Source organism: Hyla sarda, chromosome 2, assembly GCF_029499605.1.
Source record: "Hyla sarda isolate aHylSar1 chromosome 2, aHylSar1.hap1, whole genome shotgun sequence".
In the NCBI taxonomy this organism is placed as follows: domain Eukaryota; kingdom Metazoa; phylum Chordata; class Amphibia; order Anura; family Hylidae; genus Hyla; species Hyla sarda.
Window position 1 is genome coordinate 279,952,020 of NC_079190.1, and position 72,089 is coordinate 280,024,108.

At 44.4% G+C, this 72,089-nt stretch overlaps 1 long non-coding RNA gene across 1 annotated transcript; it reads right to left on the reverse strand.

Annotated features, from left to right (window-relative positions):
- Positions 1-27,097: 27,097 nt before the first annotated feature.
- LOC130356141 (uncharacterized) lies at positions 27,098-57,819 on the reverse strand. Its single transcript, XR_008888793.1, has 4 exons — positions 56,870-57,819; positions 53,467-53,585; positions 49,935-50,030; positions 27,098-27,383 (listed from the first exon to the last, which is right to left on the reverse strand). It is a non-coding gene; the product is annotated as an uncharacterized LOC130356141 (long non-coding RNA).
- Between the last annotated feature and the right edge of the window lie 14,270 nt (positions 57,820-72,089).

Consider the following 72,089-nt stretch of genomic DNA (forward strand, 5'->3'; position numbering starts at 1 on the left):
GACACCCGCTTTGATCCTCCTGTATAATGTATGGATGCAGCGGCCGCTCTTCTATGGTCCCCTGCACTGCCGTATTTATACACATATTCCTAGAGCTGTGATAGGCTGGATAGACAATCACAGCTCTCTGCAGGAAATATGAATAGCTGTATATATACGTCAGTGCAGGGGACTATAGAAGAGCGGCCGGATGCATCTATACATTATACAGGAGGATTGCAACGGGCGATCTGTAAATTAGTACAGGTACTACTCCCATCATGGAACAGTGTGTTCCATGCTGGGAGTAGTAGTACTACCTAAAAAAAAATGTTAAAAAAAAAAAGTGAAAAACACACACACACACACTACATTTTTATTATTGTCGGCTACATTTTTAGTGTTTTACCCGCCCACATAAATCGATCCCTTTTTAAAAATTAATAAACATTTCGTAATAAAAAAGATAAATCTCATTAGGTACTATTTTTTCCATCACTACTGTATCTTTTTTATTATTTTTTTTTATGTTACCCAACGAAATTTTAATAAAAAAGGTATCTCCATCATCTTTTCCAAAAAAGTCCAAAAAAGAATAAAAACCGCCTGCAAAAACGCTAAATTTAACACCAACATGGCGTTTTTCTTGGCGTTGTTGCTCTCCCATAGACTTGTTTTTTTTATTATTTTAACGTTTTTATTGAGTTGTCGTAATACAAAATACAAGAAACATACTGTAAGTGGTACAGGGTAACATAGAGGATTAAAGTCAAAAGGAACAGACAATTCTATCCTGTAAATCAAACATTGTCATGTAGTAAGGAACCATGGGAAATCAAAGGAAAGTCTTTAAGACAATTAGTCCGCATACCATCAAGGTTGATGCATTCGACTGGTTCACTGAATACGTACAAGTAAACGGGAAGTTTCCATTCGTGACCTGATTCCATATAAAATAGAAACAAACAACAGTAACATTAGGTCAATGCAGCAATAGGCTAAAGTAGGGGGGCCGCGAGGATGCTGGTCACTACATCCAGGCACCATCATCCCGTGTATGTTAATGCGAGGCAAGTAGGCTCCGGGGGGAAAACAAAAGGTAAAAAAGAGAAGAAAGAAAAGAAAGGGAAAGTAGAGGATAGGGAAAAAAAGGTCATACAGATTGGTGGAGGTCAATCTGGCTATCAGTAGGGGGAGACATAGTGAGGGCTGTGCAACCATAGATCCCATTGATGTAGGAACCTTGCATCTTTGGACTGTGCTATAGCAAAGGTCCTCTCATATTCACAAGACAGGTTGACACAAGAAAGAATTTCAGAGAGAGTGGGCATCCCTGTAGACTTCCACCTTCTGGTGAGACACAATTTTGTAGACATAAGCAAGTGGGCAACAGTCATTCTAGCATGTGGGGGATAAACATTCAAGTTCAAAAACAGTAATGCAGTAGATGGGGCTAGAGGAATGGTAAATCCCAGTAGTCTGTTAATCACCAACTCAATACTCCACATCGGTGCCAATACAGGACATTCCCACAGTGTATGCAGTAGTGTGCCCACCTCCCCGCAACCTCTCCAACATTTGTCAGAACAGGAGGGGTCGACTTTGTGTATTCGATAGGGCGTGTAGTACCATCTGTGAAGTGTTTTAAAAATAGCTTCCTGGTGAGAGATACATTTAAAGATACGGTGGATGTTTTTAAGGGCTTAATGCCATTCATCTAGTGTAATAGACACATTTAAATCTTTTTCCCATTTTAGCATGTAGGGGAAGGTAGTAATACAGGATCTATCTGCCAGGAGATCATAAAAAAAGGAAATACCACGTGGTCCGTTGTCTGAATTAAAAAAACTAACCAGTCTTGGTGAGATCTGTAGTGTATCCAGGAAACCCGAGTCAAAGAGACTTCTAATTTGGAGAGCCTTGTAAAAATCTTTATGGGGTATATTATATCTCGCTCTCAAAGATGGGAAATGTAGTGATTTATGGTCATCTAGGAGGTCTGATACCGTAAAGACACCTTCTCTCCGCCATGTAGATAAATCTAGGTCTGTAATATGTAGAGAGAGAAATTCTATTGGGATATTACTAGTAGGACATTTAATAGGGTTAGGAAAGTTAGGCAAGCTATGTCTCCAGATTCTATCTGATATCGCAATAGCGTCTAGTTTTGCTCTGGGCAGCGATTCCTTGGAGAGAGCCAGTAACATTCTTTATTGAAAAGAGCACTCTGGGCTATAGAATTGTTCAAGCTCCACCCACTATTTCTCAGAGTCTCCAGACCACCAATAACGTAGTTGGTCCAGAATAGCGGCCTTATAGTAGCTCTCGCTGTCAGGTCTACCTAGACCTCCTGCTCGCTTACAGTGGTTCATAACTCTCTTAGCCACCCTTGGACGTTTCGTGGACCATATCATATGAAGTCATCTAGTAATTTGTCAATAGAGGTGAAAAAGGGCCTTGGGACCGCTACCGGGACCGTTCTGAATACATACAGGAGTTTCGGAAGTAGTAGCATTTTGAAGGCCGCTATGCAGCCAAACCATGAGATGTATTGTTTGGCATATGACGTAATAGAGGCTGAAATGGTCGGCAGTAAAGGGAGATAATTGGTGTGGAAGAGTGCTGATGATGGGTTTGTCAATTGAATCCCTAAGTAAGTAATGCTCTTAGATTGCCAATCCAAAGGAAATGCAGTCTGTAATGTATGCAAGCGTGAGGGGGAAACTCCTATCGGTAAAGCTTGAGATTTAGAAATATTTAATTCATAGTAGGAAATTGCACTAAAGGAGTCTAGAATGTGAAATAGAGAGGTCAAAGAGTTTACGGGGTCTGTCAATGTTAAAATTATATCATCAGCAAATAATGCCAATTTGTGTTCCTTCCTCCCAATAGTGACACCTCGAATTTCGTGTTGTTGTCGTATTGCTTGGGCCAGAGGCTCTATAGTGAGTAGAAATATCAAGGGGGACAGAGGGCAACCCTATTGCATGCCGTTCGACAGAGTGAACTGGCTTGACCTCGCACCATTAGTAAATACACTGGCCACAGGATGAGAGTACAGAGCTTGGATTGCCATGAAAATGGGGCCACTGAAGCCAAATTTATCCAAGACCAGAGACATGTATTGCCTGTTCATCCTGTCGAAAGCTTTCTCCGCATCTAATGTGAGGAAAACTGCAGGGACCTTCAACAATTCACAATGCTGTAGAATAGATATCATCCACTGTGTATTGTCAGGAGCCTGCCTCCCCGTCATAAATCCCACCTGATCTTGACCCACCAATGAGGGAATATATGGTTTCAATCGAGAGGCCAAAATGTTGGCGTATAATTTGGCATCCCCATTGAGAAAAGATATTGGACAAAAAATAGATGTTAAATCTGTTGACTTGCCTGGTTTGGGAATCGTGACAATAAGGGCATCTAACATGACCGGGGGGAGAGACCCTGTTTCCATTGCTTTATTAAAAACCGGCAGTAAATGAGGAGCCAGAACCTTAACGAATCTCTTATAATATTCATTAGGAAGACCGTCTGGACCAGGGGACTTCCCAGAGGGAAGAGACTTCACAGCATCGGTGTGTTCTTGCAGTGTGATGGGGTTATTTAACGCAGCAAGAGCAGTGGGGAAGAGTTTAGGGAGGCGTAGATTAGCCAAAAAGGCAGTCATGTTGTCATGAGAGGGTTGTATGCAGTTGGGGTCTGTTCGCAAATTATAGAGCTTCTCGTAGTAGGTCCGAAAAGCATTGGCTATCTGCCTCGGGGATCTTTGAGGTATGTCTGATATAGGATGGTTGATCATAGGAATACGTTGTTTAAAGAAAGCGGGTTTCAGCTTCCTAGCCAGTAACCTCCCCGCCTTGTTGTCGTGCATATAGTAAGATAGCTTAGATCGTTTGAGAGTTTTCCCATAGTCAAAGAAAAGCAGTTGTCTGAGACGTGTTCGTTCAGTACGTAACTGGGAGTCAACAGTGTCAGAGTAGTTGTTCATTTGGATGGCCTCCAAGGCAGCGATCTTATTGAGAGACTCCTGGTACGCCAAAGTCCTGCGTTTTTTCAGAGAGGCTCCAAGTTGGATAAACTAACCACGGATAACTGCCTTGTGAGCCAGCCAAATCGTCATTTCGCTTACGTCAGGAGTTGAATTGAGAGTGAAATATTCCGTCAGAGCACCTTCTAGGGTCAATGAATGATCTGTGTGTGCAATCAGGTGAGTGTTTGCTTTCCAGACAAAGTCGGAATGGGTAGAAAAAGCATTTGTTATAGTAATAAAAATTGGTGCGTGGTCAGACCACGTAGCATGGCCGATGCTGGATTTGAGTACCCTGTCAATAAGGTGTCGGTCAACCAAAAAAAGATCTATTCTAGAATTGGTGTGAAACCTAGCAGAACAATGGGTGTAATCCTTCTCAGAGGCATGTTGCAGCCTCCAAATATCAAAGAGATCAGTCTCGGAGAGGATCTCACTGAGATAAAAGGACCATCTCCGAGTTTGTGAAGACTGGTCAAGGGTAGGGGAGACCACGGAATTAAAATCACCACAGATCACAAGTCTTCCCTTGCGGATTTTATCTACTTTGCGCAGTACCCTCTTTAAAAAAACGGCCTGGTGGGTGTTGGGGGCATAGAGGTTTTCAATAGTATAATCTACATTGTTGATGGTACCCACTACAATAATATATCGACTCTGGGGGTCAACAATTTGTGTCGTGATTGTCAATGCTATCTTGTCACTAAAAGCAATCAACACCCCCCGTTTCTTATGTGAAAAAGAAGAGGCAATAATAGTGGGGTATTTGCAGTGTTGTAAGATCGGAGGATTTTTAGAAGATAAGTGTGTTTCTTGCACACATGCTATATCTACTTGACTTGTCACAATCTCGCGCCAGAGGAAGTTCCGCTTCTGAGGACTGTTAAGTCCATTAACATTAAATGACATAATTTCAATCCCCATATTGAGGTGTAAAAAAGAAAAAGTGAAATCAGAAACTAGTAAGAGACAAGAAGGGGATTAGTGGGTGGAGCCTACTTACCACTATGCAAGTCCTGACAGAGAGCAGGGAGATCAATAAACCAGAGATGAATCTGCAGAAAACAAAAAAAAAGAAATAAGAATAACAAAGGATAAAGCGTGACAGCGAGGTGTCCGATGAGGAGGGACACTATAGGGGGTTACGTGAGACAAAGCAGAAGAATATGGATAGCAGAGTACGGCATTCATACATTGTTAGCAAGCCGGATGTTCTCCTGCAGTGTAAGTCCATCAAGGTGTGCTTGGGGAGTCCCCCGAGGAGCACTGGTCACGGGATCCGGGCGATCCCAAAGCTGGAGAGCCCCACAAATGTAAAGCTTCAAGTCCACTTTCAACCGTAGAAAACGCGTGCATCTTATTTTGCCGCAGGATCAGAACTTTAGTCGGGAATCCCCAACGGTACGGGATGTCAAAGTGTCTGAGTTCAGTTGTCAGAGGATGTAGATTGCGCCTCGCCTGAAGCGTTGCAGCCAAAAGATCCACAAAAATCTGCACACCATCATACGGTTCAGGAAGAGAACGCCACTTTGGAGAGAGGATCTGAGGAGTAGTAGCATATTTTTGAGCGCATTTTCAGAGACCGGTTTATCTGAGGTCTGATAGGCTGCAAACAGATCCCCATCTTCAGGCAAAGGGTGCAGTGGAGAATCATCATCAAGCACCCAGCGGCCTGGTGAGGGGAGCCAGCGGCACCAGCCGAAGCAACGGAGGTATCGTTCTGGGGCAGAGGTAAGGTGTCATCTCCCTCTTCTCCTCCCATGGTAGCGGGTCCGAGACCCGGAGGTCTCAGATCCCACAGCCACAGAGGCGCACTACAACGAACTCCTCCGAAGGTAGGAGGTGATATCCATGCCACCCGAGCCCCCGATCACTGTATGCTGCCTCTACAGTGGGGGGAGCCGACGCCATTTTGGGCTCCTCATGCTCCGAGCGGGTCTCTCACAAAAAAGCGCTTTAAAGATGCGGAGTCACCCGGCTTGGTGTTCCGTTTCCTGCCCATGTTGCTCATAGTAGGTGCAGGACCCTCTAGGTAGCTGTAGACGGTTGCTGACAGGGTAGAGACGCCGTATCCTGTAGGTCTGCTACGGAGCAAGCAGACTACACGGCCATCTGGTCTGGAGCCATCTAATACTGCCATCTAAAGTGCTCTTAAGTGTGATATCAAGAATTATACCAGAACTCATTCACTTCATCTTCTCACCAGCCTATTCTTTCATTTACAGGTATGTCATCATTCATCTCTTGAACAACTACCCCCATCATTGCATTGTCATGTATACTTAGTACGTTATTTGGTATGCCATCTAATACTGCCATCTAAAGTGCTCTTAAGTGTGATATCAAGAATTATACCAGAATTGAACCAGAAGGGAACAAAAGGTAACTAACTCAACATTATAAGTACAAAAATAAGTCACTCTCTCTCAGGAAAAAAAACAAATACCAAACATGCACACCCTTATTTACATCATTGCGATACATTTTCTCTTCTATCCCCCACCAATTTCTCCGGTGGACTCTATATACATCTGTCCATGTCTCCTTCCCTCCCCTATGTATTGCTCGCATGCACTGCTCTCCATCATAAACCACCCAAAGTCACCTCATTCCATGGTACAGCACAAAAGTCGCTCCATTACTTCACCCAGCCATCTGCTCTCCCTTTTCTTTCTTCTCCTTTTAGCTGCTGGGGACATTGCTCCTAACCCTGGCCCACCTTTCACTAATACTTGCTCTACACTACCTGCCTCTTGCGGAACCACTACAAACTTTAACTGCCCTCTCCTAAACTCTCGATCTGTGTGCAATAAGCTCACCCAGATTCATGACTTATTTCTCACTAATTCTCTTAATCTGCTGGCTCTCACAGAAACATGGATACAACCTTCTGACACTGCTTCTCTCGCTGCTTTATCTTATGGTGACCTTCACTTTTCCCATACCCCCAGATCTGACACCAGGCATGGTGGAGGAGTTGGGGTGCTTCTAGCACCACAATGCACTTTTCAAGTCATCCCCTCACTACCCACACTCACGTTTCCCTCTTTTGAGGTCCACACCCTCAGGCTCTTCCGCCCATTGTTTCTCAGAGTGGCGGTCATCTATCGTCCTCTTGGTTGTCCCAAAATGTTCCTGGATCATTTTGCCACCTGGCTCCCTCACTTTCTTTCCTCAGAAACACCTACACTCATCATGGGTGATTTTAATATCCCCATTGATACCCCAATCTCCTCTTCTGCCTCTCGGCTTCTGTCTCTAACCTCCTCCTATGCCCTTTCACAGCTTACTGACTCTCCCACACACAAGGATGGGAGTACACTGGACTTGATCTGTCTCTAAATTCACTAATTCTCCTTTTGAGCTCTCTGACCACAACCTTCTCTCTTTCTCTATCAGTAACTCCTATCCTCTTCCAGACACGCCAACATTGTACACTTACAGAAACCTGCGTGCCATAAACACCAATCAATTTATAGACATTCTACAATCTTCACTATCACCAATCTCTTCTCTCTCCTGCCCTAATCTAGCAGCCAAACATTACCATGACACCCTCAAGTCTACCCTGGATCAAATGGCACCCCCTAAAACAGGAACCTCCCGACACAGACGGCAGCAACCCTGGCACACGCAAACAACCCGCTTTCTCAGGCGATGCTCTAGGTCTGCTGAACATCTGTGGAGGAAAACTAAGACTTCTTCAGACTATCTGCACTATAAATTCATGCTTAAATCCTATTACTCCGCTCTTCATCTCGCCAAACAAACATATTTTACCTCCCTCATCTCCTCTCTGTCTAACAACCCAAAACGCCTTTTTGACACGTTCAACTCTCTCCTTCGGCCTAAAGTACAGACCCCAATCACTGATCTCTGTGCTGAAGACCTGGCCAAATACTTCAAAACTAAAATCGATGACATTCGTGATGAAATCCTCTCCCAGTCCCCTAAAAGTTCTGATCCAATTCCCAGCCACTTCTCCTCTTCATCACTCTCAGTTTTTGAGCCTGTAACGGAGGATGAGGTTTCCAGGCTCCTCTCCTCCACCCGCCCCACTACCTGCTCTAGTGACCCCATGCCTTCACACCTCATCCAGTCTCTCTCTCCTGTTATCAGCTGTCACCTAACTAAAATCTTTAACCTCTCCCTCTCTTCTGGGGTCTTTCCTTCCTCCTTCAAACACTCTATCATAACCCCACTATTGAAAAAACCATCTCTGGACCCGTCCCATGCTGCCAACTATCGACCCGTCTCAAATCTCCCCTTTATCTCCAAACTCCTGGAACGCTTGGTCTATCCGCTATCTCTCCGAGAACTCTCTCCTTGACCCCTTACAGTCTGGTTTCTGCTCCCTTCACTCCACAGAAACGGCCCTAACCAAAGTCACTGACGATCTTCTGACGGCCAAATCAAATGGCAATTTCTCTTTACTGATTCTCTTGGACCTCTCTGCGGCTTTTGACACTGTGGATCACCAACTCCTCCTCAGTAGTCTCCGCTCCATCGGTCTCAAGGACTCTGCTCTCGCCTGGTTTTCCTCCTATCTCTCTGGCCGCTCCTTTAGCGTCTCGTTTTCTGACTCTACTTCTTCTCCTCTTCCCCTTGCTGTCGGGGTTCCCCAGGGATCGGTCCTGGGTCCTCTACTCTTTTCACTCTACACATCCCCCATTGGAAAAACAATCAGTAGATTTGTTTTCCAGTACCACCTCTATGCTGATGACACCCAACTCTATACCTCTTCCTCCAACATCACCCCTGCACTCCTACAGAATACCAGTGACTGTCTCTCTGCTGTCTCAGACATCATGTCCTCTTTGTATCTGAAACTAAATCTTTCGAAAACAGAACTTCTTGTTTTTTCTCCATCAACTGATACTGTACCTAACCCTGACATTTCCATCTCGGTATGTGGTACTACCATAACTCCCGGGCAGCAGGCTTGCTGTCTTGGAGTTATACTTGACTCTGATCTGTCTTTCACTCCCCATATTCAGTCCCTTTCACGTTCTTGTCACCTGCATCTCAAAAACATTTCCAGAATCCACCCGTTTCTCACTACTGAATCTGCTAAAACTCTCAATATTGCTTTGATTCACTCCCGCCTCGACTACTGTAACTCTTTACTAATAGGCCTTCCTTTCTCCAAACCTTCTCCTCTCCAGTCCATCCTTAATGCTGCAGCCAGACTCATCTTCCTCTCCAGCCGCTACACCGATGCCTCCTCCCTGTGCCAGTCACTACACTGGTTACCAATTCAGTCCAGAATACAGTACAAAATCCTCAGTCTCACACACAAAGCCCTCCACAATACTGCACCTCCCTACATCTCCTCTCTCATCTCTGTCTACCATCCTACACATTCTCTACGATCTGCTAATGACCTCACACTAACATCTTCCATAATCCGAACTTCTCACTCCCGTCTCCAAGACTTCACTCGTGCTGCACCGATTCTCTGGAATGCTATCCCTCAATCCCTCAGACTCAACAGCAACATCCATAGTTTCAAACGTGGCCTGAAAACACATCTCTTCAGACAGGCCTATAATATTCTCTAATTGGCCTCAACATATCCTCAACATATCCCCACACCTCTTGTTTGAATAGTTATTGTGTAATATTATGTCTGATACTTGTCTTTGTTTGTACCCCATAATTGTAAGCGCTGCGGAATCTGTAGGCGCTATATAAATAAATTATTATTATCTTCAAGCACGGCCAAGCCATGCCCTCCCATTGACTTCTATGGTATGAAAATGCCACGATTTCAAGGCAAAAAACGCCAAACTAGGTTTTGTTGGGCAATTTGAAAATCCAGCCTCTGAGCCCGAAATTGCTGAAAAATGCCAAAAGGATTTAAAAAAAAATGCCAAACTGAAAAATGCCAAGTGAATCTGGCATTTTGCAGTTTACTATTGACTAGCAGCTAACATCTGGATGCAGAAAATTGGCATTTGGCATTGCGGAAAAATTGGCATTTTTTACGGCGTTTTGGCAAAAAAAAAACTCAGTGGAGTTCCAGCCTCAGGTTGGGTTCACACTATGGAATATTCCAAGCAGAGAATTTCTGCTCTGAATTTAGAGTACAGCAACTTCCCTTTGTTTTCAAGGAGATTCTATTGTACTGTGCATACTGCTGAAATGCCGCTCCACGAATTTGTTCATTCTTTGAACGGAAGCAAAACAGATATGCATTGCTATCTATGGAGATGGCTTTCATTGAGGGGCGGAGCGTGACATCACACGCCGCCCGCCCTGTAGTCGCCGGTAATCAGGCCCGGAGTGAACACGCTACGGGGACTGATTACAAACGGGGTGCCGCGTGCAAGATCCCTGGGGTCCCCAGCGGCGGGACTCCCGCGATCAGGCATCTTATCCCCTATCCTTTGGATAGGGGATAAGATGTCTAAGCACCGGAGTACCCCTTTACTCCTGCAAGGGAAGTCCCATCCCCCAATTCCGAGAGCACATTCCTAGAGGGCTAAGCAAGAAGCCCAGATGGCTGCCATAGTGGAGGAGATGAGGCCACAGAGGAGGAAAGAGTATGGCCCTAAACAAATGCCATATGAAGTGTGCCAAGCCCCAAAAAAGGACACAAAAAGCCTTGAAGCCCTGTATATCAGGATGCTAGAGCACCCCAGATAGGGAGAGGCACCCCTAGAGAGGCGCAGAGCCACGGTTATTATATTTGATAAAGTGCGGAAGATTTGCACCCTCATGGACTGCCGCCACGGGGGAACCATTCTAGTAAATAGAAGAGCAGTCAAAAGAGACTATCTCCCACCACATCTGCATTCTCTGGAGAGCAGGGAGATAGTGGAATATACTCCGGTCAACAGTGTGAGAGGAGAATGGGCGGCAGCAGTGACCTGTCCAAAGAACCCAACGCAACTCCCCTTTGCCTACTTCCCATCGGAAGACTGGAATGAATACCTGCCCGAGGCACCCGTCATGGCACCGAAATATCAGACAAAGTCATCTACAGATGTGCCCAGGCCTACTCCTGCTGAGGAGGTTTGGCTGGCCCGACAGGCATCAACACATTGTCCCCCAGTGGCCCAAGCTGCTGCCGTACAAATGGTAGTCACCATGAGTCCTACCATAACGGATTCCAAGTTGTCAAGTGAATTGGAACAATCACGTCAGTCCCTTAGAGGGGGCACAGTCCCGTGGTCCCCGGTACATGTCCTAGCCTAGGAAGCAGCCCAACAGATGAGGCTGGGATAGAAAGTTTCCAGGCTAACACTTATAGGTGATCATTTTATTTTCTACTACTTAGTCGTGAGACTGACCCTGTTATTTGGAGATACCACTGTTGTTTTCTAGATTTTCTGCAACATTCAAGAAAAGTGCCTGGTGGACTAACCAAGAACTCTTGGTAATCCTTTTGCATAAGTTTATGTGCCGGGCTTACAGCCGTGATCCTTTACTACAGACTCTTCAGTGCCAGAACTGTGGAACAGTACTCAAAACTACTAAAAGAGTAATATATTGTTTAATGTCTTGCACAAGTAAATGCAATTATCATTGTTGTTGTAAGAATTTATTATGTGGGTCACCTTGTAATAAAGTGTATATATAGAATGTTTATACAAACTGTCTATAATGTCTAATGTTCTGTTATCAATGGCATTTGTACTGGAGGTGTCCTGATCTGTCAGGAGAAGCGTACCCAGTCACCTCATCGCCATGCCTGCTAGGTATAGAGAATAAAGTACCTATGTATATAGAAGTTACCAGTCTATAGCATATTAATGTCCAGTCATTATAGAATAACTAATTCTAATATAATTTCATGTACAGATAGTCAGTAATGTACATATCATATTTGTGTAGCTAAAATAGTCACATGTTTAGTCAGAACTGTAGCAACATAGTCAATATATACAATATATAAATGTCTAATATCTATTGTTTCCTGTCCACCGTACACTGGGTTCTCTTGGGGCCAGAGAGATCTCCTGAAAGTCGTAAGTAGCATGTAAAGTGGCAGAGCTACTGTGTGCATGAGTAATATTTTCACGTGTTGTCAAAAAGAAATGTATAACTGCTAGTTCAATGTTATGGGGAGAAGTAGCTTAAGCCGATGGGCCCCCTTAGCACAGACATCAGGGTAGACAGCCTCAGGCAGCCAGATCCAAACCAATTATTGACCACAAAACAGTTACAAGGTCAAAACAATCACAACTATAACCTCTTTCAATTTATCCTGGTAACCACCACAAAGACTGAGCATGTATGGACGTTATGTAAAAATGCCACATGGACTCTTCCCCAGTTCATCATCCCTGTGAAGGACATTGATGCAATGCCCCAGAAACTGTCTCTGTTGTCACTTCATGGCCTCCAGTGGTCACTTCATCTCATCTGCCCTCCAAAACTGGGCGCCGAGGATGGCTGTTGTTAAGAGGGGGAGTTTGTGGTGGCCCAGTACAGGAGTTTGACTCCTGTACCCTTGCTGTCCTGTGTGGCAGACTCTATCTCAGTGTCCCCTGAGTCCCCCCTTATTGTATATAGCTCGAACAGTTAATTATACCCTATGTTATTGATTGCATTGTCTTATAATGTTAAATGCCTTTAAATGTTGTTACCAAGTCTTGTAAGTAGAGAAGGTGTCAGTGACCAGATGACTTGTGGGTGACCTATAGGACCCCATCAAAAGTCCTCCCATATAAACCCAGGGAGGAGCTAGTTAGTATATTCTCATGCTGAGGAACAGTCAAGATCTGAGAGTATCTGGTGTCCTGAGGAGACCCAAGGCCTAGTCACGCTTCCATCTTCCATCACCAAGTGCCCCACAGGTGAACGTCAAAGCCTGGTAAGCTACACAAGGGGTGAAGTCTAGTCAGTCCTACTCAAGTCAGTCAAGTCTGTCTAAATTCAGTGTGCGTCTGCAGCATTCTATCCAAGTCCACTACAAGTTCCAGGGAGCCCGCAAGTCTGTAAAGTCACTGGTCACCTCCTTGGGCCCAACTGAGCTGTAAAGCCTATTCCATCTGTCTGCCTCAGTAAAGCTGCCATTGTTCCATAACTTGGTGTCAGAGTCATTATTTGCCCTGTGCCTAGCCCAGGATCCAGCAGCCATACCTCGGGTGGTGCAGAGGTTAACCACACCCTGGAGTCACAAATACAAGGGGTTCATGCCATCTGCCCCTACAGTAATAATATCTGCCCTCATCACACCCTCACCACATATGTAAAGCTTGTCTTAACATATAAGGAATTATAAGTGAATTAATTACCCTCTTACTGTTCTACACTGATAGTTCTTAACAGGGAACTATTTGAGGAGAGTTCGTGTAATGCTTAAGAGGTAATAGGAGACAAAATGTGCCAGAATAGGCTTTCAAAGATTTAACCTATATCTTTTGGAAGCTATTCAGAATCTGTAGCAGTAATAAAAAAATATAAGCTTTTTATAAGCCCTGCTTCACAAAGTTTTGAGAAAAAAAAGCAATCCCATTACATTTCTTTGTCTGAAAAAAAATCTGTCTAACAAGTGTTACCATAGCAACTGCAAAATATAATTGAGCTAATATAGTCTATCATATACACAGTAAGCAGGTTGATAAGATGTATCATATATTAGAAGCCTCTTTTATGCTTTCTTAAAATGACAGCATATTTTTATAGATGGTATTAATTATGTAAAGTAATGATCATAGAAAAAACTTCATACTAAATAACATGAACACACATGCACACAAATGTTATAAATATAGATGTTGTAAATAGCTAAAAAATTAAGCCTAATACATTAATACATATCTCGTACAGTACACACACCTAAAAACACCAATGGTGCCCTCACTTATCAAATGTGGGTGATAAGTCCCAACACCTTGGGACCTGACGAAGAGATGAATCCCCTCTCGAAACGCGTTGTCCTGAGCACCCAGCTATCTGTGTAACTGCGATTACCCATGTATAATATATACTATGGTGAATAAAAAGTTATCACTGTATACCTCATACATGAACTGATTTCTGCATCTCCGGTGGAGCACTGAACCGCAAGTCGGCTTTGGGACCAACCCCTGCCAGGGATCCGCGCAACCTGCATCCAGCTATAAGTCCCAACACGACACACAATGTTCTCACTGGCATCAGCTATGCTCTAGTAGTCCAGCAGATAACGGGAGAAATTACTAATTTTACTCTTAAATGGGCACTGTCAGATACAAAAACCTTTGATATGTTGTAAAGCATGTAAAACCAATAGTTTTTGCAATTGCTTTCATAAAAGAAAAAAAAAAGATGTATTTCATACTGAAAAAGCCAGTCAAAAAACTGCCTTCTGGGATACATACCAGCCTAGCTGTGTCCACTCGTCATCACCTATGTCATGGACCCACTTCATGATTGACAGGTCTGCAGATCTAAAGCTGCTGTGATCGGCTCCCTCACTATGTGACAGGTGTGAGGAGAAAGGGGGAGGGGCAGGAGTACACTGCTGCCTGTGAGCAGATGATGAAAGAAGATGGGGACTGAATGGAGGATTTTTTGTCTAAAAAGTAACTGTCCCTGAATGTATATATGTGTGTGTGGATATATATGTATGTGTGTAAATCTGTGTTGTCTATGTAATGTGAATGTGTATGAATAAATGAATTCAATGTGTGTGTGTGTGTGTGTGTACCTAATACAGGGGGACTACAATCATATGCCTCCAACTGTTGCAAAACTACAACTCCCAGCATGCCTGCACAGCCAAATGATGTGTGGGCATGCTGGGAGTTGTAGTTTTGCAACAGTAGGAGGAACACAGACTGCAGCAACACTGCTGTAAATCTATATGCCTCCAGCTGTTGCTAAACTACAACTCAAAGGATGTGTGGGCATGCTGAGAGTTGTAGTTTTGCAAAAGCTATAAGCACAGAGTGTATGTGTGTGTGTATAGCATAAAACCAGAAAGGAAAGGGTTACAGATGTTCACTCCCGAGACCAGTGACTGAGGAGAGTGAGGGAGGGGGAGGAGGGGGGAAGGGGGAGTGGTTATCACCTGAGGAGAAGAAAGGGACCCGCCCCCCTGCTTCTAGTCGGCAACATTAAGGTAATTCAGAAATAATGCTAATTCTGAGAGAAATATAGGCCATAGACACATAAAAATTATATGTGCATGATCAGGATGAGATACTGAGCAACACAACTTTTTTTGGGGGGTTGATCTGACAGGTATGCTTCAAATTACACTCTTTCACTATGCACTAAAGAACTAGAGGGTTTATTGGGGGAAGGATATTATTCATTGAATAAACTTCCTTAAAACTTGACTATGTTTCCTTAAAAAGACCTACAAGGTAAATTAAGATCAGATACACTTTTAAATAAAAAAAATAAAATAAGAAAACACAGAAAACACAATATGTCCTGCAAAACAGAAACAATAAATGAGGGGTACACTTACAAAGAAGAAAAAAACACCTTTAAAATTCATCATTCCAAAAGGACACAAGTACCCAAACACCACAAAAGAGTTAAGATTCTTATTAAAAGTTTTGACTTTACTATGACTAGCATTAACATTTTTTGACCAGTATTAGGAAATATTATATAACATAACTTAAACCCTATATAGAAGTTACACTGACAAGAATTGTTTCAGGAATCCTATTACATACTGATGCTCATACTTCTATTAATACCTATATTAATATGTTGGAAGGTATAGATAAAACTGCATGGTATTCGTATTGGACTTAAAGTCTGGTTGCACGAAGAACCCTTAAAACATATTTTATCGTGGAGGTGTCAGAGATATAGGAGCATTTGTCTTGCTGTGTAATCTCCAGAACCACTATATAGCCAGGCAGTAATGGAGCAAAAAAAATTGACTACTACATTATAAAGTGATTTTCTTGTGTACAGTTGAGAGGCGTGACCCTATTAGTAAAGTGCAGCGAATGAAATCACTTTGCTTAATAAATATCCCCCTTGGCACACCAAGATGTACATGTCCTAAATCCTTTCGGACTAAGAAGCTAGCGCAGCTCCTTCATAGACAGCAGGTCCTGGCTTATATTATTTTGAATTTGCTACGATATATAATATTTTTTGGTTACATCAATTAGTAAAAAGATGTGTGCCATTACAAAGTACAATTGGTCATGCAAAAAAGAAGCCCTCATATGGGTCTGTAGGTGGAGAAATAAAAGAGTTCTGCCTCTTAAAAAGCGAGGAGAAAAATAAGAATGCAGAAATCTAAATTTCCTGTGTCTTTAACCCCTTAAGGACAAGGTAAATTTTCCTTCTCCCCTTCTAAAAATTATAAAGCTTAAAATTTTGCACCTACAGACCCATATAAGGGCTTGTTTTTTGCATCACCAATTGTACTTTGTAATTAATTCCATTATTTCATTACAAAATCTATGGTGAAACAAACAAAAAAAATAAAATAAAAAAATAAAAAACATTATGGGGTGAAAAAAAAAAAAACACTTGTATATTTTGGGGACTTCCGTTTCTATGCAGTGCACTTCTCGGTAAAAAGGACACCTTATCTTTATTCTGTAGGTCCATACAGTTACAAGGATACCCAATTTATGTAGGTTTTATTTTATTACTTGAAAAAAATTATAAATTCCTGCACCAAAATCTATACACTTAAAATTGTCCTCTTCTGACCCCTATAACTTTTTAATTTTTCTGCATATGGGCTATATGAGGGCAAATTTATATGGGCTATATGAGGGCAGATCTGTAGTAGTAGTCTGCCACTGACCGTGCGGTTTAACTAACCTTATATTTTAATAGTTTGGACATTTACATTATTTTATTTAAAAAATGGGAAAAAGGGGGTGATTCAAATTTTTAAGAGGGAAGGGGCTAATTTACTTTTATTATCTTTTTTTTTTTTTTTTTTTTCTAGTCCCTATAGGGGGCTATAACATGCAATCTTGTAATTGCATACACTGTTCAATGTTGAGCTTTGGCTCAGCATTGATCAGTGTTATCGGTGCTCTGCTGCTCTATCCTGCAAAGCCTGGCTAGAACATCAGAGCACCAATCAGACAGCCAGGAGGCAGGTAAGGGCCCTCCTGCCATCCACTTAGCTCACCGGGACCAGCGATTTCGCAGTGGATGTCCCAATCAGTTCTGCTGAGCTAACCGGCACCACTATCCCCGCATTTAGACACTGTGGTCAACTTTGATTGCTGCGTCTAAAGGGATAGTGCCAGAATTAACCATGGGTCCTGGCTGCTGATAGCAACCAGGACTCACCGGGTTTGAAGCGTGCTCAGCTCGAGAGCATGCTTCAACCCCCGGTAATGGGACCAGGGCGTACAGGTACTCCCTTGGTCCTTAAGCACCAGTGAATAAAGGCGCACCTGTACACCCTCAGTCCTTGAGGAGTTAAGGTCAAAATTGTCTGTGTCCTTGAAGGGGTACTCTGCCCCTAGACATCTTTTCCCCTATCCAAAAGGAGTATAATATGTCTGATTGAGGGGGTTCGGCCTCTGGGACCTGTGCAGCACCTGGTGTTCTGAACATTATGTTCAGAACACATGGGGTGGGCAACCGTGACATTAGGGCTGGGGGGTATGACCAAAAATGCACATCACTGTATTTTTGCAAGTTATGGCGGTTCCACGATATTTCCGCCCCCCCCCCCCCCCTTGAGGAACAAATCATATATGACCCCCAGGCGCTGCTATATTTCTCTAACACCCCTCCCCTCTCCTCCAGGCCGCAGCACGTTAAAATGAATGATTTGTGCTTTAAATGAATGACTTGCAGGCCGTGGCACTGGAAACGATTAAAGGAAAACTGTCAGATATTTTCTCCCGCACTATCCACATGTACTGCTGGATAGTGTGGGAGACGCTGATTCCAATGAGCCCTACCTTGCCTGGATCCGCCGGGCCGTTCGCCCGCAATTCGCCCCGTACTTTTATTCTATGTGTATATCTTGCTGTAACTGGCACGGGCAGGGCTTCTGCAGGTTAACTGGCACGGACGTCAGTGTCGCTTATGAATATTCATCCCCCCTCCCTCCAGTTCTCCCTCTCTTCGCCGCTCCTAACTGGAGGGAGGGGGGATGAATATTCATAAGCGGCACTGATGTCAGTGGCAGTTAACCTGCAGAAGCCCCGCCCATGCCAGTTACAGAAATATATACGCATAGAATAAAACCACAATTGCGGGCGAAGGGCCGGGTGGATCCAGGCAAGTTAGGGCTCATTGGAATCAGCGTCTCCAGCACTATCCACCTGTACCTGTGGATAGTGCGGGAGAAAATATGACAGTTTTCCTTTAAGTTGCGAGCCGGAAGCTGTCACCTTCCCCTGCAAGCGCTAAAAGCCAGGCTTTTAGCGCTTGCAGGGGTAGGTGACAGCTTGCCCCGGCTCACATCTCATTCATTTAAAGCGCCGGCGGCCCGCAAGTCATTCATTTAAAGCAAGGCCCCCAAATCATTCATTTAAAGCACTGCCCGCAAGTCATTCATTTAAAGCATGGCCCGCAAGTCATTCATTTAAAGCATGGCCTGCAAGTAATTCATTTAAAGCGCCGCGACCCGCATTTCATTCATTTAAAGCACCACGACCGGCAAGTCATTCATATAAAGCGCCGGCGGCCGCAAACTCGTTCATTTACAGCGCCGCCGCAACTCATCTGTGGCTGATAATTCATTCATTCGAGGGGGGAGGGGCCCAACCGGTATTGCGGTATGGGAAAAATTCATATCGTGCAGGGAAAAAATGTCGGAATTTGGTATGAACCGGTATACCGCCATGCCCTACATGACATCACACCACGCCCCCTCCATTCATGTCTATGGTAGGGGGTGTGGTGGCCAAAAGGGCATAGCATGATGTCGTGACCATGGCCACCCACATCAAGCATTCTGAATATAATGTTCAAAACATTGGGTGCTGCACCGAGATAGCAGGGAAGTCCCAGAGGCCGGACCCCGCAATCAGACATCTAATCCCCTATTCTTGGGATAGGGAATAAGATGTCTAGGTGCAGAGTACCTCTTTAAAAGGGATAAAAATGTAATATGGAGTAATCATTTAATTTTGTCAAAGGTCAAGGATGGGAGGGCAATGAACTTTAACTACAGCTCTACCTGTCATATAAAATTACAGCTATTATACCAAAAAGCATTGCGCATAAATGCCTTTTAAAAGTTGATAAAATAGAAATAAATAGAAACAAGCCCTAGTAGTGTGTTTGTAGTTGCCATGCTTGTTAACAGTTTTGCAGGTAGCAAGAGGAAATAGTTCATGCTTTATGCAGCAGATGATAAATATAAAAAAAAAAAACACAAGTGTTCACTTTCCTTTAAACTTTGTATTTTATTAACAAAATGAATATGGTTTATACACTGCTCAAAAAAATAAAGGGAACACAAACAACACAATGTAACTCCAAGTCAATCACACTTCTGTGAAATCACACTGTCCACTCAGGAAGCAACACTGATTGACAATCAATTTCACATGCTGTTGTGCAAATGGAACAGACAACAGGTGGAAATTATAGGCAATTAGCAAGACACCCACAATAAAGGAGTGGTTCTGCAGGTGGTGACCACAGACCACTTCTCAGTTCCTATGCTTCCTGGCTGATGTTTTGGTCACTTTTTAATGCTGGCGGTGCTTTCACTCTAGTGGTAGCATGAGACGTAGTCTACAACCCCCACAAGTGGCTCAGGTAGTGCAGCTAATCCAGGATGGCACATCAATGTGAGCTGTGGCAAGAAGATTTGCAGTGTCTGTCAGCGTAGTGTCCAGAGCATGGAGGCACTACCAGGAGACCGGTCAGTACATCAGGAGATGTGGAGGAGGAGAGCGTAGGAGAGCAACAACCTGGCAGCAGGACGCTACCTCCGTCTTTGTGCATGGAGGAGCACTGCCAGAGCACTGAAAAATTACCTCCAGAAGGCCACAAATATGCATGTGTCCACTCAAACGGTCAGAAACAGACTCCATGAGGGTGGTATGAGGGCCTGAAGTCCACAGGTGGGGGTTGTGCTTACAGCCCAACACCGTGCAGGATGTTTGGCATTTGCCAGAGAACACCAAGATTGGCAAATTCGCCACTGGCACCCTGTGCCCGTCACAGATGAAAGCAGTTTCACACTGAGCACGTGACAGACATGACAGACTGGCCATGGAGACCGTTCTGCTGCCTGCAACCTCCTCCAGCATGACCCGTTTCGCAGTGGGTCAGTAATGGTGTGGGGTGGCATTTCTTTGGGGGGGCTGCACAGCCCTCCACGTGCTTGCTAGAGGTAGCCTGACTGCCATTAGGTACAGAGATGAGATCCTCAGACCCCTTGTGAGACCATATGCTGGTGCGGTTGGCCCTGGGTTCCTCCTAATGCAAGACAATGCTAGACCTCATGTGGCTAGAGTGTGTCAGCAGTTCCTGCAAGAGGAAGGCATTGATCCTATGGACTGGCCCGCCCGTTCCCCAGACCTGAATCCGATTGAGCACATCTGGGACATCATGTCTCGCTCCATCCACCAATGTCACGTAGCACCACAGACTGTCCAGGAGTTGGCGGATGCTTTAGTCCAGGTCTGGGCGGACATTCCTCAGGAGACTATCCGCCACCTCATCAGGAGCATGCCCAGGTGTTGTAGGGGGGTCATACGGGCACGTGGAGGCCACACACACACACACTACTGAGCCTCATTTTGACTTGTTTTAAGGACATAACATCAAAGTTGGGTCAGCCTGTGGTGTGGTTTTCCACTTTGATTTTGGGTGTGACTCCATATCCAGACCTCTATGGGTTGATAAATTTGATTTCCATTGATAATTTTGTGTGATTTTGTTGTCAGCACATTCAACTATGTAAAGACGAAAGTATTTCAGACGATTAGTTCATTCATTCAGATCTTGGATGTATAAAGTGGGGGTACACTTTTCTCAAGTCTGGGCTTGATTGTCACCAATAAATGGGTGTATATAAAATATATGTAAAAAATGATGTCGATCAAGTTAATTAATTTAAAACTATTTATTTTTACAATGATAGTGCTTGTGGTGTCCTTTGTAGGGCCCTTACATCGGACTCACCACGATATGCAAGGTAGTGAATGTATCAAATATTCAAACCTTTTTCCGGCAACCAGGCTCCAGGACATTGCTGGTAAGAGGCACAGTGTGCCAAATCCCCTCAAAACTTTCCCTTTGCCGGCGGGGTAGAGTGGTCCGCATTTGAGGGGCCTCCAGCGCTGCAGAGAGCTGCCTCATGCACCCACAGGATTACAATTAAGAGACTATGTATATGCCACTCACCAATCTCTATCCCTGTGCCGCCAGGGTAGAGTGGGATACACACAAGGAAACCCCAGCGCCGCAGAGCGCATTGATTTTAACCCCTTACCAACATGCTGCCACATGCATTATCCTGACCAGATACGAGCTAAACAGAGACATTGCTACTCAGACTATTTGGAATCAACCATACAAGGCACGATCTCCGTGCATACATCTATAAGCGATACAGACTATTTGCCACACTGGGATACCAGCACTTTTTTACCCTGTATATTATATGTCTATTTAATTTTATTTTATTTCATTGTATGAATATTTGATACATTCACTACCTTTCTTATCGTGGTGATACCGATGTTAGGGCCCTACAAAGGACACCCCAAGCACTATCATTGTAATAATGAAGTGTTTTAAATTAATTCACTGGATCGACATAATTTTTTACATATATTTTATATACACCCATTTATTGGTGACGATCAAGCCCAGACTTGAGGAAAGTGTACCCCCACTTTATACATTGTTCACAGGTTGTATGGGATACACAACCTTTTTCACATTAGTACTCAACTGGTAGTAATACTATTGAACCTATTGTTGGGTTGCAGCTACCTATACACATTTTCAGATCTACGATGTGCTATCTTAGTGTTCCCTTTATTTTTTTGAGCAGTGTAGTTTGTGCAAATACCTTATATTGACATTTATAGACCTTATAGAGCACGTTCAATCAAGGACTTGCTCTTATAGAAATGCTGCAATTGTTGACAGCCAATGTGAAATCACAAAATGAAGATAAATACAAATGAAAGTGCAGCCTATTTTTGGCACTATGTGGAAATGCATACAAATAGTGAGGTTTTAAAAAGGATAGAGTGGTTTTAAAAAGGAGATTCTGCTTTAAGGTAAGACAGTAATTGGAAAGAAATTGAACTGGCATAGTGTTACAAAGTTTAAACCTACATCTCTTTGAAGGTATTGAAAATCTATTCTAGTGATAACATGTTAGAATTTCAAAAACCATACATCAAAATGTTCTAGGGCTCTGCCAGCAATCTCACTGACATTACATTGGAATAATGGAAAAAGTTAATATTTTAGCTGTTATGTAAAAGTCATGTAAAACTTATTGGATCAAATGTAGACTTCACTCATTGTTAGCTTATTTAAACATTCATTGCAATGATAGCATGTTCATTAATAAATATACAACCTGGAAGAACCAACATTTTTTTTCTTTATTATTAAAAAAAAAAGAATAACTACGATATACAAAGTCATAATTATGAAATACTAAACTAAAATCATTTGACAAAACTGCACACTGAAAAGTCAGATAGCTTTAGAAGTTAAAGGGGTACTCTGATACAGAACATCTTTTCCCCTATCCACATAGTGGATGATCCCGAGGGGTCCGACCACTGGGACCTCCTACAATCTTCATGCACGTACTGACCTCCTCTGTCGACCACTGCACGAAGCTGTTGCCGACATGCCCCTCAATGTATCTCTAAGGTTAAGCAAGGGATACACGAATGCAGTAGTCAAAAAGACAGAGGTAAGAGCAGGTGAGTTATTTCAGTTTAGTATTCAAATACAAGGGCAGAGAGCAGACAAAGGGACATGGTCAGAAAACTAGATTCAATACCAAGACATAATGAATAAAAAAACAGCTTTGCACTGATCAGGAACCTATTGGATCTAATTACTCAGTCACTAGACAATGGGAAGAAAGTTGTTAATAGCCTAGGAAGACTGGGCATTGGCTAGAAGAAAGGTATGAAGAGGACAGCGGAGGCAAGCAGGATGCTTGACCGGTAGGCCCAGCAGAGGAGTGCAGATGAAGATAAGGCAAGGGCAGGTCACCAGTAAAAATGGAGCAGTGGGACATAAGACTGCTAGGTTGTCAGCATTCACTTGCTTTTTAATGTATAGAATAGCATAGTGTGTTTCGCTAAAGGGAAGCATAAAGGGAACCTGTTATCAGATTTGACTGCATATAACGCGTTACAATGTGCTATTTATGGTATAATCTTCCCTCTCTCCATCCCCAGGAGACGTTCCTGCCCACCAGGATGGGAAGGGTATATAATTTATAAGTATCTCCTGCCGGCGCCAAGCCCAAAGAAGATCCATAGAACAAAGCTTTAAACTTTATTAAGTTAAAATATGTGGTGGAGCAAAGAGCCATTGGCTCCCTTACCACTACTTACTCTTGTAAGCCATAGACTAGTTTGGAGCTGAGATGTACAAAGGCTTGAAGCAGCTGAAGACATCAGAGTCCAGGTGCAGAAAGCAGAATTACATCTCTGCATTGTGAAGCCAGCACTGGACCACAGACAGCAGATGCATAACCCTTAGAGGATAGGGGATAAGATGTCTGATCGTGGGGGCCCGCTGCTGGGATCCCCCGCGATCTCCCTGCAGCACCCGCATTCTATGCGGAGCTGCATCTCTAGTTTTGCAAATCTCTGGGTTTCCGGGACTGGAGACATGATGTAAAGCCACGCCCCCTACGTTCATGTCTACGGGAGGGGGCGTGATGGCTGTCACGTCCCCAGTCCCGGAAACCTGGAGGTTTCCAAAACTAGAGACGCAGCTCTGCATGGAATGCAGGTGCTGCAGGGAGATCGCGGGGGGTCCCAGCAGCGGGCCGCCCGTGATCAGACATCTTATCCCCTATCCTTTGGATAGGGAATAAGATGTTTTTGACTGGAATACCCCTTTAAGGACCGTCCATTTTTCCTTTTTGCACTTTTGCTTTTTTCCTTCTCCCCTTCTAAAAATCATAATGCTTTCTAATAACACTTTTCTACCTACAGACCCATATGAGGCCTTCTTTTTTTGCACCACCAGTTTTACTTTGTAATGACCTCAATCATTTCACCACAAAATTTATGGCGAAACCAAAAAATATATATATTTTTTGTGGGACAAAATTTTAAAACAAAAACACAATTTTTTAAGTTTTAGGGGCTTTCAATTCCATGCAGAGCACTTTTCGGTGACACCTTATATTTATTCTGTATGTCCATATGATTAAAATGATACCCAACTTATATACATTTTATTTAGTTTCACTTCTTTTAACCTCCCTGGCGGTATGATTCTGTCTGGAAATTTGTACCAAAAGAGGTACCATTTTTTGCATTGAATTTCACATCTCCCCCATCACATTCCCCCTCCCTTGTCACATTCCCCCCCCCCTTATCACATTCTCCTCCCCCTTGTCACATCCCCCCCTCCCTTGTCACATCCCCCCCCTTGTCACATTCTCCCCCCCCCCTTGTCACATTCTTCCCCCCTTGTCACATTTATCCCCCCTTCTCACCTTGTCCTGCAGCAGCATACACTGGGTTTGCCGGGCAGATTTCAAACCTAGTGTATTTGCTGCAGAACAAGCCCTTTCCCCTTCAGCCAATCACTGGCTTCACACCACTGTGGCCTGTGATTGGCTGAAAAGTGAAAGGTCCTGCAAGAGGGGAATGACACGGAGGGGAATGACATCTGCAGGGACCGGGATTAGGTGAGCAAAAGTTTTTTTTTTATTTTACTCCTTTTTCCTTTTACACTTAGCTCAGTGTTTTTCTAACAGGGTGCCTCCAGCTGTTGTGAAACTACTACTCCCAGCATGCTCGGACAGCCTTTGGCTGTTCGGGCATGCTGAGAGTAGTAGTTTTGCAACAGCTGAAGGCCCCCTGGTAGGGAAACAATGACTTTTAGTATTTTTCTTTACCGGCTCTGGCCGACCCCCGCCACGAGAGCCGACCCGAGCAGATAATCGCATGTTTTCCCGGGGGCTGCATCGCTATATCGCATTGCTTTTGCGATATATCGTGCAGCCCGGCCAGCAACTCTGCAATTCTACCCCGAGCGTGACTCGGGGTTACCGATCCTGGCAGGAAAAATTAACCCCGAGTCACGCTCGGGATTACCGCTCAGGAGGTAAGAAAATTATAACTTTTTGTACGAAAATTTTAATGTTTAAAAAATTTCCTCTTCCGATCCATATAAAGTTTACATTTTTCCGTATACGGTGATGTGTTGGAGCAAATTTTTTGTGTCATGATCTGTTGTTTCTATCAGTACCATTTGTTTTGATGGGACTTTTTGATCACTTTTTATCCATTTTTTTGGGATATACAAAGTCACCAAAGTCACCATCAAACTTATTAGGGGTTAAATCACTTAATTTTTTTACTTTTTTCACACAATTACATACAATCTTCAGATTGCATACACTGTTCAATGCTATGCCATAGCATAGCATTGATCAGTCTTATAGGTGCTCCATTGCTCCAGTCTGCCATGGCTGACTGTAACTTTGGAATATCGATCGGACAGCGAGTAGGCAGGTAAGAGCCCTCTTGCTGTCCTCTCAGCTGATCAGCATCACTGAGCAGCCAGAAAGTATTTAACATTTTAGACGCCGCAATCAACTTTGATTGCAGCGCCTAAGGGGTTAATGCCAGGCATCAATGTGGTCGGTGATGTCTGGCAATAGCCACGGGTCCCGGTGTCAGATAGCTGCCAGGACCACCCCTCTATGACCTGCGCTCAGCTCCTGAGCGTGGGTCATAGAAGGGGAGCGGGTCAAGGGCTTGTACATCCTTTGTCGTCAAGAGGTTAAAGGGGTACTCCGGTGGAAAAATGTTTTTATTTAAAATCAACTGGTGACACAAAGTTAAATTAATTTGTAAATGACTTCTATTTAAAAATCTTAATCCAGTATTTATCAGTTGCTGAATTCTCCACAGGAAATTTTATTTCCTCTGGAATTATTTTCAGTCTGACCACAGGGCTCTCTGCTGACACCTCTTTCCATGTCAGGAACTGTCAGGAGTACAAGCAAATCCCCATGGCAAACCTCTCTTGCTTTGGACAGTTCCTGATACAGAACTGCAGAGAGCACTGTGGTCAGACAGAAAAAATTCCCAAAAGAAATACAACTTCCTGTGGAGCATACAGCAGCTAAGTAATTTACAAATCTATTTAACTTTGTGTCACCAGTTGATTTTAAAAAGTTTGTTTTCCACTGGAGTACCCCTTTAAACACATGCTAATGCAATCCACAGAAACACATAAAGGTCGCAGTATATGTGGGGTTAGGATAGGATGGGAGGCCACAAGTCAAGTTGTAAAACCTATGGTTTGTTAGACTTTCCCTGATCAGACTAGGAGTGTTATTATAATGCAATGAAAGCAGTAGACCAAGGAAAGAGCTGACTATGGCTAATTTCAGTCAAAACTAGCAATGGATTCAAAACACAAAAAAGCTGCAATCTTTCCATTATATAGTTTTCTTTTGTGTCAGTTCCACTCTTGGTTTTGGCTAAACATACTAACCAAAATACTGTTAATGAACTCAGCTTAGTACTGAAGAGTTGTAAGCTTTCTTGTGAAGTGGGAAGATCAGCAGAATAAATGAATAAATAAAATAATTAAAAAACCATAATAGAGAATACTATCCCCACATTATTCAGTAAAGAAATATAGGACATATAGTTCAGTGAAGAAGTGTCAAGCACAGGATAAAATGGAATAGAGAGTAACAAAGTGACATAATAGGAAAGTGTGCAATTGAGATAGTGACTCATGCAAAAAGATAAAATAACACATCATAATAATATTGCACAGGCCTAATGTATGGATGTCAGAATAAGACTACCCAATACATAATGATGGTAAGTATATACTTACTACAAAAACACAAAAATGTGAAGAGGAAAGAAAAGTAGATGCAAATAATGATGAGACAGGAAATTATCCACACAAACAAAGGTGCACTGCACACAGTGAGAAAAAACTAACCACAGCAATACATTTCCAAAGACATATAAAGTCCAATCCATAAAACATAGTTTAATATATAATAGGTGTCATATGAGTATAGTATATGAAAAATAGAAATAAATATAGAGATACGAGATAATAATCGAAAAATAATGGAAAAAATTTGAATAACAAAAATAGAAGTGATAATGATTGTGGGAATAAATGAGTAGTGTAAAGAATAAAAAATGTATTAAAAAATACATAAGTTACACGGAGAAATCAGGTAAATTAGAAGCTGGTCCACTTTATGATAATGTCCATGAGCCAAGCAATGATGGAGATCCAACAGGTTTTACCAACACTGAAACAACAAATAAGAAAAAAACAGATGAGAACCAAGGTCACACCAACAACACCAAAACAAACCTAGACAAAAACAGGTTAAAAAGTTCAAACTCGCAATGACATACAAAGAACTTACACCAGTTAAAAGGTAATTATATACCACAATGAGGTGCTATTAACTGCTCTAGCTATACCTCCAAATACAAAAAAATCGGAACAGAGTAAAAATTATATATTAACTGAAAAGACAAACAATCCAAAAACATATATAGAAGATATGGAGACTAACAAAGAAAAAAGGGCATAGCTTATGCCCTCATTGAGGCCATATGGGGCTATCGTATTCAGAGTAAATATCCATCTGGCTTCTTTCTGGGCCAGTATACGTTTCCAGTTGCCATCCCTCTGGGTGACAATCACTCCGTTGATGCCCCTTACCCGGAGTAGTGAAGAATCTGAATTGTGTCTTACTTTAAAATGTTTAGGGATGGTCTTGAGTTTAGACAGATCTTCCTCAGAGTTTGCCGCCTGAATCCCTAGTACATGTTCTCTGATTCATTGTTGGTGTTCTTGTGAAGTCCACATAAATTAGGCCAAAGGGGCATGTTGCAAAATAAACTACTCCAGATGTCATACAGGTGATTGCACGCGTGATGTTAAATTCTTTTGAGCCTGTGGAGCCCAAAAATATTGTGGTAGTTTCCATATTGCAACAGGAAACACAGTTCCCACAGGGACGAGTGCCCCATTTAGCCCCTTTATAGCAAAAGATGTGACCAGGTTTTGAACCCACATGGTGACTTCGTACAAGAAGATCCCTCAGATTTTTTGATCTCCTATATGTAATTGAGGGGTTAGATGGAAGGTGCTGTTTCAGAATTGGATCAATCATAAAAACATTCCAGTATTTTCTTAAACTCTCTCTCATTTGCCACCAACCAGAATTATATTCAGGAATAAATCTCACCTGTTTATCCTTTTTCTTCTCGTACTTTTTTTGATGTAGAAGGTCGTGTCTTTGCACTGCAGCAGCCCTCTGGTAGCCTCGTCTAATGTAGCCCTTGGAATATCCTCTTTCCTGGAATCTTGTGCTAAGATCCAAAGAATGTTGTTTAAAATTCTCTTCTCTTTAACATATCCTCCTCATCCTGATTAATTGGCCAATCGGTATGCTGTTAATTAAGTTGCATGGATGGAGAAGTGAGTTTGTGGAGGTCTGTTTTCTGAATAAGTCTGTTTGGATGAATCCTAAGTCATCCACATGGAATGGTGTATCAAGGAAGTCCATATTCTTTCTCCCTACTTTGTAGGTAAGCTTGATGTTCATTTGATTGTCATTCAGATGGTACATAAATATCTCCAGGTCTTCCCAGGATTCCTGCCAAATAAACAGAATTTCATCGATGTATCTGCCCCAGTAATGTACTCGTTCAATGAATGGTGGTGGGTTGATTAGGAATATCCTCCTTTCACACAGCCCCAGGAACAAATAAGCATATGAGGGCGCACAGGCCACCCCCATAGCTGTTCCCTGGAGTTGTAGGTAAAACACTTCTCAGAACGTAAGGAAATTGTGGGTCAGGATGAAGTTTAGTAGGTTGATGATGAACTCGTTATACTCACCATCATATTCTGACATTGAGGGGAAGTATTTAGTCGCTTACTATCCATTGGTATGTTTAATTGAAGTATAAAGTGCTTCCGCGTTGCAGGTTACTAGGTACATATCCAGTTCCAAACAGACTTATTCAGAAAAACAGACTGCCACAAACTCACTTCTCCATGCAACCTCGTCTCATTCACGCAACTTAATTAACAGCATACAAATTTGTCAATTCCTCAGGATGAGGAGGATATGTTCAACAGAAGACTCTTTTTAACAACATTCTTTGGAACTTAGCATAAGATTCCAGGAAAGAGGATATTCCAAGGGCTCCATTAGATTAGACTACCAGAGGGCTGCAGCAGTGCAAAGACACAACCTTCTACATCAAGAAGGTTGTGTCTTTGCAAGAAAAAGGATAAACAGGTGAGTCATTTCTGAATATAATTCTGGTTGGGGCAAATGAGATAGAGTTTAAGAAAATACTGGAATGCTCTTACTATTGATCCGATTCTGAAACAGTACTTTCCATTTAACCCTTCGATTACATATAGGAGATCAAAAAACTTGTACGAAGTCACCATGTGGGTTCAAAACCTGGTCACATCTTTTGCTCTAAAGGGGCTAAATGGGGCAGTTGTCCATGTGGGAACTGTGTTTCCTGTTGCAATATGGAAACTACCACAATATTTTTGGGCTCCACAGGCTCAAAAGAATTTAACATCACGCATGCAATCACCTGCATGACATCTGGAATAGTTTACTTTGCAACCTGCCCCTTTGGCCTAATTTATGTTGGTCTGACTTCACAAAAACTACGTCGATGAATCAGAGAACATGCACTAGGGAGTCAAGCCGCAAGCTCTGAGGAAGATCTGTCTAAACTCAAGACTATCCCTAAACATTTTACACAATTCAGCTTCCTCCGTACTCTGGGTAAGGGGCATCGATAGAGTGATTGTCACCCAGAGGAGTGGCAACTAGAAAAGTATTCTGGCCCAGAAAGAAGCCAGATGGATATTTACTCTGAATACAATAGCCCCATATGGCCTCAATGAGGGCATAAGCTATGCCCCTTTTTCTTCAGCAGAGTACAGAATCTGTTAACTCTACGGCTCCCTCTAGTACGCCGGAGGAGTGTTTTGAGGAGGAGTTTAGGTGGCTGGAGGAGCCGTCTGTCAGTGGGATGTTGCGGCGCTCTAGTTCTGCTTCTGTTACTGAGCTCCGTTTTTCTATTCCTGCTCCGACACCTGTCCCTTCCAAGAGTATGGAGTGCCCTGCTACTCCTGCTCCCCCTCCACAGCAGCCCCCGAGTGTTCCTGTGCCCCCGGTGATTTAGCCTTCCAGAAGGAACACAGCGTCTAGGAGTCAAGTCCAGCCGCCTGTCCAGCACGCTTCCTGCCCTCCACCTGCTCAATGCAAGCACCGCAGATTCCTGTTCCTGTTGAGGGTCCAGCTGCAGGTGAGAACACTCGTGTTGCCAGTCATCCTGGTCTGTCTGTCTTCTTTAACCCCTTAAGGACGAGGCCCATTTTGGCCTTAAGGACCAGACCAATTTTATTTTTGCATTTTCGTTTTTTCCTCCTCGCCTTCTAAAAATCATAACTCTCTTATATTTCCATCTACAGACCCATATGAGGGCTTGTTTTTTGTGTCACCAATTGTACTTTGTAATGACATCACTTATTTTACCATAAAATGTACGGCGCAACCAAACAAATATTATTTATGTGGGAAAATTGAAAAGAAAACCGCAAATTTTGGAAGGTTTTGTTTTCACGCTGTACGCTTTCCGGTAAAAATGACATGTTTTCTTTATTCTGTGGGTCGATACGATTAAAATGACACCCATGATTATATGCTTTTCTATAATTGTACCGCTAAAGAAAATTTCAAACCATTTTAACAAAATTAGTATGTTTGAAATTGCCCTACTTTGACCACCTATAACTTTCTAATTTTTCCGTATATGGGGTGATATGAGGGTGCCATGATCTGTAGTTTTTATCAGTACCACTTTTGCTTAGGTTTTACTTTTTCTTAATTTTTTTATTATTTTTTTGTGGAATAAAATGTGACAAAAAAAGCATCAATTTTGGACTTTTTTTTTTTTTTTTACGTTTGCGCCGTTCACCGTACGGGATAATTAACAATATATTTTAATATTTCAGACTTTTACGTACACGGCGATACCAAATATGTTAATTTTTTTTACGCTTTTTTGGGGTAAAATGGGAAAAACTAACTTTTTACTTTTTTATTGGGGGAGGGGATTTTTCTCTTTTTTTTTACTTTTTTTTGTTTTTTGTTTTTACACTTTTTATGTCCCCATAGGGAACTATTCATAGCAATCAGTTGATTGCTAATACTGTTCAGTGCTCTGTACAGGACATAGCACTGCTCAGTATTATCGGTCATCTTCTGCTCTGGTCTGCTCAATCTCAGACCTGAGCAGAAGACCCGGGGAGACGGCCGGAGCCAGGTGAGGGGACCTCCGGCCACCATGCTGGATGATCGGATCTCCGCAGCAGTGCTGCGGGCGATCCGATCATCCATTCAAAGTACCGCACTGCTGCAGATGCCGTGATCTGTATTGATCACTGCATCTGAGGGTTAATGGCGGACTTCCTCGCGATCACGGATGTCCACCATTACCGGTGGGTCCCTGGCTGATAGCAGCCGGGACCTGCTGGGCATGACGCAAGCACCGCTCCGGTGCTCGCGATCATGGCGGCGGCTAAATGTACATCATGGTGCGCTAAGTACCACGTCACCATGACGTACATTAACGTCCATTGTCGTTAAGGGGTTAAAGTCTCCTGCAATGTTTGCTGAGCTTATGGAACAGTTGTTAGTTAGTATGTCCCAGTCACAGGCCGGGCATTCCCTGGGCAGTGTGTGGACGGATCCTCTCGCTGGACCTGGGCCTAGTACTCCTATGCAGTCTCTTGGTGCATGTTCTCCTGTTGAGTGGCCTGGACCTAGTATATTGCTACAGGTGGGTGCTGGGTTTTTGGGTTCTGCTGCTATGGATGTTTTAGCTAATGATGTTGCTCCTTTAAGTGTCGGGCGCTCTGATCTTAGTGATCCTCAATTGGGTGGGATCCCTGGTTTGTCTGAGTGGTGTTATAAAGAGGCCCTGGCTTGTGAAGCTTCACCCCTTGGTTGATGCAGAGAAAATTTGGCATAATGATTTTGTAGATCTGTTATCTCTGTTACCTTCTGCTCGTGACACTGTTAAAAAAAATGGATGATAAGGATGAGGACCATAAGTGTGCGGCTACTCGATCTTTTTTGAATTAGTTACAGGGTTTTTGTATTTTTGCTTCCATTTTAGGTGAGCGGTAGACTGAGGTGTTCTCAGCTGTTCCAGCACTTGGATTCAATTCTTGAAGCTTACCGCAATTTTGGTGGTTTGGGCTGGTTTAATTACAATGAGATGTTCGTCAGAAATTAGCGGTGCACCCTTCTCGTGAGTTTGGCTGTAAGGATTTGAGCCTTTGGCTCAGCCTCATGCTCTCGCAGCATAGCCCCATTCCGAGGCAGCCTGCTGCCGGACAGGGTAGCATTAGGACTCTGTTTTGCCTTCAATAAGAATCAGTGTAAGTGGGCCTTTAACTGCCGCTACCGTCATGAGTGTGCTTTCTGTGGAGGGCTGCACTCCATGACTAAATGTTTTAAGCAAGGAGCTGCTTGCTGAAAGCTTCAACGCCAGTGGCTTTGATGTTCCTTCTTTTGCTGGTCCAGGATACAAATGGATTGACAACTCTAAATCTGTTTCTTCAAATTTGTCAATTGTGGCGAACACGCTTAAAGGGGTATTCCAGGCCAAAACTTTTTTTTATATATCAACTGGCACCGGAAAGTTAAACAGATTTGTAAATTACTTCTATTAAAAAATCTTAATCCTTCCAATAGTTATTAGCTTCTGAAGTTGAGTTGTTGTTTTCTGTCTAACTGCGCTCTGATGACTCACGTCCCGGGAGCTGCGCAGTTATTATGGGGATCTTCTCCCATCATGCACAGCTCCCGGGACGTGACATCACCATTGAGCAGTTAGACAGAAAACTTCAGAAGCTAATAACTATTGGAAGGATTTTTTAATAGAAGTAATTTACAAATCTGTTTAACTTTCCGGAGCCAGTTGATATAGAAAAAAAAGTTTTTGCCTGGAATACCCCTTTAAGTCTGAATCATCTCTGGGTAGGATTGCTGGTCCTTTTTTGGTTCCGCCTTTTGAGCATTTTCGTTTGTCCCCCCCCCCGCCCCTGGGGCTTGTTCCTAAGAGGGAACCAAATTATTTTCGTTTGATTCATAATTTGTCTTCTCCTTGGGATTTTTCTTTGAATGACCTAACAGATCGGAATAATTCTTCTGTTCATTCTGCTTCCTTTGATCCTGCAGTGTTTGTTGAGAAAGTTTGGTCATTGTGCCATTATGGCTAGAGCGGACATAAAATCTGCTTTCAGATTATTTCCTATTCATTCCAGAGGATTTAACTCCTTGGGTTTTCAGTTTCACAGTTTCTTTTTCTTTGATAAAGGTCTTCCTATGGGTTTCACTCTGTTCTGTTCTTATTTTGAGGCTTTTTCTACCTTTTTTAATTCGGTGTTGGAGCAGCTGTTACCAGGTGTTGGGATTGTACATTATTTGGATGATTTTTTATTTATTGCTCCTCCTGATTCTCCGTTTTGTCTTTTGGCTTTGGAGAGGTTTATGTCTGTTTTTGAATTTTTGGGATTCCTTTGGAAGTGGAAAAAAATGTCTATCCGTGTTGTTCTCTATTGTTGATCGGCATAGGCCATATTCGAATTTGCGATATTTTGCGAATATATGGACGAATATTCATCATATATTCGTGAATTTCGAATATTCGTTATATTCGAGTTGATTTTTAAACATTGCGAATTTTCGGCAATTGCGAAAATAATTGCGAAAATAACTGATTGCGAAAATGACGTTGCTCGTGCGCATGCGAGCTATTACATCATGCGATAACAGAGATCGTTTCCTGGATGCTTGCCAGTGAGATCGCGATCGCGAATAAGCTAAGCGAAGCGTAAATGGTGGTAAGTAATTTCAGCGAAAGTGAGGAGAGAGTTCTGATTTGTGTAAGTATTTTCACCACTGTTAGTTAATTATATTTAACTGCATTTTAGACTAGATTAAAAGTTATGAATCATAACTTTTAATCTAGTCATGATATAAGATCACGCAGTGTTTCCCAAATGTGCTTTGAAAAAAGCAGTTGGGTCTAAGGTAGTACTATGAAGCACAAAGCTCAAAGGACGCTGGAAAAATGACAGAAGCACTCCACTCTCAAAACCAAAATCTGCAAGCAAATACTGCTGGGAGTGATCTTATATACTGGTCGTGCCAGCAAGTTTCCATTGGTTGCTAGGGAGGTTGCTAACCTCTGAAAACTGTGGTCGCAGAACTATCATTGGCTCAGAGGCATAAGAAGGGTGTGAAAAATATTTGCGAATATTCGCAATACGAATATTCGCATGCACAAACTAATCGCCTTAGATTCTCCACCCATGGTATCTAATCATACCAGCAATGCAATTATCCGTGCAATTTGGGTTCCTGTTTTTTGTAATAGGCGCATTTTAGTTGTCTCTGATAATAAGGGAGTTTTTTTCGCAATAAATATCTTGTCTTTCAAATCTGCCCGGTTGTTTCATTATTGCGTCATCTTGTTTTGTACTGTATGTCTCAGAATATTTGGCTTAAGGCTAAATGTGTCCCTGGTGCTACAAATTTGATAGCGGACTCTTTCTCTTGTTTGCAGTGGTCCACTTTCCGGGAGTTGGTTCCATCTGCGGAGGGGGACCCTGTCCCTGTCACCTTCTGGAGATAGTATGTTGTTGATTTCCACCAATATCATAATTCCACATGGGTGGATTATTCCGCTGCATCTAGGGATTGGTCAAAGTTGCCATTGTTTTGCCACAGTTGCCATTCTACGCCTCTCCAGTCTTATGTTTCCTTGACCCTTAGGTTTGTTTCATTACTTTTATCTATTGTATGCTTCTTTTATTTTAAAATCTTTGTCCGGGATCTCCTTTTTCCTTAGGTTGAATAGTCTCCAGGTTGTTTCTGGATTTTTTCGAGTGAAGCAGGTTTTGAAGGGCTACAGGAAGGGGTCTTGTCGTCCTGGTTTTTTTTATATTCTGTCTCGTTTGATTGATATTGTTCCCTCTGTCCGTTTCTCGGTTTTCGAAACATTGTTTTTTTAAGGTTTCCTTTTGACTTCCTTTCTTTGCTGCTCTTGGGTTATCTGAGTTGGTTTCTGTTAATAGATTTCCTTCTGGGCTTTTCCTTTACGATGTTTCCTCGTCTTCTCTTGGTTTGCATATTCTTGTTTGGAGGTCTTAGCCTGATCAGTTTTCTAGGGATTGTTCTGTTTTCATTCATCCTTTACCCGGATCTCCTCTTTGTCCTGCCTTTACTGTTTCTTCTTTTCTTTCTGTTCGTCCAGTTGGTGGTCCTGCTCTCCTCGTTCACTCTGACAGCCTTTGTTTGTCCCTGTCACGATGCCGGCTGGCAGGTAGTGGATCCTCTGTGCCAGAGAGGGATTGGCGTGGACCGTGCTAGTGGATCGGTTCTAAGTCACTACTGGTTTTCACCAGAGCCCGCCGCAAAGCGGGATGGTCTTGCTGCGGCGGTAGTGACCAGGTCGTATCCACTAGCAACGGCTCAACCTCTCTGGCTGCTGAAGATAGGCGCGGTACAAGGGAGTAGACAGAAGCAAGGTCGGACGTAGCAGAAGGTCGGGGCAGGCAGCAAGGATCGTAGTCAGGGGCAACGGCAGGAGGTCTGGAACACAGGCTAGGAACATACAAGGAAACGCTTTCACTGGCACGATGGCAACAAGATCCGGCAAGGAAGTGCAGGGGAAGTGAGGTGATATAGGGAAGTGCACAGGTGATAACACTAATTGGAACCACTGCGCCAATCAGCGGCGCAGTGGCCCTTTAAATCGCAAAGACCCGGCGCGCGCGCGCCCTAGGGAGCGGGGCCGCGCGCGCCGGGACAGGACTGACGGAGAGCGAGTCAGGTACGGGAGCCGGGGTGCGCATCGCGAGCGGGCGCTACCCGCATCGCGAATCGCATCCCGGCTGGAGGCGGTATCGCAGCGCCCCGGGTCAGTGGATCTGACCGGAGCGCTGCAGTGAGGAGAGTGTAGCGAGCGCTCCGGGGAGGAGCGGTGACCCGGAGCGCTTGGCGTAACAGTACCCCCCCCCTTGGGTCTCCCCCTCTTCTTAGAGCCTGAGAACCTGAGGAGCAGACTTTTGTCTAGGATGTTGTCCTCAGGTTCCCAGGATCTCTCTTCTGGACCACAACCCTCCCAATCCACTAAAAAAAAGGTTTTCCCTCTGACCTTTTTAGATGCCAGAATCTCTTTGACGGAGAAGATGTCCGAGGAGCCGGAAACAGGAGTGGGAGGAACAGATTTGGGAGAGAAACGGTTAATGATAAGTGGTTTAAGAAGAGAAACGTGAAAGGCATTAGGAATACGAAGAGAAGGAGGAAGAAGAAGTTTGTAAGAGACAGGATTAATCTGGCACAAAATTTTGAAAGGACCAAGATAGCGTGGTCCCAACTTATAGCTAGGGACACGGAAGCGGACATATTTAGCGGAGAGCCATACCTTGTCTCCAGGGGAAAAAATGGGAGGAGCTCTTCTTTTCTTATCCGCAAACTTCTTCATGCGTGATGAAGCCTGTAAGAGAGAATTTTGGGTCTCTCTCCATATGATGGAAAGATCACGAGAAATTTCATCCACAGCGGGCAGACCAGAGGGCAAGGGGGTAGGGAGGGGGGGAAGAGGGTGACGGCCGTACACCACGAAAAATGGGGATTTGGAGGAAGATTCAGAGACTCTGAAGTTATACGAGAATTCGGCCCATGGTAGAAGATCTGCCCAGTCATCCTGGCGGGAGGAAACAAAATGTCGTAAATAATCACCCAAGACCTGGTTAATTCTTTCTACTTGTCCATTGGATTGAGGATGATATGCAGAAGAAAAATTTAATTTAATCTTGAGTTGTTTACAGAGAGCCCTCCAGAATTTAGACACGAATTGGACGCCTCTATCCGAGACGATCTGCGTGGGCAACCCGTGAAGACGAAAAATGTGTACAAAAAATTGTTTAGCCAACTGAGGCGCTGAAGGAAGACCAGGAAGAGGGATGAAATGTGCCATTTTGGAGAATCGATCAACGACCACCCAAATAACAGTGTTGCCATGGGATGGGGGTAAGTCAGTAATAAAATCCATACCAATCAGAGACCAAGGCTGTTCGGGGACAGGCAGAGGATGAAGAAAACCAGCGGGCTTCTGGCGAGGAGTCTTATCCCGGGCACAGATAGTGCAGGCTCGCACAAAGTCCACAACATCCGTCTCCAGAGTCGGCCACCAATAGTAGCGAGAGATGAGTTGCACAGATTTCTTGATGCCCGCATGACCTGCGAGATGGGAAGAGTGGCCCCATTTGAGGATTCCGAGGCGTTGGCGTGGAGAAACAAAGGTCTTTCCTGGAGGAGTTTGCCTGATGGAGGCTGGAGAAGTGGAAATCAGGCAGTCAGGAGGAATGATGTGTTGCGGAGAGAGTTCAACTTCAGAAGCATCCGAGGAACGAGAGAGAGCATCGGCCCTAATGTTCTTATCGGCAGGCCGAAAGTGAATTTCAAAATTAAATCGGGCAAAGAACAGAGACCACCTGGCCTGGCGAGGATTCAGCCGTTGGGCAGACTGGAGGTAGGAGAGGTTCTTGTGATCGGTGTAAATAATAACTGGAAATCTTGATCCCTCCAGCAGATGCCTCCATTCCTCAAGTGCTAATTTAATGGCTAGAAGCTCTCGATCCCCGATGGAGTAGTTTCTCTCCGCCGGAGAGAAGGTCCTAGAAAAAAAACCACAAGTAACAGCATGCCCGGAAGAATTTTTTTGTAGAAGGACAGCTCCAGCTCCCACAGAGGAGGCATCAACCTCCAATAGGAAGGGTTTAGATGGGTCAGGTCTGGAGAGCACGGGAGCCGAAGAAAAGGCAGACTTGAGCCGTTTAAAGGCGTCTTCCGCTTGAGGAGGCCAAGACTTGGGATCGGCATTTTTTTTGGTTAAAGCCACGATAGGAGCCACAACGGTAGAAAAATGTGGAATAAATTGTCTGTAATAATTGGCGAACCCCAAAAAACGTTGGATAGCACGGAGTCCGGAGGGGCGTGGCCAATCTAAGACGGCAGAGAGTTTGTCTGGATCCATTTGTAGTCCCTGGCCAGAGACCAAGTATCCTAGGAAAGGAAGAGATTGGCATTCAAACAGACATTTCTCTATTTTGGCATAGAGTTGATTGTCACGAAGTCTCTGAAGAACCATACGGACATGCTGGCGGTGTTCTTCTAGATTGGCAGAAAAAATCAGGATATCGTCCAGATATACAACAACACAGGAGTATAAAAGATCACGAAAAATTTCATTAACAAAGTCTTGGAAGACGGCAGGGGCGTTGCACAGGCCAAAGGGCATGACCAGATACTCAAAGTGTCCATCTCTGGTGTTAAATGCCGTTTTCCATTCATCCCCCTCTCTGATGCGGATGAGATTATAAGCACCTCTTAAATCCAGTTTGGTAAAGATGTGGGCACCTTGGAGGCGATCAAAGAGTTCAGAGATGAGAGGTAGGGGGTAGCGGTTCTTAACCGTGATTTTATTAAGACCGCGGTAGTCAATGCAAGGGCGTAGAGAGCCATCTTTTTTGGACACAAAGAAAAATCCGGCTCCGGCAGGAGAGGAGGATTTACGGATAAAGCCCTTTTTTAAATTTTCCTGGACGTATTCAGACATGGCAAGAGTCTCTGGGGCGGACAGAGGATAAATTCTGCCCCGGGGTGGAGTAGTGCCCGGGAGGAGGTCGATAGGACAATCATAAGGCCTCTGAGGAGGTAGAGTCTCAGCTTGTTTTTTGCAAAAAACATCCGCAAAGTCCATATAGGCCTTAGGGAGACCGGTTACGGGAGGAACCACAGAGTCACGGCAAGGGTTACTGGGAACCGGTTTTAGGCAGTCCTTGGAACAAGAGGGCCCCCAACTCTTGATCTCCCCAGTGGACCAATCCAGGGTTGGGGAGTGAAGTTGAAGCCAGGGAAGTCCAAGGAGAATTTCAGAAGTGCAATTGGGAAGGACCAAAAGTTCAATCCTCTCGTGATGAGGTCCGATGTGCATTAGAAGGGGCTCCGTGCGGAAACGTATGGTACAGTCCAATCTTTCATTGTTTACACAATTGATGTAGAGGGGTCTGGCGAGACTGGTCACCGGGATGTTGAACCTGTTGACGAGAGAGGCCAAAATAAAATTTCCTGCAGATCCGGAGTCCAAGAAGGCCACAGCAGAGAAGGAGAAGGCAGATGCAGACATCCGCACAGGCACAGTAAGACGTGGAGAAGCAGAGTAGACATCAAGGACTGTCTCACCTTTGTGCGGAGTCAGCGTACGTCTTTCCAGGCGGGGAGGACGGATAGGACAATCCTTCAGGAAGTGTTCGGTACTAGCACAGTACAGGCAGAGATTCTCCATGCGGCGTCGTGTCCTCTCTTGAGGTGTCAGGCGAGACCGGTCGACCTGCATAGCCTCCACGGCGGGAGGCACAGGAACAGATTGCAGGGGACCAGAGGAGAGAGGAGCCGGGGAGAAGAAACGCCTCGTGCGAACAGAGTCCATATCCTGGCGGAGCTCCTGACGCCTTTCGGAAAAACGCATGTCAATGCGAGTGGCTAGGTGAATGAGTTCATGTAGATTAGCAGGGATTTCTCGTGCGGCCAGAACATCTTTAATGTTGCTGGATAGGCCTTTTTTAAAGGTCGCGCAGAGGGCCTCATTATTCCAGGATAATTCTGAAGCAAGAGTACGGAATTGTACGGCATACTCGCCAACGGAAGAATTACCCTGGACCAGGTTCAACAGGGCAGTCTCAGCAGAAGAGGCTCGGGCAGGTTCCTCAAAGACACTTCGAATTTCCGAGAAGAAGGAGTGTACAGAGGCAGTGACGGGGTCATTGCGGTCCCAGAGCGGTGTGGCCCAAGACAGGGCTTTTCCAGACAGAAGGCTGACTACGAAAGCCACCTTAGACCTTTCAGTGGGAAACTGGTCCGACATCATCTCCAGGTGCAGGGAACATTGGGAAAGAAAGCCACGGCAAAACTTAGAGTCCCCATCAAATTTATCCGGCAAGGATAGTCGTAGACCAGAAGTGGCCACTCGCTGCGGAGGAGATGCAGGAGCTGGCGGAGGAGATGATTGCTGAAGCTGTGGTAGTAACTGCTGAAGCATAACGGTCAGTTGAGACAGCTGTTGGCCTTGTTGCGCTATCTGTTGCGACTGCTGGGCGACCACCGTGGTGAGGTCAGCGACAACTGGCAGAGGAACTTCAGCGGGATCCATGGCCGGATCTACTGTCACGATGCCGGCTGGCAGGTAGTGGATCCTCTGTGCCAGAGAGGGATTGGCGTGGACCGTGCTAGTGGATCGGTTCTAAGTCACTACTGGTTTTCACCAGAGCCCGCCGCAAAGCGGGATGGTCTTGCTGCGGCGGTAGTGACCAGGTCGTATCCACTAGCAACGGCTCAACCTCTCTGGCTGCTGAAGATAGGCGCGGTACAAGGGAGTAGACAGAAGCAAGGTCGGACGTAGCAGAAGGTCGGGGCAGGCAGCAAGGATCGTAGTCAGGGGCAACGGCAGGAGGTCTGGAACACAGGCTAGGAACATACAAGGAAACGCTTTCACTGGCACGATGGCAACAAGATCCGGCAAGGAAGTGCAGGGGAAGTGAGGTGATATAGGGAAGTGCACAGGTGATAACACTAATTGGAACCACTGCGCCAATCAGCGGCGCAGTGGCCCTTTAAATCGCAAAGACCCGGCGCGCGCGCGCCCTAGGGAGCGGGGCCGCGCGCGCCGGGACAGGACTGACGGAGAGCGAGTCAGGTACGGGAGCCGGGGTGCGCATCGCGAGCGGGCGCTACCCGCATCGGGAATCGCATCCCGGCTGGAGGCGGTATCGCAGCGCCCCGGGTCAGTGGATCTGACCGGAGCGCTGCAGTGAGGAGAGTGTAGCGAGCGCTCCGGGGAGGAGCGGGGACCCGGAGCGCTTGGCGTAACAGTCCCGTTTTCAGTTCTCTTCTGTTTTCAATAAATGTTTGGTTCTTTGTGGTCTTTCTCAATATTCCTTTTCTTCTCACTTATTCCACATTGGGTTTGAGTGAGAGTGTTATTACACGCATTGGCAGGTGGGATTCTTCTCGTTTTCGTTCTTACATTTGCCCTAATTTGTTAGTTTCTTAATTTTTCTGTTTCTTGCAAGCTTGTTTGGATTCTCGGACACTCGCTTATCTTCTGGGCTTGGAAGCGAGCTGCTGTTCGTCCTTATTAGTCTAATTTGTCTTTCAATACTCAGTCTGTGTTTGTTTTTTAGTTTGGCATTAGGGGTATTTGGTGGCGGTTTAATTTTAAGCCTGTTTTCAGTCTTGCCTTGGTTCTTTCCCCCTTCCTGATGTCCTTATCCTTCATGTGGGGGGGGGGGGGACAACATCGGCAAAATGCATACTCTTGATTTCATTCATGAGATGAAGCAGGACTTTGCTAGTCGAGGTGTCTCTTACCCAATACGGTGCTTGTTTTTTCTGAAATAATTCCCCGTCTGTGTTTGGCTTCCTCTGAGACTATTCACCTTGAGAAAATCCGGAGATGGGTAAATAGACACTTGGAAAAAAAATTGTTGGTTCTGAGTGGTCTATCTTTTCGGCATAGAGACTTGGAAGGCTTCGTTGAAGGTCTTTATTTTTATGACCGTACTTATTTATCTCCTATTGGTCGTGATATTTTTAATTTAGACTTTGAGTCCATGATTGAGGCCGGGTTTCGGCTTTTGGGGGGCCTTTCACTTAGGGGGCTCGACCGTGTGGGGTGGTTTAGTTGCCCTGCCAAAATTGCTGGGTGAACTCTGGTTATGATCGGCTCCTTATTTTTATTGTTCTGGGTGAACTACTGTTATGTTATTTATGTTAGCGATCTTTTCACCCCCAAAAAAACCTGTGGCCTTATTTACCCAATTTTCAGTCTTGGGCTCCATTTATTTATTTCTATGTATTGTTTGTCGTGGTGGGGGCTCTCTACCCCGCCGCCCTGTATAGGGAGCCAGGGGCACAAAAGAACAGGACCCCCCCTCTTTTCTGCTGTCCTTTACCTGACAGGTTGCAGCTGTGGTCCATTCACCCCCCGGTCCAGATTGGCTCTGTTGCTTTGCGCAGGGTTTTCGGTAGTTTAACCCCTTCAGGACGGAGCCCATTTTGGCCTTAAGGACCGGAGCATTTTTTGCACATCTGACCACTGTCACTTTAACCCCTTAAGGACCCAGCCATTTTACACCTCAGGACCCGGCCTTTTTTTGCACATCTGACCACTGTCACTTTAAACATTAATAACTCTGGAATGCTTTTAGTTATCATTCTGATTCCGAGATTGTTTTTTCGTGACATATTCTACTTTAACATAGTGGTAAAATTTTGTGGTAACTTGCATCCTTTCTTGGTGAAAAATCCCCAAATTTTATGAAAATTTTGAAAATTTTGCATTTTTCTAACTTTGAAGCTCTCTGCTTGTAAGGGAAATGGATATTCCAAATAATTTTTTTTTTTATTCACATATAAAATATGTCTACTTTATATTTGCATCATAAAATTTACGTGTTTTTACTTTTGGAAGACATCAGAGGGCTTCAAAGTTCAGCAGCAATTTTCCAATTTTTCACAAAATTTCCAAACTCACAATTTTTCATGGACCAGTTCAGGTTTGAAGTGGATTTGAAGGGTCTTCATTTTAGAAATACCCCACAAATGACCCCATTATAAAAACTGCACCCCCCAAAGTATATAAAATGACATTCAGTCTGCGTTTTAACCCTTTAGGTGTTTCACAGGAATAACAGCAAAGTGAAGAAGAAAATTCACAATCTCCATTTTTTACACTCGCATGTTCTTGTAGACCCAATTTTTGAATTTTTACAAGGGGAAAAAGGAGAAAATGTATACTTATATTTGTAGCCCAATTTCTCTCGAGTAAGCACATACCTCATATGTCTATGTAAAGTGTTCGGCGGGCACAGTAGAGGGCTCAGAAGCGAAGGAGCGACAAGGGGATTTTGGAGAGTACGTTTTTTTGAAATGGTTTTTGGAGGGCATGTTGCATTTAGGAAGCCCCTATGGTGCCAGAACAGCAAAAATCCCCCACATGGCATACCATTTTGGAAACTAGACCCCTTGAGGTACGTAACAAGGAATAAAGTGAGCCTTAATACCCCACAGGTGTTTCACGACTTTTGCATATGTAAAAAAATAAAAATAAAATTTCGCTAAAATGTGTGTTTCCCCCCAAATTTCACATTTTTGCAAGGGTTAATAGCAGAAAATACCCCCCAAACATTGTAACCCCATCTCTTCTGAGTATGAAGGTACCCCATAAGTTGACCTGAGGTGTACTATGGGTGAAATACAATGCTCAGAAGAGAAGGAGTCATATTTGGCTTTTTGAGAGCAAATTTTGCTCGGGGGCATGTCGCATTTAGGAAGCCCCTATGGTGCCAGGACAGCAAAAAAAAAAACACATGGCATACCATTTTGGAAACTAGACCCCTCGGGGAACGTAACAAGAAACAAAGTGAGCCTTAATACCCCACAGGGGTTTCACGACTTTTGCATACGTAAAAAAAAAATAAAAAAAAATCACTAAAAGGTGTGTTTCCCCCCCAAATTTCACATTTTTGCAAGGGTTAATAGCAGAAAATACCCCCCAAAATTTGTAACCACATCTCTTCTGAGTATGGAGGTACCCCAAAAGTTGACCTGAAGTGCACTACGGGCGAACTACAATGCTCAGAAGAGAAGGAGTCATATTTGGCTTTTTGAGAGCAAATTTTGCTCGGGGGGCATGTCGCATTTAGGAAGCCCATATGGTGCCAGGACAGCAAAATAACCCCCACATGGCATACCATTTTGGAAACTAGACCCCTTGAGGAATGTAAGAAGGCGTAAAGTGAGCATTTACCCCCCACTGGTGTCTGTCATATCTTTGGAACAGTGGGCTGTACAACATTTTTAATTTGCACAGCCCACTCTTCCAAAGATCTGTCAGACACCAGTGGGGTGTAAATTCTCACTGCACCCCTCATTACATTCCATGAGGGGTGTAGTTTCCGAAATGGGGTCACATGTGTTTTTTTTTTTTTTTTTGCGTTTGTCAAAACCGCTGTAACAATCAGCCACCCCTGTGCAAATCACCTCAAATGTACATGGCGCACTCTCCCTTCTGGGCCTTGTTGTGCGCCCCCAGAGCAGTTTGCGCCCACATATGGGGTATCTCCGTACTCGGGAGAAATTGCGTTACAAATTTTGGGGGGCTTTTTTCCCCTTTACCTCTTGTCAAAATGAAAAGTATAGGGCAACACCAGCATATTAGTGTAAAAAGTTTATTTTTTTTACACTAACATGCTGGTGTAGACCCCAACTTCACCTTTTCATAAGGGGTGAAAGGAGAAAAAGACCCCCAAGATTTGTTAGTCAATTTCTCCCGAGTACGGCGATACCCCATATGTGACCCTAAACTGTTGCCTTGAAATACGACAGGGCTCCGAAGTGAGAGCGCCCTGCGCATTTGAGGCCTGAATTAGGGATTTGCATAGGGGTGGACATAGGGGTATTCTACGCCAGTGATTCCCAAACAGGGTGCCTCCAGCTGTTGCAAAACTCCCAGCATGCCTGGACAGTCAACGGCTGTCTGGCAATACTGGGAGTTGTTGTTTTGCAACAGCTGGAGGCTCCATTTTGGAAAGAGTGGCGTACCAGGCGTTTTTCATTTTTATTGGGGAGGGAGGGGGGCTGTATAGGGGTATGTGTATATGTAGTGTTTTTTACATTTTATTTTATTTTGTGGTAGTGTAGTGTAGTGTTTTTAGGGTACAGTCGCACGGGCGGGGGGTTACAGCGAGTTTGAGCTGCCGCGCAAAATTTGCTGCATTGCAAACTTGCAGCCCGATACTCACTGTAAGCCGCCTGCCCATGTGAGTGTACCCTGTACATTCACAGGGGGGACCTTCAGCTGTTGCAAAACTACTACTCCCAGCATGCCTGAGAATGTTTGGGAGTTGTGGTTTTGCAACAGCTGGAGGCACACGGGTTGGGAAACACTGAGTTAGGAAACAATGTTTCCCAACCAGTGTGCCTCCAGCTGTTGCAAAACCACAACTCCCAAATATTCTCAGGCATGCTGGGAGTAGTAGTTCGGCAACATCTTTAGAGCCAGATGTTGCCGAACTACAACTCCCAGCATGCTTGGAGTTGTAGTTTTGCAACATCTGGAGGACTAGTTTGCAGACCACTAATACAGTGGTTCCCAATCTGTGCCATTCCAGATGTTGCAAAACTACAACCCCCAGTATGCCAAAACTGTCCAGGCATGCTGGGAGTTGTAGTTCTGCAACATCTGAAGGGCCAGATGTTACAGCACTACAACTCCCAGCATGCCTGGACAGTAAGGGCATGCTGAGGATGTGTAGTTTTGCAACATCTGGAAGGGCACAGTGGTCCAAAAACTGTGGACCTCCAGATGTTGCAAAACTGCAACTCCCAGCATGCCCAGACGCCAAGGGCTGTCTGGGCATGCTGGGAGTTGTAGTTTACAGGGTCCTATTACAGCAATGCATGTCGCTTTACGGCGACGTGCATTGCTGTAAAGGGCCCGACCGCGGCTGAAGAGGAACTCACCTGTCGCCGCCGCCGCCATCTTCATCGTCTGGATCCGGGTCTTCAGGGACGAGGTAAGTACCGGAGCCGGTCCCCAGCACTCCCCCGTCCCCCGCCGCGTCCTCCGGTCTTCCTCCCGTCCTCTCCGGACTTTCAGGGGCCGGGCAGGACGGGAGGAAGTAACCGCCCCCCCCTCCTGCGATTGGTCGGTTAACTAACCGACAGATCGCAGGGTATAGGAGGAGGTGGCAGGCTTGCCACCTCGCTCCTATACGTTAGCATGGTCCTGGCTGTCTGTGACAGCCGGGATCATGCGAAATTACCGGGCGGTCGGGTCCCAGAGACCCGATCAGCCCGGTATCGCCGCAGATCGCAAGGGCGATTTCCCTTGCGATTTGCGGCAACGCCGACATGGGTGGCCTACATGGCCCCCCTCTGCGTTTGCCCTGGATGCCTGCTGAAGGATTTCAGCAGGCATCCAGTTCCGATCTCTGCCCGGCGAGCGGCAGAGACCGGAAAACGCCAGGACGTACGGGGACGTCCTGGGTCCTTAAGGCCCAGGGTGCGGGGACGTCCCCGTACGTCCTGGGTCCTTAAGAGGTTAAACATTAATAACTCTGGAATGCTTTTAGTTATCATTCTGATTCCGAGATTGTTTTTTCGTGACATATTCTACTTTAACTTAGTGGTAAATTTTTGTCGATACTTGCATCCTTTCTTGGTGAAAAATCCGTAAATTTGATGAAAAATGTTAAAATTTAGCATTTTTCTAACTTTGAAGCATTCTGCTTGTAAGGAAAATGGATATTACGAATACATTTTTTTTTGGTTCACATATACAATATGTCTACTTTATGTTTGCACCATAAAATTGACGTGTTTTTACTTTTGGAAGACACCAAAGGGCTTCAAAGTTCAGCATCAATTTTCCGATTTTTCACAAAATTTTCAAACTCGGTATTTTTCAGGAACCAGTTAAGGTTTGAAGTGGATTTGAAGGGTCTTCATATTAGAAATAACCCATTATAAAAACTACACCCCCCAAAGTATTCAGAATGACATTCAGTCAGCGTTTTAACCCTTTAGGTGTTTCACACGAATTTCACATGTTCTTGTAGACCCAATTTTTGAATTTTTACAAGGGGTAAAAGGACAAAATTTTTACTTGTATTTGTAGCCTAATTTCTCTCGAGTAAGCACATACTTCATATGTCTATGTAAAGTGTTCGGCGGGCGCAGTAGAGGGCTCAGAATGGAAGGAGCGACAAGGGGATTTTGGAGAGTAAGTTTTTCTGAAATGGTTTTTGGGGGGCATGTTGCATTTAGGAAGCCCTTATGGTGCCAGAACAGCAAAAAAAAAAACACATGGCATACCATTTTGGAAACTAGACCCCTCGGGGAATGTAACATGGGATAAAGTGAGCCTTTATACCCCACAGGTGTTTCACGACTTTTGCAAATGTAAAAAAATAATAATAATTTGTAGCTAAAATGCTTGTTTTCCAAAAAATTTTACATTTTTAAAAAGGGTAATAGCAGAAAATACCCCTAAAAATTTGAAGCTCAATTTCTCCCGATTCAGAAAACACCCCATATGGGGGTGAAAAGTGCTCTGCTGGCGCACTACAGGTCTCGGAAGAGAAGGAGTCACATTTGGCTTTTTGAAAGCAAATTTTGCTCTGGGGGCATGCCGCATTTAGGGAGCCCCTATGGTGCCAGGACAGCAAAAAAAAAACCACATGGCATACCATTTTGGAAACTAGACCCCTCGGGGAACGTAACAAGGGGTTAAGTGAACCTTTATACCCCACAGGTGTTTCACGACTTTTGCATATGTAAAAAAATATATATTTTTTTTTTACCTAAAATGCTTGTTTTCCCAAAAATGTAACATTTTTTAAAAGGGTAAAAGCAGAAAATACCCCCCAAAATTTGTAACACAATTTCTCCCGAGTACGGCGATACCCCATATGTGACCCTAAACTGTTGCCTTGAAATACGACAGGGCTCCAAAGTGAGAGCGCCATGCGCATTTGAGGCCTAAATTAGGGACTTGCATAGGGGTGGACATAGGGGAATTCTACGCCAGTGATTCCCAAACAGGGTGCCTCCAGCTGTTGCAAAACTCCCAGCATGCCTGGACAGTCAACGGCTGTCTGGCAGTACTGGGAGTTGTTGTTTTGCAACAGCTGGAGGCTCCGTTTTGGAAACAGTGGCGTACCAGATGCTTTCATTTTTATTGGGGAGGGGAGGGGGGCTGTGTAGGGGTATGTGTATATGTAGTGTTTTTTACTTTTTATTTTATTTTTTGTTAGTGTAGTGTTTTTAGGGTACAGTTGCACGGGTAGGGGTTCACAGTAGTTTCTCGCTGGCAGTTTGAGCTGCGGCAGAAAATTTGCCGCAGTTCAAACTTGCAGCCAGATACTTACTGTAATCCTCCGCCCATGTGAGTGTACCCTGTACATTCACATTGGGGGGGGGGGGGGGGGACATCCAGCTGTTGCAAAACTACAACTCCCAGCATGCGCTGACAGACTGTACATGCTGAGAGTTTTAGTTTTGCAACAGCTGTAGGCACACTGGTTATGTATCACTGAGTTTGTGACCTAACTCAGTGTTTCACAACCAGTGTGCCTCCAGCTGTTGCAAAACTACAACTCCCAGCATGTATGGTGCATGGTGTACATTGACTGCTGAGAGTTGTAGTTTGCAACAGCTGGAGGCACACCGGTCGTGAAACACTGAGTTAGGTAAAAAAAAAAAACTCTAAGTTTCACAACCAGTGTGCCTTCAGCTGTTGCAAAACTACAACTCTCAGCAGTCACCGACAGCCAACGGGCATGCTGGGAGTTGTAGTTATGCAACCAGCAGATGCACCACTACAACTCCCAGCATGCACTTTAGCTGTTTGTGCAAGCTGGGAGTTGTAGTTATACAACAGCTGAAGGTACACTTTTCCATAGAAAAAATGTGTGCCAGCTGTTGCAAAACCATAAGTCCCAGCATGCCCATAAGGGAATGCTGGGAGTTGTGGTGGTCTGCCTCCTGCTGTTGCATAACTACAGCTCCCGGCATGCCCTTTTTGCATGCTGGGAGCTGTTGCTAAGCAACAGCAGGAGGCTGTCACTCACCTCCAACGATCCACGCCGGAAAGTCAGTCCCTCGTCGTCGCCGCCGCTCCTGGGGCCCCGATCCCAACATTGACGCCAGGGATCGGGGTCCCCAGCACCCGGGGTGCACGTCCCGCACCCGCTCACGTCCTCCGGAAGAGGGGCGGAGCGGGTGCGGGAGTGACACCCGCAGCAGGGGCCCTGATTGGTCATCTGGTAATCCGGCCGACGAATCAGGGCGATCGTGAGGTGGCACCAGTGCCACCTCAGCCCTGCAGGCTCTGGCTGTTCGGGGCCGTCAGAGACGGCCCTGAACAGCCAGTAATTCCGGGTCACCGGGTCACTGGAGACCCGATTGACCCGGAATCGCCGCAGATCGCTGGACTGAATTGTCCAGCGATCTGCAGCGATCGCCGACATGGGGGGGCATAACTGGGCGATATGCCGGGATGCCTGCTGAACGATTTCAGCAGGCATCCAGCTCCGGTCCCCAACCGGCTAGCGGTGGGGACCGGAATTCCCACGGGCATATGGATACGCCCTCGGTCCTTAAGGACTCGGAATGCAGGGCGTATCCATACGCCCTATGTCCTGAAGAGGTTAAGGCAGCTGTGTCCAGTGTGCTCTTTGAACCTTGTGTCAAGCTGATCAGCATCCTTCCCCTTTTTTGTCTTGTCACGGTTTTTTATTTGGAGGGTTTAGTTACCTTGTCAAAATTGCTGGGTGAACTCTGGTTATGATTGGCTGCTTATTTTTATTGTTCTGGGTGAACTACTGTTATGTTATTTATGTTACCGATCTTTTCACCCCACAATAAAGCTGTGGCCTTATTTACTCAATTTTCAGTCTTGGGCTCCATCTATTTATTTCTCTGTCTTGTTTGTCTTGGTGGGGGCTCTGTTCCCGTAAGGAAGTTCGGGAGCTCAGCAACGCTCCGTCCTCTATATATCACCAATCATACTGAATACTGACAGCCCTGTACTAGGCAGCAGCCTTGATAATATACACCGATCTAACACTAAACTGTTTTATTTCTCCTCCTGCTCAATGCTTTTACCTTCACCTCCCCCGTTGATCACAGTAAAGCTGCACCGACAGTGACTTTGTTCAGTCTCTACACCCTGTTCCAAATTTTTATATTTTTCTCATTTACCTAAATAATTGTTGCAAATAACAGTCAGCATAATTCTCATGTTATCAACTATTTAGAGTACAAAATAAATTTTATTGAACAAACCTCCTAATGATAACAGTATTTTTTTTAACCCCTAAACCCCTTAAAGCACATTTTCACCTTAAGGATTCAGCAAATTTTTGTTTTTGCACTTTTGTTTTCTCCTCCTCTCCTTCTAAAAATTATAACCTGCTAAATTTTGCACCTACAGACCCATATGATGGCTTGTGTCACCAACTGTACTTTGTAATGACTTTACTTACCGTATTTATCGGCGTATAACACGCACTTTTTAGGCTAAAATTTTTAGCCTAAAGTCTATGTGCGTGTTATACGCCGATACCGCCCCAGGAAAGGCAGGGGGAGAGAGGCCGTCGCTGCCCGCTTCTCTCCCCCTGCCTTCCCTGGGGTCTAGAGCCCTGCTGCTGGCCCTTCTCTCCCACTGGCTATCGGCACCGCTGCCCGTTCTGTCCCCCTGACTATCGGTACCGGCGCCGATAGCCAGGGGGAGAGAAGGGGCAGCAGCACCCATTGTCGGCGCCGCTGCTTCGTTGCCTCCCCCCATCCCCGGTGGCATAATTACCTGGGTCCGTGCTGCTGCAGGCCTCCGGCGTGCGTCCCCTTTCGTTGTTGCTATGCGCTGCACGGCACGGCGCATGACGTCAGTGCGCCGCGCCGTGCATAGCAACGACGTAGGGGAAGCACGAAGGAGGCCTGCAGCAGCGCGGACCCGACCCAGGTAATTATGCCACCGGGGATGGGGGAGGCAACGGGGCAGCGGCGCAGGAAATGGTTGCCGCTGCCCCTTCTCTCCCCCTGGCTGTCGGCGCCGCTTCTCTCCCCCTGGCTATCGGCGCCGGCAATGGGGCGCCGGTACCGATAGGCAAGGGGGACAGAACGGGCAGCGGCGCCGATAGCCAGGGGGAGAGAAGGGTCGGCAGCACGGCTCTAGACCCCAGGAAAGGCAGGGGGAGAGAAGCGGGCAGCGACGGCCTCTCTCCCCCTGCCTTTCCTGGGGGTGTATCGGGGTATACACGCGCACACACGCACCCTCATTTTACCATGGATATTTGGGTAAAAAACTTTTTTTTACCCAAATATCCTTGGTAAAATGAGGGTGCGTGTTATAGGCCGGTGCGTGGTATACCCCGATAAATACGGTATTTTATAACAATCTGTGGCAAAACAAAAAAAATTATTTGAGGGGTGAAATGAAAAAAAAAAACGCCATGTTGTAAATTTTTTGGGTTTCCGATTATACCCAGTTCCCCTTTCGGTAAATATGACACCATATCTTTATTCTTAGTACCTCCTGGGTCCCGGTTGCTATCAACAACTGGGACCCAAAGCTAATACCGGACATCTCCGATCAGGCTGATGTCCGGTATTAACCCATTAGACGCCACAATCAAAGTTATGCTATGGCATAGCATTGTTCAGTGTTAAAGGATTGCATGTAATAATCCCCTACTGGGGCAAAAAAAAAAAAACAAGTGTAAAAAAAAAAAAGGGAATAAATGTGATTTAACCCCGAACTGGTATCGCTGTTTGCATAAATGTTTGAACTATAAAAATATAATGTTAATTAAACCGTACGGTCAATGGCATACACGTAAAAAAAAATTCCAAAGTCCAAAATTGCGTATTTTTGGTCCCTTTGTTTACCCCAAAAAATTTTCTTTTAAAAGTATCAAAAGCGATCAAAAAGTCTCATCAAAACAATTATGGTACCAATAAAAACTTCAGATAGTGGCGCAAAAAAAGTTATAGGGTTCAGAAGATGACAATTTTAAACATACTAATTTTGGTGCATGTAGGTATAATTTTTTTAACGTAGTAAAATAAAAACTATATAGATTGGGTATTATTGTAACCATATGTACCTACAGAATAAATATATGGTGTCATTTTTACCGAAAAAAGCACTGCATAGAATCGGAAGCCCCCAAAAGTTACAAAATAGCGTTTTTTTACCAATTTTGCCCCACAAATATTTTTTTTTTCTGGTTTCACCATAAATTTTTGGGTGAAATGATTGATATCATTACAAAGTACAATTGGTGGGCCAAAAAATATGGCCTCATATGGATCTGTAGATGAAAAAAAATTGAAAGCATTCTGATTTTTAGAATGTGAGGGGAAAAATACGAAAGTGCAAAAATGAAAAAAACCTGTAGTCCTTATGGGGTTCAAAAATAGGAAAAGGGGGGATTCAAACTTTTATTAGGGGAGGGGCTTATTCACATGTATTTTTATTTGTCCCTATAAGGGGCTATAACATGCAATCTTTTTATTGCATACTCTGATCAATGCTATGCCATTTGCTATGCTATGCATAGCATTGATCAGTGTTATCGGCACTCTGCTTCTCCAGCCTGCTAAGCAGGCTTGGAGCAGCAGACGACCGATCGGATGCCGAGGAGGCAGGTGAGGACCCTCCCGTCGCCCAGTAAGATGATCGGGATATCGCGATTTTGTCGCAATAGTCCCGATCAGCTCCGCTGAGCTGCCGGAATAGTTTCACTTTCATTTTAGACATCGCGATCAACTTTAATTGTGTCTAAAGGTTAATGCCGGACATCAGCCCGATCTGCAGTGCCCGGTATTAACCCTGGGTCCTGGCTGCTGATAGCAGCCGAGACCCACGGGGTTTGAATCGTTCTCCGCTCGTAAGAATGCTATAAACCCCGGTAACGGGGACAGGGATGTAACGGTATACCCAAGTGGTTAAACATAAACTTATAATGCACTGTTCCAGATTTTTACGCACAGTAAGTTTCAAAACACTTTATAGGTTGTAAAGAACTGTAAATTGTCATTTGTTGTGTTTGCAGCATATTTACTGAAAACAAAAGCTATTTCAAATCAAACTTTTAACAACATTTTATCTTTTTAAACATTTTAACAGGTCACGTTACATTTTAACATAGGACCCCTTATTTGATAGCAGCTTTATGTCTTTCCTCCATTGAACTTGTAAGTTTTGGGACAGTTTCTGCTTACATTTGTTTGCAAGATGTCAGAATAGCCTCCCAGAGCTGCTGTTTGGATTTAAACTGCCTCCCGGCAGGGCCGGTCTAAGAGCAAAAATAGGCCCGGGCATTTTAGAATAAGCAGCCCATTTTTTTGGGTGGCGTTCCAACTGCTGAGACCCCCAACTGATCTCATTAGGTGGCTTTTAGGTGGCTTTCCAGCTGTTGTAAAGCTTTAACTCCCATCATGTCTGGAGAACCTCAGGAATTATGGGAGTTGTAGTTTTGCTACAACTGGAGAGCCACAGATTGGGGAACAGTTTAATCCATCATCCCTGCAGAACTTAAAATTGAATACAGCTCTGATGGGACAGTCAGGAGAATACACAATATCAGTCACTACATCTGATGGGACAGTCAGGAGAATAGGATATATCAGTGACCTGAGTGACGTCTTCTCTGTTGGTCCAGATGCCAGGACTTCATCCAGCTACACCTTCTCTGCAGAGTATGGACGTCAGGACATCGTTGGCTCCTCACTTTGCCAGCAGATCCTTATCCTCTACATGAAAAAAATAATTAATATAACACTGCCAAACACTGTGCCCCCTGAAAAGAACCCTGACACACATTGTACCCATTATAATAATACTGCCACACACTGTTTCTTCTCAGATCAGCTTAATCCCACCCCTGCACTGTCTTCCTCTATCCCCCTCCTTCAGACCCCTTTGTCCTCCTCCTCCAGACCCCTCTGTCCTCCTCCTCCAGACCCCTTTGTCCTCCTCCATTATACTGCTCCAGACCCCTATGTCCTCCTTCTCCAGACCCATCTTTACTCCTCCATCTTCCTTCTGACCCCTCTGTCGTCCTCCTCCTCCTCAATACCATTTTTATCTCTTCTCCTTCAGACCCCTCTGTCCTCCTCCATCCTCCTTCAGACCTCTCTCTACTCCTCCATCAACCTCCTCCTGATAACTCTGTCTCTTCCTCCAGGCCCCTGTGTCCTCCTCCGTCCTTCTCCAGCAGACCCCTCTTTCCTCCTCCATCCTCCTTCTTCAGAGCCCTCTGTCCTCCTCTAGACCCATCTGTCCTTCTCCATCCTCCAGGCCTCTCTTTTCTCTTCTCCTCCAGACCACTTTGTCCTTCTCCATCCTCCTTCCTCAGACCCCTTTGTCCTCTTCCACACTCCTCCTTTAGACTCATCTGTCCTCCTACATCAACCTCCTCCAGACCCCTCTATCCTCCTCCTCCAGACCCCTCTGTCCTCCTCCTCCATCCTTCTCCACCCTCCTGCTCCAGACCCCTCTATCCTCCTCCTCCATCCTCCTCCACCCTCCTGCTCCAGACCCCTCTTTACTCCTCCATCCTCCTCCTCCACCTGACCATTCTGTTCTCCTCATCCAGGACTCTCTGTCCTCCTCAGTCCTTCTCCTCCAGACCCCTCTGTCCTCCTCCTACATCCTCTTCTGCCCTCCTGCTCCAGACCTCTCTGTCTACCTCTATCCTCCTCCTCCAGACCCTCTGTCCTCCTCCATCCTCTTCTTTCCTCCTCCACCCTCCTCCAGGCCCCTCTGTCCTCTTCCTCCAGACTCCCCTTTCCTCCTCAACCCTCCTCCTCCAGACTCTTTTTTCCTCCTCCTCCAGACCCCTCTGTCCACCTTTATTCTCCTTCTCCAGACCCCCCTTTTTACTCCTCCTGACATCTCTGTACTCCATCCTTCTCCTGACCTATCTTTCCTCCTGCGTCCTCCTCGATACCTCTGTTTTCTCTTCTTCTCCAGACCAATCTGTCCTCCTCAATCCCCTTCCGCGGGCCCCTCTGTTCTCCTTCATCCTTCTCCACCAGACCCCACTTTACTCTGCCACCCTCCTTTGTCCTCCAGACTTCTCTGTCCTGCTCCTGACCTCTCTGTCCTCCTCTTCCAGACCCCCTTTTCCCTACTTCTCCAGACTCCTCTGTCCTCCTCCTCCAGACTCCTCTGTCCTTCTCCAGACCTCCTTTTCCCTACTCCTCCAGACCCCTCTGTCCTCCTCTAGACCCCCTTTTCCCTACTCCTCCAGACTCCTCTGCCTTTCTCCGTTCACCTCCTCCAGAGCTCTCTGTCCACTGCAGACCCCTGAGGTCATGTTCAAATGGTGTTAATTGTGCTGAATTTCCGCATGTAAAATGCGTAAAATGCATTCACACATCGCACATAAATACATACATAACACATACATACATCTGTCTAGCTTACACACATCATACATACATGCACATCATACATACACATATCATGCATATTCATACATTTCATACATAAACGCATCATACATACGCACACATCTTACGCACATCATACATATACACACACACACATCATACATACACATTCTACACACATATCATACATATATACGTACATCATACATATACACACACATCATACATACACCAGCCGCCGCCCCCACATCTTACATTACATACATACTCACACAATGTACACACATCATACATTCCATACACATCATACATTACATACATAGACACTGTACACACATAATACATTACATACACATCATACATTACATACATACTCACACACTGTACACACATCATACATTACATACATACACACTGTATACACATCATACATTACATACACATAATACATTACATACATACTCACACACTGTACACACATCATACATTCCATACACATCATAGATTACATACATACTCACTGTACACACATCATACATTACATACTCACACACTGTACACACATCATACATATCATACATTACATACATACACACTGTACACACATCATACATTCCATACACATCATACATTACATACATACACACTGTACACACATCATACATTCCATACACATCATACATTACATACACACTGTACACACATCATACATTACATACACATCATACATTACATACATACACACTGTACACACATCATACATTACATACATACACACTGTACACACATCATACATTACATACACATCATACATTACATACATACACACTGTACACACATCATACATTACATACACATCATACATTACATACAAACTCACACACTGTACACACATCATACATTACATACACATCATACATTACATACAAACTCACACACTGTACACACATCATACATTACATACACATCATACATTACATACATACTCACACACTGTACACACATCATACATTACATACACATCATACATTCCATACACATCATACATTCCATACATACACACTGTACACACATCATACATTACATACATACTCACACACTGTACACACATCATACATTCCATACATATCATACATTACATACATACTCACACACATCATACATTCCATACACATCATACATTACATACATACTCACACACTGTACACACATCATACATTACATACATACTCACACACTGTAAACACATCATACATTACATACACATCATACATTACATACATACACACTGTACACACATCATACATTACATACACATCATACATTACATACATATCATACATTACATTCATACACACTGTACACACATCATACATTACATACATACTCACACACTGTACACACATCATACATTCCATACATACTCACACACTGTACACACATCATACATTCCATACATACTCACACACTGTACACACATCATACATACACAAACGCAATAATACATACACACATAATACATATACTCACACATAAATTATACACACATCATACACACACCTCACATAACACATACATGCAAACATCATACATACACATGATACATAACCTCCTTCCCCCCCAGTCTTCAGCCTCCTCACCTGCATACGCCGTGAGTTCAGGGTAATCAGGTCACCGGAATCCAGGGTCTGAGGCAGCGCTAAGCCGCACAGAACTTCTAGTGCCCTGGGTAGGCCAAAGCAAAGGCCCGTGCTACAGCAGCGCAGCACGGGGGTGCGGGAGGTGCCTGGGGCGGGGGGTTCCTTCATTTTATGCATTTTAGTTCAAAGGGGGCCCTACATGGAAGTTCTGTCTAACTGCTCAATGATGTTATCAAGTCCCGGGAGCTGTGCATGGTGGGAGAAAATCCCCATAGGAGCTGAACAGCTCCCGGGACGTGAGTCATCAGAAAGCAGTTAGACAGAAAACAGCAACTCAAACAGATTTGTAAATTACTTCTATTAAAAAATCTTAATCCTTCCAATAGTTATTAGCTTCTGAAGTTAACTTTCCGGAGCCAGTTGATATATTAAAAAAAGTTTTGGCCTGGAATACCCCTTTAATAGGTTATATAGTCCTTATAAAAGGGATTTGCTATGGTCTGAAGTTTGTAACTTGGGTGGGGATGCACTATGTGCTCAGGAGACCCATATATTAAAAAAAACATGCACATAGAATCAAACATGCTGAATTTCCACATATATTTCAAGCACATACTTCTAAAACTAGAGGAGTTCTTTCAGCAATAAAAAATACAGTTGCTTTCCACTTAAATAATTCATATTCAGACCCTCAGGGCAGATATCTAATTGTTGTAGGCCAATTAAATAATGTTATGTATACACTGGTGGTTGTTTACACTCCTAACAAAGGTCAGGTACATTTTTTAAGTCCTGAGAGCAGTTGAAAAAAGACGCCAAGGCCGTCTCCTAATTTGCAGAGATTTCAACACTGTTATTGATCTAAACTGGTTCTATTACTGGAACCCACTCCGTCTCTCATGACTTTGCTCAAATAATCTGTGAAGCTGACTTAGTTGATGTGTGGAGAGCTCAACACACAACAGAGAAAGACTATGGGGGAGATCAAAACCTGTCCAGAGGAAAAGTTTCTGAGTTGCCCATAGCAACCAACCAGATTGCTTGTTTCATTCTTGAAAAGGCTTCTGTAAAATGAAAGAAGCGATCTGATTGGTTGCTATGGGTAAATCAGCAACTTTTCCTCTTAACTGGTTTTGATAAATCTCCCCCTATAGGTTTTTCTCTGCAGCACATAATAGTTATTTACATCTTGATTTTTCCCTTGCTGACAGAGAAGTGCTATTTGATGTTGTTCTGACATCTATAGAGAAAATCAAGTGGTCGGATCATGCGCCCATAACACTCTCTGTCAAGGAAAATGCTGCTCCACAAGCCTACTTATGGCACTTAAATCAATTTCTTTTACATCATCCAATCCATGCCAAAGTGCTAGAGGATGATCTAAATACATTTTTTAGGATTAATGCTAATATGTAAACTAGTACCTTTTCAGTATGGAATGCCCATAAAGCATACATTAGGGGAGCTCCAAAGGAAAAAAAGCTAAGATGCTTGAACTAAAGAAGATCCTAACAGATATATAAAAAAAAAATCTTGAATCTATTAATAAATCCCAACAATCCATGCAAGTGATAGATCAATTGCTGACACTGCGAACTAGGTTTCACAAGGTACTGGTTCTAAGAACATGAGAAACGCATGAGGAAGTTTAAGGGTGCGTTCCCACGGAGCCGCGCGTCACAGACACGCCGGCACACGGCCCCGCCTCCAAAACTCACTACACACATAGGGCTGCCGCCGGAAAGCCCTGTGTGTATAGTGAGCAAGGGATACGCAGCGTATTTCCCGTTGCTGCCATACATTTTGCGCAGCGTCAAATACGCTGCGTATACGCCCTGTGGGAACGCACCCTAAGACATCATTTTATGCTTCTTCTAATAAGGCAGGGAAATTCTTAGCATCTAAAATTAAGGAAAGGAACACAAAATCAAAAATACCATTTCTTTGGAATGTGACTAATACAAGTAAAATTACCAACCCAAAGGATATTGCTAACTCTTTTAAAGACTTTTATGCTACACTATATAATCTCTTACAAATGACACATCAATTCCTCAGCCATCCTCAACATCTATCAATAATTTCCTCTTCTCAGTTCATCTCCCATCACTATCTAGTTCTCAACTATGCCTATTACTGAGCAGAGAAGGAGCAAATCCCCATAGTAACCCTCTCCTGCTCTGAACAGTTCCTGACATGGACAGAGGTGTCAGCAGAGAGCACTGTGGTCAGACAGAAAAGAACAACTCAACGTCCTCTGGAGTATAAAGCGGCTGATAAGTACTGGAAGGATTAAGAATTTTTAATTGAAGTAATTACAAATCTCTATAACTTTGTGCCACCAGTTGATTGAAAAATTTTTTTTCCCACCGGAGTACTACTTTAAGGCTTATCAGTTGAGGGTTGTGTTCACTGCTAGGTAGAATATATAGTGCCTCTCTTCAATCATTTCATGTCTTGGAACTTGTCACAATGACTGGATACCTAGCTAGGCTCAAACAATTTACTGAGGGAAACGATTCTCTACCAAACAACTGTACATGTCAGACAGGCAGTATTAATCAGACCAATGTGATGATAAATGACGCTTCCTGAACCATGGAAAGGTCCAGCATACATGTGTTTTACTAACCTTGGAATTACAGTAGAATAATCCCTCAATCTGTCCAAAGCCCATTTATCTATTTCTCATGCTGCATTACAACACTTAAAAGGGGGCTTCTGAGAGAATTATTTCAGTGTGGTCCAGTTTTTGCTCAACATATAAAATGACTATATGGTGGCATATGGAAAAAACAGCTAGCTTCATTGGATTTATGACCCAAACTTTTGCTGCATATTTACCTAATACTTTTAAGATCTGCATTACTCATTTTAGATGCTGAAGTGCACTATACACATGGGACATTCATGCATTTAGTAATTTATATTCCTTCTCAGCCCCCTTACGGAAGGATATTCCTGATTAATAGTCGGTAAGACACGACTACTTTTCTTATTATTGCTGAGAGTTCGGTAAAGGTTACATTAAAACATACTTCAATTTTTTCCTGGCAGTCTCTGCCTTCTTAGCCCTGCCTAAATTTACATTATTTGACTCACTATGTTATCATAGCCCAAAGGTCTAATATTCTGTACTTTTCTTTTCTACTTATAGTCTTCTTAGCTGAGACCCTGGAGCAGGTCATTTGGTCCAAAGCCCACAAATACTTAATATGCTTCCAATATATATATATATACACAATATATATATATATATATATATATATATATATATACACACACACACACACACACACATACACACAGTGGGGATCAAAAGTTTGGGCACCCCAGGAAAAATTTGTATTAATGTGCATAAAGAAGCCAAGGAAAGATGGAAAAATCTCCAAAAGGCATCAGATTACAGATTAGACGAATTACAGATTATAATATGTCAACAAAAGTTAGATTTTACTTCATCATTTACACGTTCAATATAACAGAAAACAAAAAAATGGCGTCTGCAAAAGTTTGGGCACCCTGCAGAATTTATAGCATGCACTGCCCCCTTTGCAAAGCTGAGACCTGCCAGTGTCATGGATTGTTCTCAATCATCATCTGGGAAGACTAAGTGATATCAATCTCAAAGGTTTTAAATGCCCAGACTCATCTGACCCTGCCCCAACAATCAGCACCATGGGTTCTTCTAAGCAGTTGTCTAGAAATCTGAAACTGAAAATAGTTGACGCTCACAAAGCTGGAGAAGGCTATAAGAAGATAGCAAAATGTTTTCAGATGTCAATATCCTCTGTTCGGAATGTAATTAAGAAATGGCAGTCATCACGGAACAGTGGAAGTTAAAGAAAGATCTGGAAGACCAAGAAAAATATCAGACAGAACAGCTTGCAGGATTGTGAGAAAAACAGTTTAAAACCCACGTTTGACTGCACAATCCCTCCAGAAAGATCTGGCAGACACTGGAGTTGTGGTACACTATTCCACTATAAAGAGATACTTGTACAAATATGGTCTTCATGGAAGAGTCATCAGAAGAAAACCTCTTCTATGTCCTCACCACAAAAATCAGCGTTTGAACTTTGTGATTGAACATATAGACAAGCCTGATGCATTTTGGAAACAAGTTCTGTGGACCGATGAGGTTAAAATTGAACTTTTTGGTCGGAATGAACAAAGGTAAGTTTGGAGAAGAAGGGGAACAGAATTCAATGAAAAGAACCTCTGTCCAACTGTTAAGCATGGGGGTGGATCAATCATGCTTTGCGGTTGTATTGCAGCCAGTGGCACAGGGAACATCTCACGAGTAAAAGGAAAAATGGATTCAATAAAATTTCAGCAAATTTTGGATTCTAACTTGATGCCATCTGTGAAAAAGCTGAAATTAAAAAGAGAGGATGGTTTTCTACAAATGGATAATGATCCTAAACATACCTCGAAATCCAAGGGGGATTACATCAAGAGGTGTAAACTGAAGGTTTTGCCATGGCCTTCACAATCTCCTGACCTAACATAATTGAAAATCTATGGATAGACCTTAAAAGAGCAGTGCGTGACAGACAGCCCAGATGTAATCCAAGGAACTGGAAGACTTTTGTAAGGAAGAATGGGCAAAGATACCTCAAACAAGAATTGAAAGACTCTTGGCTGGCTACAAAAAGCGTTTAAAAGCTTTGCTACTTGCCAAAGGGGGCAGTACAAGATATTAACTCTGCAGGGTGCCCAAACTTTTGCAGACACCATTTTTTTGTTTTCTGTTATTTTGAAAGTGTAAATGATGGAAATAAAATGTAACTTTTGTTGACATATTATAAGAATGTCTAATCTGTAATTTGATGCCTTTTGGAGATTTTTCCATCTTTCCTTGGCTTCTTTATGCACATTAATACAAATTTTTACCTGTGGTGCCCAAACTTTTGAAAAAAAAATAAAATAAATATATATATATACATATACACACACACACACACACACACAAGCCAAAAAAATGCAGCACTACTTATCCAAAGATCCGCAGGGGGTGCCAGCGCCCAAGAACCTGATCAGGGTCAATGTTGATCGCAAACCAAGAATTGGCACAGCACTCCAAAGATGGAAAAAAAAACAACGGTGGTTTATTCACTCATGACAAAAACAGCAACATTTCAGCTCACAAAGAGCCTTTTTCAAGCTAGTGATACAGTGTAATAAGGGGTATATATACCCAATATTTAATACAACAATCATAGTTAATACAAACATTTAAAATATTAGTTGATAGAGTGCATAAAATATTCCATGGTATAGAAAAATACAGTGCATACATATTTCTATATTAAATACAGTGCATACTGTGTATAAAGTGTCATTGTGCAATATAGATAGTGCTTTAAATCTATACTCTTTGTTAATAATTAAGCACATTCATGCACAACTGTACATAATAATATAATGCAAGAAGGGAGGATCCTTACCAGCTCCGTGCATGTGTCATGGCGAAGCTAGCGTGCTACAGAGCTACTGCGCCTGTGCAAAAAAAACTTCCTATTACAGACAGACACAGATGCGCGTCATGTGAACCTCCCGCGACGCACATCATCTGAACCAAAGTTATCACGTGTGCAAATTGCTATGGTAACTGGTAATTATTTTGTAAGGAATCCAAATATATGTATGAAGACTATGAATACATACCATAGAAACATAAATAATAATAAATGTAAGTTATATGGATACACCTTAATAAAATGGTAATGGTTGGTGATATTAACTTCCTGTTTGTGGCACATTAGTATATGTGAGGGGGGGGGGGGGGAATTTTTCAAGATGGGTGGTGACCATGGCGGCCATTTTGAATCTAACTTTTGTTTTTTCAATAGGAAGAGGGTCATGTGACACATCAAATTTATTGGGAATTTCACATGAAAAACAATGATGTGCTTGGTTTTAACGTAACTCTCTTCTTCCATGAGTTATTTACAGGTTTCTGACCACTTTCAAAATGTGTTCAATGTGCTGCCCATTGTGTTGGATTGTCAATGCAACCCTCTTCTGCCACTCTTCACACACTGATAGCAACACCGCAGGAGAAATGCTAGTACAGGCTTCCAGTATCCGTAGTTTCAGGTGCGGCACATCTCGTATCTTCACAGCATAGACAATTGCCTTCAGATGACCCCAAAGATAAAAGTCTAAGGGGGTCAGATCGAGAGACCTTGGGGGCCATACAACTGGCCCACGACAACCAATCCCCTTTCCAGGAAACTGTTCATCTAGGAATGCTCGGACCTGACACCCATAATGTGGTGGTGCACCATCTTGCAGGAAAAACTCAGGGAACGTGTCAGCTTCAGTGCATAAAGAGGGAAACACATCATCATGTAGTAATTTTGCATATCCAGTGGCCTACATGATGATGTGTTTCCCTCTTTATGCACTGAAGCTGGCACATTCCCTGAGTTTTTCCAGCAAGATGGTGCACCACCACATTATGGGTGACAGGTCCGAGCATTCCTAGATGAACAGTTTCCTGGAAAGTGGATTGGTCGTCGTGGGCCAGTTGAATGGCCCCCAAGGTCACCCGATCTGACCCCCTTAGACTTTTATCTTTTGGGGTCATCTGAAGGAAATTGTCTATGCTGTGAAGATACAAGATGTGCAGTGCCTGAAACTACGGATACTGGAAGCCTGTGTTAGCATTTCTCCTGCGGTGTTGCTATCAGTGTGTGAAGAGTGGGAGAAGAGGGTTGCATTGACAATCCAACACAATGGGCAGCACATTGAACACATTTTATAAGGGGTCAGAAACTTGTAAATAACTCATGAAAGAATAAAGTTACGTCAAAACCAAGCACTTCAAAATGGCCGCCATGGTCACCACAATCTTGAAAAGTTTCCCCCCTCACATATACTAATGTGCCACAAACAGGAAGTTAATATCACCAGCCATTCCCATTTTATTAAGGTGTATCCATGTAAATGGCCCACCCTGTATATCGTATTTATAACAATGAAAACAAAAACAAAAAGAATGTATTTACAAACAGTCTTCACTTAATTTATTATGTGAAAAATAACAAATAAAAAAACAAAAATAAAAAAGATTTTTGCATAATAATGAAGATGACCCATCCAACTATGTCATTCTATGTAGCAGAAATATAAATTTGTTAAGACACCTGTATGATGTACTGGATCCTCCCCTCTTCATTTTGCACATCCTTGAAACAAGATTCTAAAGAAAAAAAAGAGGAAATAAATAAATTGCATACATAACAAATCACGAAAAGTAATAAACAATTAAAAAGACAGTGCATTCATCCTAATGTTTCAGACAATGTCAACTATATCAGGTGCCAGTCGAGGAGACAATCTCATATAATGCATCATGATATACTAAGATATTGTCAAATATTATCAAATGTCATATAGCCTCTCCATTCTGCTGACACTAAGGATTAACACGGACAAGGTCTTATATCACACTAAATTCTAAATTAAGCCCATTAGGGTGCAGTGTCTTTAAATGATAGATCCACCACATCTCTTTTGAGCGTGGCCAATCTATCTCCACCTCTCTTGGGGATAGGTACACGGTCTATGGCCATGAACTGTAATTCACTCTCCATGTGGCCAGTTTCACAAAAATGTTTGGAGACTGGCAAGTCCATTTTTCGTTTCCTTATGCCAGATCTGTGGTTATTTACCCACGGTTTGAGACTCCAGGTGGTTTGGCCCACATAAAGTAACTTGCTGGGGCAAACAAGCACATGTATAACCCAAACCAAATCACGTTAGAAAATGCTTGATGTCTTCAAGTCACAGGATGCATAAATTGGTTACCTTTTTCCTGTGTGTCTCAACAACTTTCTGTGGGTATCCCCTCTTCAGGAGCTTGTCAGTCATGTGGTCCAAAGTTTTAATCATTGCACCATCCTCATCTCCCACCCTCCTCACCCTCAGCATCTGACAGTAGGGGAGGGAGTTGATCATCCTCCTTGGGTGGCAGCTACTATAGTGCAACAGTGTGTTCCTGTCCGTAGGTTTGATGTAAAGACTAGTGAGTAACTTGTTATATTTCTTGGATACCAAAACATCCAAGAAACTTACTTCTGTCATAAATTTAGTCATAGTAAATTATATTTGGGTATCAATGTTATTCAAAAGCTCATGGAAGAGCCGCAGCTCCTCATGGGTGCCAGTCCAGAGGAGGACATCTTCCTCTTCCTAATTGCGCCCTAATGGGATTAATGTAGAATATAGTGATATAAGACCTTTTCAGTGTTAATCCTTAGGGTCAGCAGAATGGAGAGGCTATATAACATTTGATAATATTTGACAATATCTTAGTATATCCTGATGCATTATATGAGATTGATTGTCTCCTCGACTGCCACCTGATATAGTTGACATTGTCTGAAACATTAGGGTGGATGCACTGTCTTTTATTTTTTATTACTCGTGATTTATGTATGTACTTATTTATTATCCTCTTTTTTTTTCTTCTTTAGAATCTTGTTTCAAGGATGTGCAAAATGAAGAGGGGAGGATCCAGTACATCATACATGTGTCTTAGCAAATTTATATTTCTGCTACATAGAATGACATAGTTGGATGGGTCATCATTATTGTGCAAACATTTTTATTAGAAATTTTTTTTTATTTGTTATTTTTCACATAATAAATTAAGTGAAGACTGTTTGTACATACAGTCTTTTTGTTTTTGTTTTCATTGTTATGAATACGATATAGATGGGTGCAGACTTGGGGGTCACTAGAAGGGGTTGGAACAACGAGTAACTCAGAATCACATTGGTCTAAGTATAGCTCATGATAATAATCCCTTTCTCATACACAGGGGGAGCGCTGCTGGAAAGCGGGCGCGCTCCAGATATACACTGTGGGTGGTGTAATTACAGCTGAAGGAGATCTATTGATTTTCTAGGTCTAGATCCCCCACTGACATCCATATTACGAACTCGATGATGAGAGGGAGCAGTCTAGGGTCCCACAGTAAAAATAGGAGTTATCCCTGCAATAACTCATGTTTATGTGCTATAATATCTTTCAAACCGTTCTATATATGACCAGTGTTCCCACGGTGCGGTACTTGTGTGATGCTCAATGTAACTCCCCCATTAGACTCCCATAGTTGATAGCCCATCATGGTACTATGACATATTTTAAGATCCACAACTTACATTTATTATTATTTATGTTCTTGTTGGGGAGGAAAATCAACAAAGGAGGAAGCTTTTGACTTCATATCCCATCCTTATATATTGTTGTCACATACCAACCCCATATCCCCTCCTCATATCTCAACCTCATATCCCATCATTATATCCCGACCTCATATCCTGTCCTCATATGCCGACTTCATATCCCATCCTCATATCTCGACCTCCTATCCCAACCTCATATTCCGTCTTCATATCCCGACCTCCTATCTCGACCTCATATCCTGACCTCCTATCCTGTCCTCCTATCTCGACCTCATATCCCGTCCTCATATCTCGACCTCCTATCCCGTTCTCATCCTCCATCCTTATGTCTCAACCTCATATCCCGTCCTCATATCCCGACCTCCCATCTCGACCTCATTTCCCAACCTCATATCCAGTCCTCACATCCCGTCTTCATATCCAGACCACAAATCCCATCCTTATGTCCCATCCTCATATTCTGTCTTCAGGTGGGACTGATTTGTGATGAAGATATTGTAAGCTGAAAATAGAAGAGGACGTGGCTTTGTGGGACTGGGCGTGATTTGCAAGCCAGACCGATGCACAAAAAGGGTAGATAATAAAAGGGTTGGGCTTAAACAGTGGGCGTGCCTGTGAGATGGGGTGTGGCTTGCAAGCCGGATTGACACATTCACCTTGAAACCGGACTTAAAACAAAAACCCATCTTTTATATAAGGGTGTAGGGTAAGGGTTAATTTAACTAGCATATCTTTTTATTTGACATATAAGTAATATGTGTACCAGGTATTATTGAAATATCTCCAGCCATACGGAAGTTATGTGGGAGCATACATTTCCCATTGATTTGCATGGGACTTTAAACAAAAACCCAGACAAATGGGGGTGAGTAAGGGTTAATGGGGGTGAGTAAGGGTTAAATTACCTATCCATGTTTGTTGTTGACATAAGTACCATGTGTGCCAAGTTTCATGTTACTATCTTTAGTCGTGATGCTGGAACATACACACCGTGGAGGACATGCATCAAAGATTTTACCCTTGTTATGTGTTTAAATTTTTGCGCAAGCTGTTTTTTTGTGTCTTTTTTTTTGCGTACATTCTGGTGGAACATTTCCTCCAGATGTGTATGTTTCGGTGTACCTTGGAGTGACATAATTAGTGTCACGATTCGGCAGGCTGGAGGTGGATCCTCTGTGCCAGAGAGGGATTGGCGTGGACCGTGCTAGTGGACCGGTTCTAAGCTGCTACTGGTTTTCACCAGAGCCCGCCGCAAAGCGGGATGGTCTTGCAGCGGCGGTAGCAACCAGGTCGTATCCACTAGCAACGGCTCAACCTCTCTGACTGCTGAAGATAGGCGCGGTACAAGGGAGTAGACAAGAGCAAGGTCGGACGTAGCAGAAGGTCGGGGCAGGCAGCAAGAATCGTAGTCAATATGGCAATAGCAGGAGGTCAAGTACACAGTATGGACAAACACAGTAAACGCTTTCTCTAGGCACTAAGGCAACAAGATCCGGCAGGGGAGTGCAAGGGCAGTGATCAGATATAGTCTGGGAGCAGGTGGAAGCCAATTAAGCTAATTGGGCCAGGCACCAATCATTGGTGCACTGGCCCTTTAAATCTCAGAGAGCTGGCGCGCGCGCGCCCTAGAGAGCGGAGCCGCGCGCGCCAGCACATGACAGCAGGGGACCGGGACGGGTAAGTGACCTGGGATGCGATTCGCGAGCGGGCGCGTCCCGCTGTGCGAATCGCATCCCCGACGGCCATGACAGTGCAGCGCTCCCGGTCAGCGGGACTGACCGGGGCGCTGCGGAGAGAGAGGCGCCGTGAGCGCTCCGAGGAGGAGCGGGGACCCGGAGCGCTAGGCGTAACAGTACCCCCCCCCTTAGGTCTCCCCTTTTCTTTGTCCGGTAACTGCCTCCCCTGGGATGAGGACACCGGGAAAGAGTGGAGGGTTTCCTCAACGGCAGGCAGTACAGCAGGAGTGGGAATGGGTGGGAGGGCAGAGGGCGAAGCCTGGCACGGGGCAGTGTGACACCAGGACGGGGGCCATGAGGAGGCACTGAGGCCTGCCTGACGGGACCGGGAGGGGGGGAGAGGCACTTCCTATGGCAGGCAGAGCCCCAGTTCTTGATCTCTCCTGTGGACCAATCAAGGGTTGGGGAATGGCGTTGAAGCCATGGTAGTCCAAGGAGAATTTCGGAAGTGCAATTGGAGAGGACCAAAAACTCAATTTTTTCGTAATGAGGTCCGATGCACATTAGGAGGGGCTTCGTACGGTAACGCACGGTGCAATCCAACCTGACTCCGTTGACCGCGGAAATGTAGAGCGGCTTGACGAGACGGGTCACCGGGATGCGGAATTTATTCACCAAGGAATCCAGAATAAAATTCCCAGAGGCACCGGAGTCCAAGCAGGCCACGGCTGAGAGGGAGGAGTTGGCTGAAGGAGAAATCCGCACGGGCACCGTGAGACGTGGAGAAGCCGACTTTGAATCAAGAGACGCCACACCCACGAGAGCTGGGTGCGAGCGTGCGTTTCCCAGACGTGGAGGACGAATAGGGCAATCCACCAAGAAATGTTCGGTACTGGCACAGTACAGACAAAGATTTTCTTCCCTACGGCGATTCCTCTCTTCCTGGGTCAGGCGAGACCGATCCACTTGCATGGCCTCCTCGGCGGGAGGCCCAGGCGTAGATTGCAACGGAGACTGTGGGAGAGGTGCCCAGAGATCTAAGTCTTTTTCCTGGCGGAGCTCTTGATGTCTCTCAGAAAAACGCATGTCAATGCGGGTGGCCAAATGGATAAGTTCTTGCAGGTTGGCAGGAATCTCTCGTGCGGCCAGCACATCCTTGATGCGACTGGATAGGCCTTTTTTAAAGGTCGCGCAGAGAGCCTCATTATTCCAGGATAATTCGGAAGCAAGAGTACGGAATTGGACGGCGTACTCGCCAACGGAAGAATTACCCTGGACCAGGTTCAGCAGGGCAGTCTCAGCAGAAGAGGCTCGGGCAGGTTCCTCAAAGACACTTCGAATTTCCGAGAAGAAGGAGTGTACAGAGGCAGTGACGGGGTCATTGCGGTCCCAGAGCGGTGTGGCCCATGACAGAGCTTTTCCAGACAGAAGGCTGACTACGAAAGCCACCTTAGACCTTTCAGTAGGAAACTGGTCCGACATCATCTCCAAGTGCAGGGAACATTGCGAAAGAAAGCCACGGCAAAACTTAGAGTCCCCATCAAATTTGTCCGGCAGGGACAAGCGGAGGCTAGGAGTGGCCACTCGCTGCGGAAGAGGTGCAGGAGCCGGCGGAGGAGATGGTTGTTGCTGCTGTAGCTGTGACTGAAATTGCTGTAGCTGTGACTGAAGCTGCTGTAGCTGCGACTGAAGTTGCTGTGTCATGGTGGTCAAGTACGACAGCTGGTGATCTTGTTGGGCGATCTGTCGGGCTTGTTGGGCGACCAGCGTAGTGAGGTCAGAGACAACTGGCAGGGGGACCTCAGCGGGATCCATGGCCGGATCTACTGTCACGATTCGGCAGGCTGGAGGTGGATCCTCTGTGCCAGAGAGGGATTGGCGTGGACCGTGCTAGTGGACCGGTTCTAAGCTGCTACTGGTTTTCACCAGAGCCCGCCGCAAAGCGGGATGGTCTTGCAGCGGCGGTAGCAACCAGGTCGTATCCACTAGCAACGGCTCAACCTCTCTGACTGCTGAAGATAGGCGCGGTACAAGGGAGTAGACAAGAGCAAGGTCGGACGTAGCAGAAGGTCGGGGCAGGCAGCAAGAATCGTAGTCAATATGGCAATAGCAGGAGGTCAAGTACACAGTATGGACAAACACAGTAAACGCTTTCTCTAGGCACTAAGGCAACAAGATCCGGCAGGGGAGTGCAAGGGCAGTGATCAGATATAGTCTGGGAGCAGGTGGAAGCCAATTAAGCTAATTGGGCCAGGCACCAATCATTGGTGCACTGGCCCTTTAAATCTCAGAGAGCTGGCGCGCGCGCGCCCTAGAGAGCGGAGCCGCGCGCGCCAGCACATGACAGCAGGGGACCGGGACGGGTAAGTGACCTGGGATGCGATTCGCGAGCGGGCGCGTCCCGCTGTGCGAATCGCATCCCCGACGGCCATGACAGTGCAGCGCTCCCGGTCAGCGGGACTGACCGGGGCGCTGCGGAGAGAGAGGCGCCGTGAGCGCTCCGGGGAGGAGCAGGGACCCGGAGCGCTAGGCGTAACAATTAGTATGCACGAATTTATTAACTGCGTACATTTAATTTACCCTCAGAAATTTTGCACAATGACTATACAGTATTTTTAACGCAAATAAAAGCCATCTTGGACTGCACGTAGCAAGATGCTCTAAATCCTCGATTTAATTTTTCAAAGAGTGAAGGTATGAGGAGATTACTATATTTGCCCGCAATTTATGAAACTCATTGCGCTTGGTTGATGAATTTATTGCATCTGCGCATAATTTTGAATTCGACAAAAGGGATAAACTGCTTCTACCATACACAAACAATGATACTTGTCCCCCATTGAGTTTTATATATAGCTAGATGTACAGTTGTGCATGAATGTGCTGCTGATTAATTATTAACAAAGTATAGGTTTCAAGCACTTTATTTAGATTGCACAATGACTCTTTAGGCCCCGTTCACACTATGGAATTCTTGTGGATTAATTCCGCGAGCGGAGATTCCGCCTGGCGGCCGCCGCCGACGTTGCTTCGGCGCTAAGGGCCACGGAGCACTGAGCCGTCACCATTGACGGCTATGGTCCGCTCGCGGAATCCGCACAAAGAATTGACATGTTCTTTCTTTGCGCGGAACACTTTCAGCGGTGGAAATGTCCGCTGCTGAAATTCCGCAGTGTGAAAGGGTCTCGTGGAGACCCATTCACACTAATGTTAAAGTTCACACCTCGGAATTGCGCCCGCGGAATGCCATCCGGAAATTCCGCGGCAATTCCGTAGTGTGAACGGGGCCTTATACACAATATGCACTGTATTTAAATGGCCACTGTCAGATACAAAAACTTTTAATATGTTGTAAAGCAAAGTTTTGCAATTGCTTTCATTAGAAAATTTTCAGTATTTCATAGTGAAAAAGCCAGTCAAACAACTGCCCCCCCCCCCCCCCCCCTGCCTGGACATATACTAGTCCTGCTGTGTCCATACGTCATGGACACACTTCCTTGATTGACAGCTGTGAGCGCAGGGCTCACAGCTAGAGGAAATATCCTCCCACTGTCAGAGTCCCGCTACTGTCAGTGAGGACATGCTGGGAGTTGTAGTTTTGCTAATGCTAGGGGATATGTGAACAGACAGCATACTGAGGGAGGGGGCGGAGACCTGCACAGTGAGGCCACGCCCCCTCCCTTTGAGAGAAGTTCAGACTAGTGAGCCAAATGAAAAGTGTAATAAAAAAAATAAAAGGTGTTAGACACATAAAAATTAGATGTACATGGTCAGGATTAGGTACTGAGTGATATTTTAAATAAAATGTTTTTTTGTTGGATCTGACGGGTACGCTTTAATATAGAAATATGTATTAGGGATCGACCGATATTGATTTTTTAGGGCCGATACCGATACTCTGTGGAGGTTAGTGCCGATAGTCGATAATTTATACCGATATTCCAGTATACCGACACCGCTGCAGATCATTGATTTAAAGCGGACACTTTAAATAAATGAACTGCAGCAGCTTTTGCGGTGCCAGAGACCGCCGCCACCCGCTTCTCCCCCCCCCCCTGCCTGTCCTGGGGTCGTCCTGAGTCCTATCACTGCCACGGCACCCCCCACCGCCCCGGCCAGAGACCACTGCAGCAGATGCCCCATTGCCTCCCCCATTCCCGGTTTTATAATTACCTGTTCCCGGGGTCCGCGCTACTTCTGGCACCGGTGTCTTCCTCCTGAGATCTCACTGTGCGCACTGACGGTGACATCGCATTGAGGACGTCACTAAGATTGCGCAGTGCAGCGCACAGCGTAACACAGGACGCCGCAGGAGCCAGAAGTAGCCAGAAACAGGAAATTATA